Source organism: Carassius carassius, chromosome 9, assembly GCF_963082965.1.
Source record: "Carassius carassius chromosome 9, fCarCar2.1, whole genome shotgun sequence".
Classification (NCBI taxonomy): Eukaryota; Metazoa; Chordata; class Actinopteri; order Cypriniformes; family Cyprinidae; genus Carassius; species Carassius carassius.
Genome location: NC_081763.1, coordinates 8458575 through 8519522, shown reverse-complemented (window position 1 = coordinate 8519522; position 60948 = coordinate 8458575). Strand labels below are relative to the sequence as shown.

The following is a 60948-nucleotide window of genomic DNA, read 5'->3' as shown; positions in this document are numbered from 1 at the left end:
TGCGCACTTACTGCGATATTATGGCGGACACTGCTGGATTACTGTACCACCACAGCTGCACGGAAGTGTTAATGTCATGTAAATTCATCTGTACAACAAAAATTCCACTATATTTGAAGGACACAACTAGGAGAAAACGGTAAGATTTGCATGTTTCCTTTTTACAATACTTTGTCAGTGACGCGCCGAATCAGACAATACACTGCAATAAATATGCGTTTATCTGTTTCCACTAAAATAGCTAAAATATGTTTATCTTATCAGTAAAACTGCATACATTTAATTTGAAATAATTGAAATTCTATTTGTCCACTGTAAAAGAATGAGATCATCTAAAATATCTAAGAACTATTTGAAACCATTTTGTTTTTATGGATATTTTCATGTAAATATTCTAAAACATAGCAGGGATACTATTTCCATACTGTCTCTGTATTCAACATGGTGTCATGTGCATGGGAATTTGCATGTAAATGATATGCAGATGAGGTTATGCATAGTAAAACAAGGCGTTGTAAGCTCCATATATGGTGATTTCGGGGAGGAGATGAAGTGGAAATGCACGTATCTTCCCCTGACTGGGATTTATAAAGAGATTTTTGCGTAGGTTCTGGCGTGCGCATGGTTTTATAAATCTGAAAATTTTGGGCATACACAACATTTTAGAAATCTACAGACAGTTTTATAAATGAGACCCCAGGTGATTCAAATCATACACAATCAGTAATCAAGTGTCACACCCAGGAAAGTGAGGTCTTATTCAGCCAAGTGGAAAAAATAAATAAAAAATACGTAGTCACTTTTGGTTGGAAGGGCACAGGACACAGAAACAGGAATGGTATTAGAACAGCAAACTGGGATGTGCGGTCAAGCATGATGAAGGTGGTAGCCAACAACATTCCCGTTCACCTGACTCTGAGTCCGGCTGGGCATTGTACTGTGAGGTGTCACGCGCTGGGCCTCTACAGAGTTCCCTCTCACAGACAGGTGCTCCCATCCACCCTGTTTTAATGTATTAATTGAAGAAATAACACTTAAGAGTAAAAACATGAATTTAAAATACAGTACTGCAATGATTCTCTATTTTAAAATTTGAGGCTAGATCAATTTCTTTAATTGTTTGGATGACAATCAAATCAATTAGCTTTCTAAACTTGTTTTTTTTTTGGTGGATGGCACAGTTCAATGTAGAAACACTCACCCCGATGCCAAAGTCCCATCTCAGGCCTTTGGGCTGCATGGGCTTCACTCCCAGTCTGTGGCACACGGTTCCTGAGCTCTCTGATGGATAAACTGGCATTTTATCAGCTATTATCCAAACCTGGACAGATAAACATTACAAACACTTTCAGAACCATCAAAACCTAATAAAACATTATGTAAAACATTTTGGATGGGGTGTATCTGGGCATTCTGGAGTCTAGTAAACCTCATGAAGAGAGTCCCAGTGAAAGTGGGTAAAGGAAAGGTTAATGTTAAAACAAAAATGCAGGATAGATTAATAGTGAAAAGAGGAAACAGTAGCTCCCAGCATACAGAGCTGTGCAGCATGTACAAGGACAACAACAATGGGCTTAAAATAGAGCCTTGTGGTACACCATACTTTTGTTAGGTCAGATAAATTTTCATTTACACAAATTAAATAGTAATGATCTGGTAGTCTAGAAGAAGAAAAAAAACAGCCCCTGGCTGCATAAGATCATTATAAGTAAGTTTAACATGTTATCTCAGTACTGCAATAGGGCCTCACTAAATACATGTTAATTGTAAACAAAAAATAATTTTATTTCATGTATTTAAAAATGTGTATAATTACACATTTGTTGGGATTTAGTACATTTAAATAATATTAGCCTTTAATGTAACGGTAAGTAATAAACTTATACAGATAAAATTATATCATTTTCATTTTATAACATTACATTTTCTTTAAAGCATGACAAAAGATTATTAAAACAGTGAGTTGAAATTTACTAAATTTCAAAACTAATTTAACACCACAAAGTAAAATTTCATTAATGTTATATTTGCAAGCAATATCCTTTTTAAATACACTTTTAAAATTTGAAGTACACTGCCTGTGCACATTAAGCAGATTTTTTCACAAGGGTTGAGCTACTGTCATAACTGTACAGTAAGGGATAATTAGCCAAATGCTTCGGAATGTGTCAACTAACCGAAATTGGGAACTCGTTTTATATTGTGGTATAAAACTTAGCAAACCTTTTTAGCCAACCAAGTCTTTTAAAATATCTAAAGATGTCAATCCAATCTTTTTTCTCTCTCTTGCAATTAGTGTCTTTTGAAGGAAAGTTAAAGGTTTCAAACCTGGTCCAGTGGTCCAACAGACACCTTACACACATTACGGGAGATGAGTTGCCACGCAGAACCCTGAGGATAGCTGGGTGTCAAACCCTGTCTGTACCACAGATGGCCTGCAACATACACACACACACACACACACACACACACACACACACACACACACATCAGACTTGATTTGAGAGAGATCTGCTTTCAATGCGACACAATGTTCTCAATGTCATATTGATAAATGCATACGCGTTTACTGCATACTGTACTACCTACAACTATATACAGCTTACATACAGCTTGATTCAAATAAATGAAAAAGAAGTGAGTGGGAACAGCTGTCTCACTGTTTTCATCCACAGCATAAACTGAGGTCCTGCCCACAGACACCTGTTTGAGCGTCTGCTTCGGGGGAGATGGTATGTGATACCAACACTCACCTGAAAAATCCAAAATCATAATGAGTCATTCAGTCTACATGTATGTCATAACAGCACAGCAGTTTTAAAGGCATTTTTAAGAAATCAACAAGAATGCAAAAACTTATTTAATAATTTAACTAATACCCGTGCACAATTTTTTCTTTATTTAACAATATAATTAAGTAATATGCTGCTCTACTGAATATCAGTCAGGTTATGTCTCTCTTTAATATCACTTTATCTTGTTAGAGAGTGTTCTTGCATTAGCTTTAATGTAGAAAATATTTCAAGCTGGCTAGAAATATATTAGAATTTTATTCTATTTCTAATGTTTGATTCTAAGTTCTGTTACATGGTTAATAAACAGATGCAAGATGCTTCTAAGTTAATGTTTCTGTACCCACCATTAAGTTTTTAACACTTAAAACAGTTTTTGCTGATAGATTTTTTATAGTCATAGTCACAGAACTTTACTTTAAAAAGCAGTTTTTCAAAGTGTGAAAAGGCCTCGAATTGTAAAACCTAACAATACATAATGCAGCACACTTGGTCGAATGGTCACACTTTCCATTTTCGTGAGTGGTCTCACCACCTGGATTGTCGGCAGACACAGAGCCCCGGTAGAAGACGGCACCGTCCCTGGCGATGGCCCACACCTGGTGGCCTCCTCCTATGCAAATGGACTTGAAGGGCTGGTCTGTGGCCACGTGTAGCCAGGAGGCACCCTGTGGTTTCACAGAGCTAGAGGTTAGAGGACGTCCCATACACCCTGCACACAAACTCAATATGAGAACAAAGACGAGAGAAGAGCTGGGCAGAGGAAGGTATCCCCTCTAAAAAAAAAAAAAACAAAGAAATCATAATGAGAGTTTTGTGTCTAAAAGCTTTTAAGTCTTCGATATGCAACATTTCAGATATATGCAATGAAAACATACAGCCTTTCTCTTCATATACTCAATCATGATAACACCCCTTCCCATAAATCAAACCTTTTAAAGGTTTCCGCTCAGAAATACATTAATACTGTGAAATATTTTTACAATTTTAAAAAGTGATCAGTTTTCTATTCTAATATATCTTAAAATGTAATTTATTGCTGTGATGTTAAAGCTGTATTTTCAGCTTCATTCCTCCAGTCTTCAGTGTCACATGATCCTTCAGAAATCATTCTGATGTACTGGTTTGCTGCTCAGGAAACATTTCCGATAATCATCAATGTTGAAAACAGTTGTGTATTTCCCAAGGATGTACTGACTTTCAATTTCCCACAAAAGTCATGGGTTAGTTATATTTTTTTCCAGTTATGTGTGGCTTATTTACAAGGCACACTGATACAGTACAACCAGTTTGGGACTTGCCTCCCTTTGCTGGTTTCTCAGTGTCTGTGGGGGTTACTTTGGGCCTGAGGTGGGAAAATATGACTTCTTGAGTTCACCTTTTCAACTGAAATGAAATAGCCCTGTTTTGTGAGAGTGGGTGTAGGATTGGGACACGGTTTAATGCTCACAGCCGGGTTGTTGGCGGTGACCCCCAGACGGCACAGCACATCTCCCTCCTCACTGATGGCCCACACAGGAATCTGCTCAGGACTGTACTGGGCCAGACACGGCAAGATGGTGACGTCAGTCAGAGCGATCGGAGGAACCTTCTGCCACGGGCCTGTAAGACTGATCTTACACTTCCTGTGAGAAAAAAACACTCTTATATAGCTTTTCTAAAACATTTCCTATACAGAGGGGCATCTGTAGCGGGTTATTCTTTTGCTCCAAGGTTTAAAAACAAAAGTCAATGCATGCATCAAAGAATCCGTGCGTTCATAAGCAGGAAAAAAATGTGAACTAACCTAACCCACCGTCTGCGCCGCACAAAGTCCTTCATTGTCTTATAACCATGATACGTCCTGTATGAACATATAACATATTAGTTTGAGATAGACATGTCCAGATACGGTTCTGTTAATACATTTAAAGTCAACATACACAGGGAAATCTGCAGCATACTGCCAGCCCTCTTTATCTGTCCCTCCCGGGACATCATAGTCTACAACCCAATCAGAAACCTGTGAGTGAGATGCAGATATCAGTCCCAGACAATATCGAATCTCTGTAATAATCCAAATGGGAAGACACTAAAGTACACAGCAGTATAAATACTACAGTATACTCAGTAAACACTAGCTCATAGTGTGCTGATGTACCCATGTCCACTGCGGCGAGGGAGGGCTGGTGTTGTCTTTGGTACACTCTCTAAGACCTGAAACATCGCTCCACATGTAACGATCTGTGGGAAGACCCCTGAGGACCACAGCAGAAACGCAGCGTTTACAGCAGGAACGGTGAACCAGCAGCAGAGCTCAATGAAATGACACTCACTTGTCTTTGTATCCTGTCATTGGGTTCCAGCGCTGGTTCTCATAGACGTACACACTCCTCACATCACTTACTGTTTGGCTGATGTTTTCATTTCCTGAAAATAATGAGATCCAACACCAGGCTGAAGCAGCTATAGTTTCTCTAAAATAAAGATTTGACATTCTGATCTTGAATGAAAACACATTAGAAATGAAAATACAAATGAGAAAATAAGAAAACACTAACTGTGCACACACACGAATTTGTGTGTGAACTCTGCGTAAAAAACGCATCATTATTTATTAGTTGCTTTCAAATTTATTTTAAATGTACAAAAAATGTATGAAACCAAACGTTAATATGAAATTTTATACATCAATATTTAATCTTAACTTTATTTTATTATACATATAGAGAGAGATTGAGAGAGAAAGCGCACGACAGAAAATGCCTTATTTTAGTATTATTTATATACATTATAGTATTTTTGTTTTATTATATGTGCATAAACATGAGCAAGAAAACATATATACTTATGTTATATATATATAACTTAATTATAGTATTATTAATATTATATATATATATATATATATATATATATATATATATACACACATGTGCACGAAACAGTGTTACTTTTGTTTTATTTATAATTATAATATTTATAAACATTAAATTATCTTTAATTTATATATTTTCAGTTTTTAGTTTTTAGACTTTGTTTAAAATATTTCTATAGCTTTAACTTATTTTTACTTTAGTTATAGTTTCAGTTAGGGCTGCACGATTATGACAAAAATCATAATTGTCATTTGTTCCCCTGTAAATTGTAATTGGGATTATTAATTATGATTATCACAATTTACATTGAATGATGTTTATACTAACTGAAAAACCTTTAGTGCTTTTTTATAGTATTAAACCTCAAATGTCAACTATACATCGGATTGGTTTCTTCTTTAAATTATATAAAAGTAAATATATGAATGGTATTATAATGTTATACTAAAACTAAAATGAAAATAATGGGAAAAACCCTTACGATAACATGTAGAAAAAATTATATAAGTGGACTTTCAATATGGGATGAAATTGGATTGAAAATTATTAATAGATGCACACAAAAATATCGATGTACTACATCAATTTTATACATGTATCTTACGAACCACACACAAATGCCTTTCAATTTGATTCGGGATTAAATGATTGTGCAGCGGAAAAAAAACACACTTATTGTCACGAAGTTCTTGTTTGGCCAAATTAATATAAGATATTCTGTGTCTTAAGACAAGTTAAGTTAGAACAAGTTCAATAAAACATCTTTATTGTATTTCTACAGGCAGAGGAGAATAGCCAAACCAAAAAGAAACAAAGAAAACCCAATCTTTGGCTCAGCTGCGCGTGTATCGCGAGCTGTGTGTGTGTGTGGATTGGGAAAGGCGCAAAGAGCAAAACGAAAGTCTCAAAATTCAAATTAATCAAATAGAATCGACTCGGATGAATGCACACACATCGCATGATCCACAAATGCACATTTTAATCCCTACATGCACAAATTATGGTAATTTTAATACAAACTATAACGTTTGTATTCACAAATATGTCTCTATTTGAACAAAATGCTGCACATTAATGTAAATTTTAACTCTGCAGACACTGATTGAAAAGCATTTGTTTCAGTGTAGTGACGCACATTTGCAAATTTTTCAAATCGTGTACACTTTCATGAATTGCACTGGGCCTTGTTCGTCAGTAGTTGTGTGTGTGTGTGGGACGTGAAATGCTGAAAACTGCGAAAATGAAGTCTCAAAATCCAAATGAACCGAACAAGATCGACTCGAACTAGATGTCAATTAATGCACGCGTGTCACCCGATCCACATATGCATGGATTCCTTTTTGCCCAAGCAATTTATGGTATATTAATGCAGAACAGAACATTTTTATTCGCAAACATGTCTGTATATGTACAAATCGCTGAACAATCATTTAATCCCTTATTTCAACTTGCTATTTATTTAGTTATTTTTTGCCTGCTTTACTCAAATTATGGGAGTAATCTCAAATAACGTTTTTTATTAGTTTCAGTATTTTAGTAATGCAAAGCATTAAATGAAGAAGAAAAGAAGATGATTTGGGTGCGTTTTATGCAAATTGTGAGTAATCAAGTAATAGCAGTAATCTGTGCAATTATTAGTGAAGGAGACTCTGTGTCAGTGACTATGTGTTGAATCCAGAACTGTGCAGTAGATACTGAATATCCCATCCTGCTGCAAAGTTCAACTTAGACCGGCATGAATTACATCCTGGTCCAGTCTGGTGGTTTATGCTGGTTTGGTGCTGGTCTAACTGGTGGACCATGATGCAAAACTTGGTCTTTTTGGTTAAGCGGGTTGACCAAGAAAGATACGCTGGTGAAGCCTCATGGGAAGATCAGCACACCAGCATCCAAATCAGCATATATTTAACTTGCAGGGTCCAAACTAAGTAAGAGAGAGGGACACGGGTAGCTGCGTGTATGTTTACCCTGCCCCTCGTGTAGACCCAAGCGGTGTGATCGTAACCAATGCCCCACACCACACCCAGACTGTTAGACTCCACACAGAGCAGATGAGCAGGAACCTGATGCCAGAACCTGAACCCACAGCAGATATGCTCACAGAGATGTGACACATGCCGAGCACAACAACAGAACACAGGCACAAACACAGGGAAACCCAATCAAATGCATCAGACAGTTCTGTGGCATGCAAGCTTGACTTTGTGCACACTTCAATTAGGAAGCACCAGCTCAACAGTGTGTGACAGATTAGCTCTGTCCGTAAAAGTAAAGGCCCTTGCTTTTGAATCACTACAGCACAGCTACAGGACATCACTAATTTCTCACACTGCGCTGGTGTGATCTTTGTCCACTCGTCTTCCACTCTCTTCCATAGCTCGGTAACTGCTGTGGGTTTCTTAGCCATAACTTTGTCACCAAGGATTTTCCAGAGATTTTCAGTTGATTTAAATCAGGACTCTTGAGCCGCTATTTCATTATTTCAATGTATTCAGCTTCAAGGAACTGCTTTACCCGTTTTGCAGTGTGACTTGAACATTGTCTTGCATGAAAACCGCAGACTGATTGGGAAATTCTTGCAGGGAAGGAACTGCATGTTACTGAAGGAGGTTCTGATAAACATTTGCATTCATCTGCCATGTGTCTGTATAAGAGGCCCAACTCCTGTTCCTCCAAACCATGACACTTCCTCCTCCACCTTTCACTTCTTTACGCACTTACGGGCTACAGTCTTTTCTCAGTTTAATGCCGAACAAAATGTTTCCCATCAGACCCAAATAAATGAAACCTGCTCTCATCACTTAAGTAAACTCTGGACCAGTTCTTCTCTCTTCACACAACATGCTCCTCAGCAAAGGTGACTCTAGCCATTTCTTTCTGCTAATGATGAACTTGCAAGCAATTCCAGCTGCAGTGTTGTCCCATTGAGAGTCTTGTGCATTTGTCTTACGTGGACGACCCTTTTTGGGGGACTTGAATTAATTATTGTCATTGTAAAGCTGCAATGTTTGAGAAATCACAGATTTGGAATGACCAACTTCTCTTGAAGTGGCTGAAAGGGCCGTCCCTTTAGCCTTCACTGGACAACCTCCTGTTGCAGGCTTTCAGTCACCTTAAAGCTGCCTGCCATCTTGGGATCTCAGTGAAAATGGGAGGAATGCTGCCAGTTAAAGGGTTCGTCATATAATTAAGGAAATTAGCACCAGTTGCCAGATTAACACCAATAACTTGGAGGTATTCTCTTTAAGAGTTCTTTTTCAAATATCTCATTAAAGTTTTTTATACTGTGCTTCAGAATACAATTAATTCATGAAACATGTTTTAAGAGACTACCCTTCTACTTCTGTTAGGATAACTTCAAATAGGACTAAGCAGTGACCTTGAAATTGAGGAAATTTTAGGTTGTTCTCCAATTTTCATCTCCACTGTACATAGGTTGGTTCAGTGCTGTTAATACTTTTGACTTTTTATATTAAATGTTACCATTTTTAGGCTATTATTAATTTCAGTGTTTCAAAAAGCAGACAGCAAATAAAGCGCTTTATAACCAGTGTTCGGGAGGAACTAAGCAACATCACCCACTTGACCTTTTTCAGAGGTGTGACAGTAGTTATTAAAATAAATATTGTACCTTTCTGTTATCCTTAAAAAAAGGATGTTAATTCATGTGTAATATACTTATTTTTTTTAACCCTTACTAAAAATAAGAGATTATACTTTCAGTGGACTTTTTATATAGTTATCAGAGGAATACTTAAATACATTAAACTTATAATTGGTTTATACTGACCACAACATAGAAAGGTTTAAGTATATGTGGCCTGTAATTCTATTTAATTCTGAAAAGTGTAATCAAGTATTCTAAGTGTATAGAATAGCCTATAAAATACCTTTTCAACACATTTTGGCTTCTTTGAGGCAGTATATCATATTTTACATACTCTTTTATAGACGTACATATTCAAGTTTATATTAAAAAGTCATCTTTGCAGTGTAAGTGCTTAGGGAATAGTAAATACATAAAACATGACACATAAATCATTGGTATAAATCCACTGGTAGTGTACGTAGGAGTTAACTTCAAATTCTACTTAAAAAAAAGTGCGGTTAAAGGGATATCAGGGGTATAAAAATGAAAACCTAAAGAGAAACCAAGTAGTAAAGTTTTCATTTTAAATAGTAAACTTACAAGTATACTGCCAGTATAAAACATTAAATATTTTATATGTTACATATTAGTAGTTTAACTGAGAGTAAACCTTCAAGTCTACCTTAATAAACTTTCATAAAAGTGCGCTAGAAGTATCAAGTTTGTAAACTATAAGTTCACTAATACAGTTGCAATACAAAACAGAGATAAAAAAAAATTTAAGTACATTTAAAATTATACCTTTATAAATTGAAAGTGGGCCAATTTAGTCCTAAGAGGTATACTTGTAGTACACTTATGTATACTACTAGTCTAATGCATTGATATTATTTTGCTACATAAAGTATACTTGGAAAATATAGCCAAACTTAAGTTTACACAGAGAAAAAACTGAATACAGTTTAATTAAAATGAACTTGAAATATACTTTTAGCATAGTTGTTTAGTTTGATAAAATGCTACATGTACTGTACATTGCAGTTTTTATTGTCAAACTGTATAGCACACACTGTTTAGTAAAAAAAAAACGGTCAAATTCATCCCATGCAGATGATTCATTCATGTAAATGAAACGATTTAAAAAGAATCAATGCACAAGTCTTTCAACACAAACACCAGTGCAACATTTTATGTATTTTATTAACAGAATATCTGTACTATATTTAATGTAGGTAAATGCTTGTTTATCACTGTTTTCGGGCTCTGTTTTAGATGTATTTATCCGTAAATGTATTTAACGTTGTCGCTCTAATCAATATTAATTCATTCATAAGCCCCCAAATCAAGAAAAATATGACTCTGATTATATAGTTATGAATTATATAATCTCATATAAAAATGTGCTGACCTCTTTAATCATTTCAACTTTAATAATTTTACTTCAGAATGTGTATTATTCTGGTCAATGTTTGCGTGTGTTATGGTTTTCATGCTTTTCTAATATTGCTGTGTTAGCTTAGCATCCTGCTAGTGTCAAGCTCTATGAAAATCGGGAGCAGACAGTGAAGCAGCTAAGCAGCTTTAGAACAGAGTTACAGTGAGAGAAAACGACAGGCAGATGGGGACGTTCTTACAAGTGGTCGCAGGGTAAGTACTGCGCCGGGGCTTCCAGAATGGGTGACGGCTCATGCACCAGGACGTCACCTTTACACGTCACAGCCCACAGGGCCTGTTTGGATGGATGCTCTCCAAGTTCCCTGGACGCACAACATGACTCGTTCAACAGAGACAGCTGTAACGAAAGATCGAAATCACTCGTCACTCTCATTCTGCAACGCAATTAAACACCCTTATCATGAAAATAATATCACAATTCGTTTTCTATATGCAAATAGTTTTTCCCCCTTGATTTTAAGCACATATTTGTTCTTCATGAGAGGAATTTATACATTTGAATGAAGATTATCTTAATTCAGGGTCATGCCTTGTAAGCTGTATGTACTGTATGGATATATTTTCCAATTCACCTGCCACTAGCTCTAGCCACTAGCCATGTCACATAGAGGTCCTTTTTAAACAGAAGTGTTGTTTGTAAGTGTATTTTACCCATGTGTTGAAGTCTTGTTGATAAGGAGTTGCCAGTAAAATGGGGCGTCTCTGTTTGGTTCTTTTTGGGGTGTAAACAGCCATGGTGTACAGAGAGTCCCTTAACACGGGCACCAGGGCCGTCACCTCCTTTATCACAGCATACACATACTGACAGACACACATCGGGACAAACATGGGTTTATTTACACCAATACAGTCTGATTAGTTCATTCTGCTCACCTGTGTTCTGTTAATCCACTCATTAGTTCCCTCGTTTAGTTCTTGTATAAGTTCTCCCTGTTCTGTTCGGTCCTTCTCCGGTATTGATGTTGTGATGTTGTTTTGCTGTGTATTCCCTTTGCCTTCATGGATTATCATCTTCTTGGAGTCTATTAAACTCTTGTGTAGATGACCCTCGTCTTTGTGTGCCTTACCTCTATACGCTGTGTGACAGAATAACCAGCCCAAAACAAATAATTAAGTGGGCGGTGAAGTTCACTGCCGTGGCTCAGGAGAATCACAGTCACCTGCCCATTTGATGACGAGACACTAAAGTCTTTTTTCTGGATCGCAATTACAAATGCCCCACTGACCTCCCAGTCACCACCATACTGAACTGGAGGGAGGCTATCATCCGATGTCTGGAGAGCATCCATCCCCGATCCAGAACACAGCGTGACCCAGAACCCAATCAAACACCACCCCGCTGCGTGGAGCAACAGCCAGAGCCCACAGCAGACTGAGAGCCAAAGCCTGCCTGATAGAGCGACAGAGCCTAGGATCACCCTGGAGCCAGAGCCTCATCAAACGACTGACAAGGAGCATGAGCCGGCAACAATGAACCGTTTATGAACTGTTCATCTGCCCTGAACTGCCTGTCTGCCCTGAATTGAATCTGTCTGTCCTGTCCCAACCATGGAGGTCATTCCACTGTCCCTAGCGCTCTCAGTGCTGGGAGTGGCAATCTGGTGTGTGGGCATCGCACAACAACTCTCGGACTGCTCATAATTCCCACCCACCCTCCCTTTAGCTTAACCAGTCTTCACCATTGCCTCCACTGTCTCCTGTCAGCCCCTCTGAGCTCGCCCTCACCCACTATCAGTGATGTGGGTTTGCCCCGGGTCTACTTATTCCCATCAGCGTTGTGGCTGGAAGATCCTTTGATCCGCCTCCAGCCCCTCGACCCAGTGGCTCCACCATGGCTCCTAGCACCCTCCTCTTCGCCGTGGTCTGTCAGTCCACAGTACACTGTCAGTCCACCAGGCTTCCCCGTCCTGCTGGGTCCTCCTTGGTCAGTCGTCGACTTGTCATCGCCTCAGGACTCCACTCCGCTGCGTCTCGTCCATCTGTCCCACTAGCTCCATTGGGCTCCTCCCTTCCTCCAGCTCCACCTTGGTCCTCTGTCGCTCTGGCCCAACATGGCCTTCCAGATCATCATCTCTGCCTTCGTCGCCTGAGCCATCTGCTCCCCCTTGGCCCCCTGGATCGTCTCTGTCGTCCTGGCTCGTTGGCTCTCCATCTCCGCCAGGGCTCCTCTCCCACCTGCTCTGCCACTATCGGTTGGCCCCCTTGAGTCATCAGCCTTTCCTCCACCATGCCTCCTGCCTCCATCTGTTCCACTGTGGACCATCATGTTGGCTGTGGTCTGGGTCCTGTCTGGCTCCTTCTGCTCTATGTCCCTCCTGTCTCCATCCAGGCTCCTCCCTCTGTCTGATCCTCCCTGGCTCCTCTCTCCAGCCCCGCAGTCCTTATTATATGCCTGCCTCTCTTCCTGCCCTTCACCACTGCTTTGCCTTCTTTTCAAACCCCCTCCCTCCATCCTTTGTTAGTCCTTTTTAAGGTGCTAGGCTTCTGGGAGGGGGGAGTACTGTTGCAGTTATGTACTTCTTTTGTTGTGTTTTCACTTAGTTTTTGTCTTCATGCCCATTTTGACTTTGACCTAGTTTCTGTCTCTCCTTTGATTAGTTAATTCAGTTCACCTGTGTTTGATTAGTTATCATCCTTACCTGTCTGTCCCTCGTTATCTCACCCAGTTCAGTTAGCTGGCGGTTATTAGTTGTGTATGCTGCGTGTGTTACCCTGTGTTTTGTATGAATCTTCCTCATCTTGGATTACTATTACATGTTTTTGGGATTACCCTGTCTTCATGCACCTCCCCTCAAAAGAGCCTCATTACAGTAATATTGTACTAAGTGAATAAATAAAATATGTATTATGAATGCTTAATTACTTGCTGATTATACAACAAATGCTGTATTAAATTTTTTTTCTGGATCAGTATCTTCTGCCTTAAAGAAGTACACTTATTTTGATGCGTTGACCAACATACTAAAGCACATGTAAATTACTTGATATAATTTTACTGTTGCTTTACTGTAGTGTTTTTATATTGTAAATGTATTAAATTGCAACTTAAAATATAATACTTTTATTTATTTGCCATTTAACATTTATTTTGGATTGCAATATATTATTTAAAAGTGTAGCATTTCCAAATAAAGTTATCTTTGTGCTATTTTGCTAAAGTAGACTTTTATTTTTCACAGAGGCACTCTGCTGTTGGTGTGTTAATGCAAAGCATTAAATGAAGAAGAAAAGAAGATGATTTGGGTGCGTTTTATGCAAATTGTGAGTAATCAAGTAATAGCAGTAATCTGTGCAATTATTAGTGAAGGAGACTCTGTGTCAGTGACTATGTGTTGAATCCAGAACTGTGCAGTAGATACTGAATATCCCATCCTGCTGCAAAGTTCAACTTAGACCGGCATGAATTACATCCTGGTCCAGTCTGGTGGTTTATGCTGGTTTGGTGCTGGTCTAACTGGTGGACCATGATGCAAAACTTGGTCTTTTTGGTTAAGCGGGTTGACCAAGAAAGATACGCTGGTGAAGCCTCATGGGAAGATCAGCACACCAGCATCCAAATCAGCATATATTTAACTTGCAGGGTCCAAACTAAGTAAGAGAGAGGGACACGGGTAGCTGCGTGTATGTTTACCCTGCCCCTCGTGTAGACCCAAGTGGTGTGATCGTAACCAATGCCCCACACCACACCCAGACTGTTAGACTCCACACAGAGCAGATGAGCAGGAACCTGACGCCAGAACCTGAACCCACAGCAGATATGCACACAGAGATGTGACACATGCCGAGCACAACAACAGAACACAGGCACAAACACAGGGAAACCCAATCAAATGCATCAGACAGTTCTGTGGCATGCAAGCTTGACTTTGTGCACACTTCAATTAGGAAGCACCAGCTCAACAGTGTGTGACAGATTAGCTCTGTCCGTAAAAGTAAAGGCCCTTGCTTTTGAATCACTACAGCACAGCTACAGGACATCACTAATTTCTCACACTGCGCTGGTGTGATTTTTGTCCACTCGTCTTCCACTCTCTTCCATAGCTCGGTAACTGCTGTGGGTTTCTTAGCCATAACTTTGTCACCAAGGATTTTCCAGAGATTTTCAGTTGATTTAAATCAGGACTCTTGAGCCGCTATTTCATTATTTCAATGTATTCAGCTTCAAGGAACTGCTTTACCCGTTTTGCAGTGTGACTTGAACATTGTCTTGCATGAAAACCGCAGACTGATTGGGAAATTCTTGCAGGGAAGGAACTGCATGTTACTGAAGGAGGTTCTGATAAACATTTGCATTCATCTGCCATGTGTCTGTATAAGAGGCCCAACTCCTGTTCCTCCAAACCATGACACTTCCTCCTCCACCTTTCACTTCTTTATGCACTTACGGGCTACAGTCTTTTCTCAGTTTAATGCCGAACAAAATGTTTCCCATCAGACCCAAATAAATGAAACCTGCTCTCATCACTTAAGTAAACTCTGGACCAGTTCTTCTCTTTTCACACAACATGCTCCTCAGCAAAGGTGACTCTAGCCATTTCTTTCTGCTAATGATGAACTTGCAAGCAATTCCGGCTGCAGTGTTGAACCGATTTCCCATTGAGAGTCTTGTGCATTTGTCTTACGTGGACGACCCTTTTTGGGGGACTTGAATTAATTATTGTCATTGTAAAGCTGCAATGTTTGAGAAATCACAGATTTGGAATGACCAACTTCTCTTGAAGTGGCTGAAAGGGCCGTCCCTTTAGCCTTCACTGGACAACCTCCTGTTGCAGGCTTTCAGTCACCTTAAAGCTGCCTGCCATCTTGGGATCTCAGTGAAAATGGGAGGAATGCTGCCAGTTAAAGGGTTCGTCATATAATTAAGGAAATTAGCACCAGTTGCCAGATTAACACCAATAACTTGGAGGTATTCTCTTTAAGAGTTCTTTTTCAAATATCTCATTAAAGTTTTTTATACTGTGCTTCAGAATACAATTAATTCATGAAACATGTTTTAAGAGACTACCCTTCTACTTCTGTTAGGATAACTTCAAATAGGACTAAGCAGTGACCTTGAAATTGAGGAAATTTTAGGTTGTTCTCCAATTTTCATCTCCACTGTACATAGGTTGGTTCAGTGCTGTTAATACTTTTGACTTTTTATATTAAATGTTACCATTTTTAGGCTATTATTAATTTCAGTGTTTCAAAAAGCAGACAGCAAATAAAGCGCTTTATAACCAGTGTTCGGGAGGAACTAAGCAACATCACCCACTTGACCTTTTTCAGAGGTGTGACAGTAGTTATTAAAATAAATATTGTACCTTTCTGTTATCCTTACAAAAAGGATGTTAATTCATGTGTAATATACTTATTTTTTTTAACCCTTACTAAAAATAAGAGATTATACTTTCAGTGGACTTTTTATATAGTTATCAGAGGAATACTTAAATAAATTAAACTTATAATTGGTTTATACTGACCACAACATAGAAAGGTTTAAGTATATGTGGCCTGTAATTCTATTTAATTCTGAAAAGTGTAATCAAGTATTCTAAGTGTATAGAATAGCCTATAAAATACCTTTTCAACACATTTTGGCTTCTTTGAGGCAGTATATCATATTTTACATACTCTTTTATAGACGTACATATTCAAGTTTATATTAAAAAGTCATCTTTGCAGTGTAAGTGCTTAGGGAATAGTAAATACATAAAACATGATACATAAATCATTGGTATAAATCCACTGGTAGTGTACGTAGGAGTTAACTTCAAATTCTACTTAAAAAAAAGTGCGGTTAAAGGGATATCAGAGGTATAAAAATGAAAACCTAAAGAGAAACCAAGTAGTAAAGTTTTCATTTTAAATATTAAACTTACAAGTATACTGCCAGTATAAAACATTAAATATTTTATATGTTACATATTAGTAGTTTAACTGAGAGTAAACCTTCAAGTCTACCTTAATAAACTTTCATAAAAGTGCGCTAGAAGTATCAAGTTTGTAAACTATAAGTTCACTAATACAGTTGCAATACAAAACAGAGATAAAAAAAAATTTAAGTACATTTAAAATTATACCTTTATAAATTGAAAGTGGGCCAATTTAGTCCTAAGAGGTATACTTGTAGTACACTTATGTATACTACTAGTCTAATGCATTGATATTATTTTGCTACATAAAGTATACTTGGAAAATATAGCCAAACTTAAGTTTACACAGAGAAAAAACTGAATACAGTTTAATTAAAATGAACTTGAAATATACTTTTAGCATAGTTGTTTAGTTTGATAAAATGCTACATGTACTGTACATTGCAGTTTTTATTGTCAAACTGTATAGCACACACTGTTTAGTAAAAAAAAAACGGTCAAATTCATCCCATGCAGATGATTCATTCATGTAAATGAAACGATTTAAAAAGAATCAATGCACAAGTCTTTCAACACAAACACCAGTGCAACATTTTATGTATTTTATTAACAGAATATCTGTACTATATTTAATGTAGGTAAATGCTTGTTTATCACTGTTTTCGGGCTCTGTTTTAGATGTATTTATCCGTAAATGTATTTAACGTTGTCGCTCTAATTAATATTAATTCATTCATAAGCCCCCAAATCAAGAAAAATATGACTCTGATTATATAGTTATGAATTATATAATATCATATAAAAATGTGCTGACCTCTTTAATCATTTCAACTTTAATAATTTTACTTCAGAATGTGTATTATTCTGGTCAATGTTTGCGTGTGTTATGGTTTTCATGCTTTTCTAATATTGCTGTGTTAGCTTAGCATCCTGCTAGTGTCAAGCTCTATGAAAATCGGGAGCAGACAGTGAAGCAGCTAAGCAGCTTTAGAACAGAGTTACAGTGAGAGAAAACGACAGGCAGATGGGGACGTTCTTACAAGTGGTCGCAGGGTAAGTACTGCGCCGGGGCTTCCAGAATGGGTGACGGCTCATGCACCAGGACGTCACCTTTACACGTCACAGCCCACAGGGCCTGTTTGGATGGATGCTCTCCAAGTTCCCTGGACGCACAACATGACTCGTTCAACAGAGACAGCTGTAACGAAAGATCGAAATCACTCGTCACTCTCATTCTGCAACGCAATTAAACACCCTTATCATGAAAATAATATCACAATTCGTTTTCTATATGCAAATAGTTTTTCCCCCTTGATTTTAAGCACATATTTGTTCTTCATGAGAGGAATTTATACATTTGAATGAAGATTATCTTAATTCAGGGTCATGCCTTGTAAGCTGTATGTACTGTATGGATATATTTTCCAATTCACCTGCCACTAGCTCTAGCCACTAGCCATGTCACATAGAGGTCCTTTTTAAACAGAAGTGTTGTTTGTAAGTGTATTTTACCCATGTGTTGAAGTCTTGTTGATAAGGAGTTGCCAGTAAAATGGGGCGTCTCTGTTTGGTTCTTTTTGGGGTGTAAACAGCCATGGTGTACAGAGAGTCCCTTAACACGGGCACCAGGGCCGTCACCTCCTTTATCACAGCATACACATACTGACAGACACACATCGGGACAAACATGGGTTTATTTACACCAATACAGTCTGATTAGTTCATTCTGCTCACCTGTGTTCTGTTAATCCACTCATTAGTTCCCTCGTTTAGTTCTTGTATAAGTTCTCCCTGTTCTGTTCGGTCCTTCTCCGGTATTGATGTTGTGATGTTGTTTTGCTGTGTATTCCCTTTGCCTTCATGGATTATCATCTTCTTGGAGTCTATTAAACTCTTGTGTAGATGACCCTCGTCTTTGTGTGCCTTACCTCTATACACTGTGTGACAGAATAACCAGCCCAAAACAAATAATTAAGTGGGCGGTGAAGTTCACTGCCGTGGCTCAGGAGAATCACAGTCACCTGCCCATTTGATGACGAGACACTAAAGTCTTTTTTCTGGATCGCAATTACAAATGCCCCACTGACCTCCCAGTCACCACCATACTGAACTGGAGGGAGGCTATCATCCAATGTCTGGAGAGCATCCATCCCCGATCCAGAACACAGCGTGACCCAGAACCCAATCAAACACCACCCCGCTGCGTGGAGCAACAGCCAGAGCCCACAGCAGACTGAGAGCCAAAGCCTGCCTGATAGAGCGACAGAGCCTAGGATCACCCTGGAGCCAGAGCCTCATCAAACGACTGACAAGGAGCATGAGCCGGCAACAATGAACCGTTTATGAACTGTTCATCTGCCCTGAACTGCCTGTCTGCCCTGAATTGAATCTGTCTGTCCTGTCTCAACCATGGAGGTCATTCCACTGTCCCTAGCGCTCTCAGTGCTGGGAGTGGCAATCTGGTGTGTGGGCATCGCACAACAACTCTCGGACTGCTCATAATTCCCACCCACCCTCCCTTTAGCTTAACCAGTCTTCACCATTGCCTCCACTGTCTCCTGTCAGCCCCTCTGAGCTCGCCCTCACCCACTATCAGTGATGTGGGTTTGCCCCGGGTCTACTTATTCCCATCAGCGTTGTGGCTGGAAGATCCTTTGATCCGCCTCCAGCCCCTCGACCCAGTGGCTCCACCATGGCTCCTAGCACCCTCCTCTTCGCCGTGGTCTGTCAGTCCACAGTACACTGTCAGTCCACCAGGCTTCCCCGTCCTGCTGGGTCCTCCTTGGTCAGTCGTCGACTTGTCATCGCCTCAGGACTCCACTCCGCTGCGTCTCGTCCATCTGTCCCACTAGCTCCATTGGGCTCCTCCCTTCCTCCAGCTCCACCTTGGTCCTCTGTCGCTCTGGCCCAACATGGCCTTCCAGATCATCATCTCTGCCTTCGTCGCCTGAGCCATCTGCTCCCCCTTGGCCCCCTGGATCGTCTCTGTCGTCCAGGCTCGTTGGCTCTCCATCTCCGCCAGGGCTCCTCTCCCACCTGCTCTGCCACTATCGGTTGGCCCCCTTGAGTCATCAGCCTTTCCTCCACCATGCCTCCTGCCTCCATCTGTTCCACTGTGGACCATCATGTTGGCTGTGGTCTGGGTCCTGTCTGGCTCCTTCTGCTCTATGTCCCTCCTGTCTCCATCCAGGCTCCTCCCTCTGTCTGATCCTCCCTGGCTCCTCTCTCCAGCCCCGCAGTCCTTATTATATGCCTGCCTCTCTTCCTGCCCTTCACCACTGCTTTGCCTTCTTTTCAAACCCCCTCCCTCCATCCTTTGTTAGTCCTTTTTAAGGTGCTAGGCTTCTGGGAGGGGGGAGTACTGTTGCAGTTATGTACTTCTTTTGTTGTGTTTTCACTTAGTTTTTGTCTTCATGCCCATTTTGACTTTGACCTAGTTTCTGTCTCTCCTTTGATTAGTTAATTCAGTTCACCTGTGTTTGATTAGTTATCATCCTTACCTGTCTGTCCCTCGTTATCTCACCCAGTTCAGTTAGCTGGCGGTTATTAGTTGTGTATGCTGCGTGTGTTACCCTGTGTTTTGTATGAATCTTCCTCATCTTGGATTACTATTACATGTTTTTGGGATTACCCTGTCTTCATGCACCTCCCCTCAAAAGAGCCTCATTACAGTAATATTGTACTAAGTGAATAAATAAAATATGTATTATGAATGCTTAATTACTTGCTGATTATACAACAAATGCTGTATTAAATTTTTTTTCTGGATCAGTATGTTCTGCCTTAAAGAAGTACACTTATTTTGATGCGTTGACCAACATACTAAAGCACATGTAAATTACTTGATATAATTTTACTGTTGCTTTACTGTAGTGTTTTTATATTGTAAATGTATTAAATTGCAACTTAAAATATAATACTTTTATTTATTTGCCATTTAACATTTATTTTGGATTGCAATATATTATTTAAAAGTGTAGCATTTCCAAATAAAGTTATCTTTGTGCTATTTTGCTAAAGTAGACTTTTATTTTTCACAGAGGCACTCTGCTGTTGGTGTGTTACCTTCTTCTCCTGGTTGTGGGTGTAGTAGAGGTAAAGGATGTCTCCCATGTGAGCTCCGGCACTGGTGACCTGCTCCAGTGTCACATTGACATCCTCCCACTGATGCGGCATCCAGTCCCTCCACCAGCACATACGACCTCTCGTCACACGCACAGACTGAGACACACACACATTTGTCAGTGATTGAGATGTCCCATTGACTGTTAATCTCATGTGATGCACAAAGGCCTGCTGACAGTGCAGCTACCTTCTCTATTGAGGCATGTCTCTCTTGTTGGGCTCTTTCTGTCCGAGTGTCTGTGTCTAGAGCACTGAGGGCAGGTGTGATGGATGGAGAGAGCCGACCGGAATCTGACAGAATCAGAGAGAACAGAGAAGATTTTCTTTAAACAGCATTCAAAAAATGTAGAATTTGTTTTATATTAAAATAATGGTAATAATAATACTGACTGTAAAAAATAATAATTATGAAGTATGCACATTTTTACTAATTTGGCCATTATTAACCATTGTTTACAATGTCCTTCATCCCCAAAATATTATAAATATAATTAAGTCATTAAAATCATAAGTCGAAGATGTTGCCATCTGCTGTAGCTTATAAAACTATTTCATGTTAGTATTTAAATGTGGCATATGATCATTTATTAGACATATTGAAACTAATTCTGTATGGCATTATCAACATTAAACCTAGTATGACGTTTTGACGCTACATTCTTGAATTTATTCCACTGTGAAACTGAATTTAGTCCATGAGTTTTTACTTGAAGCTTTTATATATTATGCATCATATAAGTATTTTAATGCACTAATAATGCACCTTATAATTTATGCTATGCTCTTATGAATAATTGTAACCACAGTTATAGCACTTGTCTATTAATTGTTACACTGCAAATATCATAATACATTTTAACTGGTTACTATTATTTGTGGAATTATATCTTGTATTAGAATGTACATTATAAATACCATTTCTAATGCATTACACATAAAGTTCCTTCAGTGATAGAAAGAAACTGATTCAGGATTGGAATGACATGAGAGTGAGTAAATGATGAACTGTGTGCACCTGAGATGTTAAACAAGTCGACATGTGAGCTGGAATCAATGTCAAATCCTCCACTGGTGACCCAGGCCCAGGGTGGCAGCTCCTCCTGCACTACTGTGTTCTGCAGCAGCTCAGTGGGGTATGTGGCCACTGAGCTCCGGACGCTGCTGGGAACCGAGCCTTTCATCTCCTTCAGGTCAACATTGCTCCATGGTGTCTCGCTACCATCAGACGGGCTGCTCGGGCTCAGGATAGAGGAATCGAACTCTTGGCTGGTCACCTAGTTTTCCTCAGGTACACTGGGGTGAGCCGCAGAGGGCGGGACGTGTGTTGGAGTGGAGCGATCAGACACCAGCGCAGAGATAAAGCTGTCACTCGTGATCTTGGGCATCTTTGGAATGTCCGTGTCATCACATTCCAGAATGGAACCCTGGGAAGGAGCGGTGACCTCACCAGTGAAGACACTGACATCACTGTGAACACACACACACACACAGAGCCCTTCATGAAAACTGCAACATCAAATAAATGACATCTTAGGCACTAGTGTTGCCCAACAGCCCCATCAATACGACTCAAGTTTAGAGGCCTTAGAAACTCAAGAGTGTAAAACTGAAGAGTGAAAAAAGGGTGTAAAACTGAAACTGACTTAAATGTATATAAACTTTCACATCTCTTATATCTCTACTGTAATATCTTTTTCTGAAATCTACTTTAAAAACATTTTAATAAGTGTAACAAATTAAAATCTTTCCGAACACTCTCTGAAACCTATTTAAGTATGCCTTGTCAGGAATCATTGCTCTGTACGGGTTTTTCAGCTACCTGGAATGATTTGTGCTTTCACTGCCATCAAGCTGAGCTGACACAGCCACCCATGACCTGCCAGTGACCTCTGTGGCTGTCACGCCATGACGAAAATACACAGTCCGGTCATCAATGCCAACCCCCCATGCCTGTGTCACAAACAAACAGACATAAAATAAAAATACATTTGATATCGCACCAGCCACAGTCTCTTAGTTCTTAGACCTTCTTCAAGCTGAGACATCAAAACATATGGGCCGAAATAGATCATGTAACATCGGGATAAACTTACCCTAGTTCAGGTATTTTCTTATGCATCTTCTGAATATTAAACAGCCTTATTTCACAGCCTTTATTTAACTTAATCTATTTAATTCATCGAATTACCACACTGTGGTATGGTCCTGAAGTTGTAAGAGATAATGTCGAGACAGCCAGAATGCTTTGAGAGAAATGAAACTGGCAGCAGTTATGTCGGAAATCGGGTTTTGAAAAACCAGCACCAGAAGCTTAATTGGTGCCCTTGGTGAGATGAGAGATAGTCATAAAAAAAAAAAAAAATTTAATCCTTTTTTTGTTCTTCATTTCTACATAATTGGTGTTAATCTAGTTAGACTTTGGTTTAGCAAACTTGGGGATATTTACAGTTGTGGTCAGAATTTTTGGCCCCCTTGGTAAATATGAGCAAATAAGCCTATGAAAATTGTACATTGTTTATCCTTTTAATCCTTCAAAAGATTCACAAAAATCTGTATGTATATATTTCAACAACACAAGCAAAATTGCCACTTAACTGCATTGAATTGATCAAAAGGGACAGTAAAAACATTTTTCATGTTACTGTTCTGAGAGGGTTTGATTAGGTGTTATGCTTCATCATCAGTCATTACACAAAAATATATGATCACAGGCTTGATTGACCTGTTATATTGCAATCAAGCAGTACAGACAGCCATACAATAATTAATCCCCCATATCAACTGCATCATAATGGAGCTGGCATCAGAAAATCAACAAGTTATGAGATGATATTCTTTTTATGTGCTGATATAGTTCTCATAGAGAGGATATTGTTTCTGATTTAGCCAAACTGAGGAACAGGATCAAATATGAGTGTTGCAGCTGAGCTGAACACAGATCATCGGTTAGTGATGATATGTGAAGTATGGAATGGTGGAGAGTGGCCAAACTCAAATTAGAGACTCCCATATGGCTGTGTGCGGGTGAAAGAACTGGAGGTGTATATATATGGCTGGGCTGAGATGGAGGAGGCAGTGGGCAACAGGAAGAGCCAGATGGTCTAAGGGTCCAGTTACAGAGAGAGAAGAGATGCAGAGACAAGGTTTGCATCGCTTGCAAACTCCACACTGAAGTAATCAACACCCACGGACACCCGACTCCCCCAGACCATACATGCCTGTCCTGATGGGAGGGAGGGGCCTTGTGTGAGCTTGTGAAGGTGATTGGACGATGGGTGTTTGTGCGTATGAACAAGGACAGTGAATACAGTCAGCCAGCCATGCAGGGTTTGGTCTAAGGATCTAATGATGGTTAATCCTCAAAGATACATGTGAGAACAGATGAGACGGCCCACCACCCTATAGCAGATGGGTGTACCCCAAGGACAAGTACTGGGACAACTACAGGTGTAAAACTATCCAGACAGAAACATCACTTGTTAGTGAAGTTTGCTAAGGCAAAGATCACTATTATTGCTCATACTTTCAGTAAATGAACGAATAATTTGAACGAACCACAAAATTTAGGTATTAATCTTAACTTGACATGAATGATACCTCAAATCTGGGTGCTTGCTGGTGGTGGTACCTAAGGGAAAATAAAATACTTACTTTGAAGGACCTGAGCCATATCTAGATATCAGAACATCAAATTTAGTGTTATTTGATAATACATGTACTGTATACATGTTAACATGTTATAAATGTACTAAATGGCAACTTCATCATTACAAATGTGCAATTACATATATATTTAAATACATGACAAGTTTCAATACAAGTGACAAGTGTATTTTATTTTAACAATAAACACGTTTCAATACATTCAGCCGTACACTTCAACCATATTTCAAAGACAACAGAAGTAATTATGAAATTATATTTAAAGTTGTACTTAAGTCCTATTTGAGTGCGTCAAAATGTACCATGCAGTTCAGCTAATTGCATTCAATATAAATGTCAACTACAGCATATTTTCAATTAATGCAGTTAACAAATGCAGTTGTGTCCAAAAAAATTTACTTTTCTTTTATATAAGAAATTTTAAAACTATGCTAAAGTGTATTTCTTTTTCACAAATGCTACTATGTTATTCAGATAATTAAAAAATATAGAATAAGATGTCTCACTGAGCCTTAAAACTGTCTACCTGTTTTTTTAAGGCCCCCACTGTCAAATACAAAATTTTAAGCCCCTCTCCTACATAATGAGAGTATTGTAATTAGGTTATGTAATGTAATTGCTTCAAGATTTAAAATCATCTTGTGGCCCCCTTGAATTTTCGCTGGGTGTAGTGTAGGCTGTTGTAGAGCAGCAGTATATGATACCTCACTGATCTCACCTGGTCATTGTGCCCCACGCTGAGCATCAACATCTCTCCACTAATACTGATCCAGCCTGACCCAGTGGGATTATGGGAATTCACACCCCTCCTGAACCAGACCTATCACAAACACATGGTTTACTGCTTCATCCAATCTATACACTTTGTACTGCCTTCATTAAAATTAAAAATGCATGTGAAACTGAACTCTTTACGCAACAACAAACATTTCAGTAGTGTTCTAAACCCTCACATGACATGGCACCACGTTAACATCTGGATCATTTTGGCTTCCATTAATATTTCTTTCAATTAATTCAGCATAACTAGTTTAGGGGTTTCCATCCTGCTGCCGGAGGGCCAACATCCTGCAGAGTCTAGCTCCAACACACTTGTCTGGAAGTTTCTAGAAGTTTCTTCCTTGATTAGGGCTGGAGCTGAACTCTGCAGGACACTGACCCTGCAGGAGCATCTGTGGGTACTTGAAGAAAAAATGGAAGTTGCACTCTGCATTGCAATTACTCAAATGGTAGGAAAATAATTGAATTTATGCATGATTAGATATGTTTGTTTCTTATAGCAGTTCTTAATATGAATTGCACTGCATGAATGTGCAAAACTCACAGCAGAATATCAAGCAAATGCACTGTACAGAGCATTTATAGAATAAATATGGTCTTACTTTGTTGTCTTTAGTCACGGCCCAAACGACATTGATCCCCACAGCGACATGAACAGCTCCTTTCTGATTCGGAGGCTGCACTGACTCCCATGATGAGCCTCAAATAAATAAACAAAAGAGTTTAGTTTATGGAGGGGAAAAGTCTTAGTTAATAGTGAATGTGTACTCCCTAATCTAAAGTGTCACCATTTACTTTAATGTCATTTCTATTGAAACTTGTATTTAAAGCTTCCAGTTAGGACACTTGTGTGGACTTCAAAATCACAAAAACACCTGCTGCTCCAAAGACATTTCAGCAGCAAGCTCCTGCAGCATTTGTACTGACATCCTGTAATTTACTGCAATGACATTCAGAAATTTTTAGCTGTGGTTCAAGTGAACACATGTTCTTTAGGGCCTCTGTATTTTCATACCTCTGTCATGCTACTGACATGACTCTGATCACAGTTTGACCATAAATAGCAGCGATGTGTAAGCCATTCAAAACATGTACTGTATGTCCTGCATGCTATATGTGTGAATTCAAAGGACAGGAATAAATCTGTCAGTGTCAGACCTTTAGGGCAGTCTTTATTGATGCCCGTTCTGGCCAGCAGTTGTCCATCGCAGAGAACGACCCAAAGCAGGTCTTTGGGCCCGGCGCTGACCTGAACCACCTCTCGGGGCACCTGGATGGGTTCCCAGAGCGTCCCCTCCGGGTTCTGCTGTCTGATGCCGGTGCGGAACCACAGCTGTGTAGAGATACAGACACACCTCAGATCTGCGTGACATGATAAAAATGAACCGCTCGGCTTGGGAATTGTTCACATTCTTGTGAGCAAGGGGTTAATCTACGAGGAGGTGTTGGCTGAGCTCAAAATATCAAGCAGAGATCACAGAACAGCAGTGTGCTCTAGTGGACACAAATCTGAAATGTAACCGCAAGTCAGACCTTTTACTGTTAACTAAAACTAAAACGATTAAAAATATGTATTTCGTTACTTTAATAAAGCTGAGATCAAATAGCATAAACATTAGATGACAAAACTTGAACTTAAAAAATGTACAAGAAAATTAGAAGGCAGCAGCAATGAACTGAAATGAACTACTTTCAGTACTAAAATAAAAATACTGAAATAAATGAATAAATACATAGAAATACATTATATTCATGTTACAAACAGTTTTTTAATGTCTGTGAAGTATTTTATGTTCACCGAAGTTGGATTTATTTGTTCAAAAATACATTGTCGCATAAAATCCACATTGTAAATAAAGAAATGTTTTCTATTTTAATATATTTAAAAATGTAAATGTAAAATCTGGTAAAGCTGAATTGTCAGCATCATTACTCAGTGTCACACGATCCTTCAGAAATCATTCTAATATGCTGATTTACTGCTCAAGAAACATTTCTTATTATCATCAATGTTGAAAACTGTTTTTATATTTTTGTGGAAACATGATTTTTCAAGAGGCTTTGATTGAAAGTTCAAAAGAACAGAGTTTTTAATATCATAAATGTCTTTAAAGTCACTTTTGATCAATGTCCTTGCTCAATAAGAAGTATTAATTTCTTTCAAAAATCAGCATGTGTGTAGCATATTTAAGTGAACTATGTTAGACATTTAAATACATTTATGCATTTAGCAGACACTTTTATCCAAAGCAACTTACAGTGCATTCATGCTAACATTTTTAACCTAACGTGTTCCCTGGGAATCGAACCCACAACCTTTTACACTGCTGACACAATGCTCTACTGCTTGAGCCACAGGAACACTATTCTGTGCTGATTGACAACATGGGCCATGCGATGCATATCTGATGACTTACTTCCCCTTGCTGGGACACGGCCCACAGGGAAATGTGCTTCTCAGGGCTGTCACTCATGTCCCAACCTCCACAGCTGATGTCAATGTAGGGCTCAGGAGGAGGTCTGGCTTTGTCCAAAGGCACCTGCATCAAAAACACACATAATCTGAAGGACTCTGCATCTGTGGACAACTCTGAACATGGCTCCCCCATTTTCTCATTATGATACCTTGGCCCATGATCCCAGTTCTTTATATCTCCTGTAGCGAAGCCATCGCCTGCGACGGACACATGAATTCCACTTCTTCTCTTTGGTGAAGGTGGTAGGGAAGTCCACTGCATACTCCCACCCCTGAAAGCACAGGAAACAGCATCACACACACAGTCATTCAGACTTGATTTCAAATTTTTAGTTTTATGGCTTTTTATGAATCATCATTTGAGAGTGGACTGAGACGATCTACCCTTATGAAAAAGTACACATTAGCATACTTAAAATGAACGTACCTAAGTGTGCACTGAATGTTTTGGACACTTCATTGCATGGCGTTTACAATAGAAATGCATTATTGTTTAAACTGATATTAAAACTTTAGAGTGAAACACTTAAGTAGGACTTCAGTACATTTTTATATGCAATTTCATAAGCAGTTTTAACAAGTGTTAAAATAAAAAAATACTTTCTATTGAAACTTGCAATGTCATGTATTTAAACATATTTGTAATTATTTAGTCAATTTAAACATGTATTATCAAGTAAGGCACTACAGGTAAAGTATAATCAAGTGCTTTAGTATGCAAGTCAGCACATCAAACTAAGTGTACTTCTTTAAAGCATGACAAAAATGTGTACTTTAAAGTAAAACTTAAAATTACAGCTCACTTTTTAAAAGCATACTTGCATGTGTCAATAAAGTGTCGCTAGTAGTGTTTTTTATTTCATTAATACATTACAATATTGATTATTTTAAATACTGAAGTACACTGCTAGTGCACATTCAATACAATTAAGCACACTTCTTTTTCCCAAAGGTATAATAAGGAATGTGTAGGTTTTATGGATTAGGTTTATAATAGGTTAGGTTTGGATGGGTTGAGTTTAGCTGGGTTTAGTATGGCTTGTTTCTTGAGCACACTTCGACTGTGTCGCTCATTCACTCACCCGTCTCACTGGATTCTCTCTCACAGCTTTCATCATTCACGTACCAGTCGCTCTCCCACTCCCAGTTATCAGATGGCAACTCAAAGCTTTGAAGAGGTTGTGGGTTCAAGCCCCACTCGTCCATCCACTGCCAGCGGTCTGTCAGGAGGAGTGCGTCTGTGTAACCATCAACCGGGTTCCATCTCTGCAAAACAGACATTTCAGTCCTTAAGGTTATTATTATTGCCATCCTATATTTATATTTTTACTTACACTGTCTGCTAGCCTTAAGTTTAGAACAATATAATATATAGACTACCGTCAAAAGCTCGGGGTAAGTATGATTTAAAAATAAATAAATACTATTATTCAGAAAGTAAGCATTAAATTGCTCACAAGAGACTGCGAAGAGATCTATAATGTTACAAAAGAGTTCTATTTCAAACAAATTGTGTTCTTTCGAACTTTCGGATCTGTTTACATTCCATTCTGTTACTCAGTGCACAGGTACAGTATGCTATCATGCAAATAAATCACAGTTTAATAGAGAGTTTGATCTGGAAAGAATGTTTCCAACACGCCTGGTTTTCACAGGTCTCTTCCTGGTGGCGTATAGGCACTTGGCCGGGATACACGTGGAGGTATAGGTGATGGTCGCAGCCGATGGCCCAGCAGCACTGTTGAGAGCCCGTCACGCGCTTCAGGTCCAGCGGCAGATCGGCGGCGCGCCTCCAGCGCCCTCTCGCGGCCAAAAGACTAAACACCCGCCCGTACACATCCACCGCCCACAGCGGAGACCCGGCCATCACGGGCCCTCGAGGACGCTACAGCATCAACGGGGTTTCATTTAACACACACTTAACGTCACCTGATAAAACAGCTTTACACAGATCAATACAAACAGCTCTTCTTTGCGTATTATACCACAAGTATTCATTTCCATACAAAGTTCATTATTAACATTTCATTCGATTCATATATATACATATATACACGGTGCGATTTGTGAAAAAACAGAGAGGGGGATGTTTTGAAACAATTTAATTCATAAAAATAAATAAAGAGAACATTAATTAGCATATTTATGACGTAAGTGCGTCATATTGTATTGCCTCCCTATGCTCATATACTGCAATTTAATTTAGCCATTTAATTTAATTCCCAATAAAAGTGTTTTTATTACTATATTTTAATGTTTCTGTTGTCAGACAACGGAATGAATATTATAATGACTGAAACGCAGTCAATTAAGACTACATAACCAGCTCTCAAACATTAATCTGCACTAATGAAATCAAATACACATACGAAAAAAGTCAGTGGTAGTGATGTGTCTGATGTCGGCTTGTAAAATAGAGCAACAGAATATCTTTTTTAGATAAATCTATATTTTAGATAAAAATAATTAAGCAGAGGCAGGGATACATTGACCAGAAAGGGGGAAATCCCACGCACCCAAAAAAAAAAAAAAAAAAAAAAATATATATATATATATATATATATATATATATATATATATATATATATATATATATATATATATATATCGTGATAACAAATCGTAACCGACATGACACTGCAGGCAGACTCATAAACTTACCTACTGTGTAGTCTAATGATTGTGAATTCCGTGCATTACAAACACTGGACATCCGTTTGTTTTTATTTCCCAGGATTATTCTAAGGGCTCGGAGGAGACCCAGAGCAGGAAGTTAACGGTATTTCCCTTCTGATTGGTCAGCGCTCATGGAATGGTCGAGAGCTAAGCTTCTGATTGGACAGAGCGTGTGCGCACGATTACTGGATCAATTATTAAGTCTTTACTTTCTGAATAATTAAAACTCAAGGGTGATACATGAGTACTAACGTTTAAACTTGACCTATCATTTCAGACTGATGTAATGAATAGAGAGACGATGAACAAGTCAGATGAATTCACAATGCTTGCATTTTATTTATCTTATTTTATTTATATTTATCGAGAACAAGGAAAAGTAAAAAGAAAGAAAAATTCTTCCTGTCAATGTATCTCTGAATCCTTTCTTTCTTTCTTTCTTTCTGGAGTATATATATATATATATATATATATATATATATATATATATATATATATATAAACATCCGTTATGTGAAATAGCTTGTTCAATACATGTAATTTTAATGATTCCTCTTATTTTGTTAAAATTATAATTATTTTGCATATCCTGCAAGGAGGATGTAAACCTAGGTGCTCATCTATATGTTTGTGTGTGTGTGTATAGTTTGTATTTGTACATATTGTGGTTACACATTTACATATTTAAAATTTGTATATATTTATATTTGTACATATGTGTATGTACCTAGATTATTTATTATGTAGTAAAAATGAAGTGAGTATTTCGTGGCCGTGGCCTGAGATACTGGCAATGTCTTATTTCCACAACACCGCAGAGGATAAGACGTTTGGAGATAAACAGATGGATGGACAGCATCTTGTGGTGATAGCAAGAGCATGATCCACATCACAAGCCTCACTTTGGCAGCACCAAACATTAAAAGTGCCATCTACTGGACTCTCCAGGTATCTAGGTTGTGTCTCTCTTTCACAGATCAGAGCACCACTGCATCCTCCTCATCAACAGTTTTTAGGCATACATATTATGGAAAAAATGGTAATACTGTACAGTACTAAGATAAACTGTAATTCACAACCAAACAAAGCAATGAAAAAGCAGGTGTGATGTGCAAAAGAAATAATCAAACATCTCCCATTTTTTCTATAGATAATACTGTCTATTGCTTTGCTCTTGCCTGTAGAGCGGTCCAGAGCAGCAGCTTGAATTGGAGAAAGTCAGTTTCTACAACTGGTTTACTATCCAGACAGACATGACATGTACATGCTCAAGAAGAATCTCTGGATCTAAGCAGGCTTCTCACAAGGTGAGATCTTTATGAGAGCAATACTGTAGTTCTCAATCATACCCAACAGAACAAAAAAACAAAGCAAATAAAGGAACACCTGAGCCAAGTGGCTCAATAATGCACATATACATTTACATTTACATTTAATCATTTAGCAGACGCCTTTATCCAAAGTGACTTACAAATGAGAACAATAGAAGCAGTCAGGTCAACAAGAGAACAACAACAGAATACAAGTGCCATGACAAGTCTCAGTTAGTCTAGTACAGAACGCATAGCCAGCTTTTTTATTTTTTATTTTATTTTTTTTATGAAAAGACGAGAAAAGAAGGAAAAGTGCTAGTATTAGTTGGTTAAGTGCCGGCGAAAAAGAGGAGTCTTTAGATGTTTCTTGAAAATGAGTAAAGACCTGCCAATAAGCCCAAGGGGGGACAAGGGGTATGTTTCTACAGGGGTTTTTTTTGTGGGACACTGCCTTGCGCGGCGGTGCCCCCACCCCATGGGCAGACTAACTGATAGTGCTTTACCCATTTTCTAGCACATACCACCTTACATGGTATATTAATAATGCCCTATTCCCCTAAACATGTGTAATTGCTGATATATGCTCATGACAGAATTGACAGATGCACTTCCACTTATGATTTACTTTAGCTATTACATTTTATTTATTTTTCATTACAATTTATTCAATTTAAATAAATTATAATATAAAATTATAGGATTAAAATGAATTGTAGTTGCTCAACACCACAGGAACAGTTTAAAAAAAAGTCTAAACTCACAACTCCAGAGGTTCACGGGGAGGAAGGATGGTGAACTCGCATGTTAGTAAAGGCAGGCGCATAAAAAACAGTTTGAAACAGGACACACCTTCTCTTTTTTAACTGATGATGGCGGTGCCTCAGAGTCCCTTTCTCCATTTTTCGAATCGTAAAGCGTGCATCTAAAAGTTCCTTCCCAGTGTGTCTGGTATGCACGTGCGTGCGCTGTCATGACAACCACGGAAAAGTTGACAACAACCTAGTCATCAGTTCAACTGAGGGGTGGGTGTGGCAACAGTAGCGTGCTGAACTGTCAAGTAATGTTCGTTTGGCTGCCTGGGGCTCGAGGATATAGAGCGACCAACTTTTTTTGAGCAAGCATTGATTATGCGTGACATAGTCTCAATTTGTGGGACGCGTGAATTGAGCTTCAAACGCTGTGCGCGCACGCGCTACGCGGGGCGGGTGGTCACCCTATGTACGAGCTGTACGATTTGAGATTGGGAGGTCATTCCACCAGCTGGGCACAGTTCAGGAGAAGGACCGTGAGAGTGATTTTGAACTTCTTTGGGAAGGCATCACAAGGCATCGTTCACTTGCAGAGCGCAAACTTCTGGAGGGCACATAAGATTTAACCAGTGAGTTTAGGTATGTTGGTGCCGTGCCAGTGGTTGTCTTGTAGGCAAGCATCAGTACCTTGAATTTGATGCGAGTGGCTACTGGTAGCCAGTGTAACCTGATGAGAAGAGGAGTAACGTGAGCTTTTTTTGGCTCACTGAAGACAACTCTCGCTGCTGCATTCTGGATCAATTGCAGAGGCTTGATAGTACATGCAGGAAGGCCTCCAGGAGAGCATTACAATAGTCCAGTCTGGAGAGAACAAGAGCTTGGACAAGAAGTTGGGTGGCTTACTCTGACAGGAAGGGTCCAATCTTCCTAATGTTGTATAAGGTAAATCTGCAGGACTGGGTTGTTGTAGCAATGTGGTCTGTGAAGCTTAACTGATGATCCATCACAACTTCTAGGTTCTGGCTGTCCTCGAAGGAGTAATGGTTGACGAACCCAGCTGTATAGAAAAGTTGTGATGAAGCAATGGGTTAGCTGGAATCACCAGGAGTTCTGTCTTTGTAAGGTTAAGCTGAAGATGATGGTTATTCATCCAGCTAGAAATGTCACTCACACAGGCTGAAATGCGAGCAGCTACAGCCGGGTCATCTGGTTGGAATGAGAAGTAGAGTTGGGTGTCATCAGCGTAGTAGTGATAAGAAAAGCCATGCTTCTGAATGACAGGTCCTAAAGACGTCATCTAGATAGAGAAGAGAACTGGTCCAAGTACTGAGCCTTGAGGAACCCCAGTAGCAAGGTGGTGTGACTTAGAAACATCACCCCTCCAAGGCACACTGAAGGATCTGTCAGAGAGGTAGGACTTAACCCACAGGAGTGCGGTTCCAGAGATGCCCTTCTTTCTGAGGTTGGACAGAAGAATCTGGTGATTTACAGTGTCAAAAGCAGCAGAAAGGTCCAGTAAGATGAGTGCTGAGGATTTTGAAGCTGCTCTTGCCAGTCGCAGGGCTTCAGTAACAGAGAGCAGAGCAGTCTCAGTTGAGTGGCCACTTTTGAAGCCAGATTGGTTGCTGTCCAGGAGGTTGTTCTGTATAAGGAACATAGAAAGCTGGTTGAACACAGCTCGCTCAAGTGTCTTTGCAATGAATGGAAGAAGGGATACCGGTCTGTAGTTTTCAAGAAGCGCTGGATTTAGAGATGGTTTCTTAAGCAGTGGGCTTACCCGAGCCTGCTTAAATGCTGAGGGAAATGTTCCAGAGTGAAGAGAGGAGTTGAAAAGAGAAGAAGTGTCCGAGCATCACAACAGCTGTTAATTTTGTTGTGGTAGTAGGATGTTTTAGCCGTGAAGACATTTGCAGAGAAGGAAGAGAGGAGAGACTGATACACACTGAGGTCGGTAGAGTTTCTTGATTTATGCCATTTCCTCTCTGCAGCCCTGAGTTCAGAGCAATGTTCACGGAGAACCTCAGACAGCCAGGGGGCAGATAGGGCGGTGCGTGCTGGTCTAGACAACAGTGGGCAAAAGTTGTCCAAGCAAGATGTTAAAGTGGAGCAAAGAGTGTCTGTAGCACTGTTCGTGTCCAGAGCTGAAAACTGAGAGAGTGCAGGAAGCGAAGATGAAACCACAGAAGATAGGCGAAATGGAGAGAGTGAGCGTAGGTTCCGTCGAAAGGTGACCTGCGGTGGAGTGTGAGCCGCTTCAGGAGTAATTGCTAGGTTAGCAGTAATGAGAAAGTGGTCTGAGGTGTGCAGTGGAGTAACTGAAGAGTTGTCCACAGAGCAACAGCGCGTGTAGATGAGGTCCAGTTGGTTGCCTGTTTTTTGAGTCGCTGTAGTAGACACTCGCTTAAGATCAAATGAGGTGAGCAAAGTTTTGAAGTCGGCAGCCTGGGGTTTATCTAGGTGGATGTTGAAGTCACCAGGCAGTACCAGAGGAGTACCATCTTCAGGAAAGTTTGAAAGCAGCACATCCAACCAGAGCCGGATTAACGCAAAGGCAAACTAGGCACGTGCCTAGGGCCCGATTGGCGGGATGGGGCCCAGACGGAGGCACACAAAAAAAAAAAAATAATAAAAATAAAATAAAATGTACAAATGTCCTACCTACAATTTATTTCAATATTTATTAATTATCTAAAAATAGTGACGATGTTTATCTTAACCATAGACTGTTACATTACGTCACATTAACGCCAGCCCATGACTGTATTTATATGGAGGTGCCAGCCAGTTAAGTACGAGGAGACGTCAACGGCGGTCAGAGGTCAGAGCGGGACAACAAAGCTAGCAGGCAGATGTGTTTTGAGTAGGCTAACATTCAAGATGCTTTCGGGTGTGGCAAACGTAAAAAGAAAAAAATGAAGAGGAACAAAAGAAGAGACAGCGCGGGGCTTTACAGAAGTTTCTGTCGGGCAGCCGTTCGACAGCTGTGAACCTGCTCGAGTCAGCAGAGCCAGAGGCCGAGCCAGTCCCGGAGACACGGCCCGAAGACGCGGTGGAAGATGCGGCGGGAAATGTGGCAGTAAATAGACAGTGAATTAGAGTTCCTTTATAATTTTGGCATTTTATACATATATCAGGAATATTGCTAGACATATGATTGAGTTTTTCAGGTGTTATATAAACCCTTGTCAACCATTTATACTGTAATAATTTAAGCCGCGTGTTTATGATTTGTTTTTGCGCCTTTAAACATGCTTCAGTTCATTCAAATTCCTCTATTTCTTCTTGAATGTCTTACCTCCATGCGTTTAATTTGTCTACAGCAGACTCTTTAGAGTTAGACATTATTAAATTATAATATTTTGACAATTTGCCCTTTTCACCTCTTTTTTCAATTATTTCCTCAATTAATGACAGTTTGGGAATGTACATAATATCTGTAGACCTGGAAGACATAACACTTTTAAGCTGGGAATATATTTAAAAAAAATGTTTTGAGGGAATCTGGTGTTTATCACACAATTCTTGAAATGTAAGAAGTATTCCATCCATATACAAGTCTTTAATAGTCTGAATACCTTTAGTTTTCCATAGTTTAAATCCTCCATCCTTATATTTATTATTATTTGTTGTTAGACAGTTTCTAAATGGTCTTGATGAATATGAAGGGGTCATGTTTGCCTTCTTGTTCTTAATTACAACATTTATAAATGTTGTAAGCTATTGCATTTTGCAGAAAATCTTAATTACAACATTTATAAATGTTGTAAGCTATTGCATTTTGCAGAAAATCTTAATTAAATGTGTTGATTAAATGTAAACAGAGTTTACTGACACCTATTGGTTATTTACTGGTACTACTGCCTTAACAATGACACTCCCAATGGATGAGGATAATTTAATAGCATTTAATAGAGCCGTGTAATGACGTATAAATAATGAATATCAAAAAATAGTCTGATAGACTGTTTAATATACAACACAACCAATTTGTAACCAAAGACTAGGCTATTTAAAATGTGAATTAACTTTTATTAGTAACTTTGGTAAGTTTCAGAGTTCAATTCATAAATAACATCGATGGAGGGGGGCCCAAAAAATGCAGCCTCCCTAGTGTAGTCCATTTATTTAATCCGGCTCTGCATCCAACTCCTCCAAGAATTTTCCCAATTGACCTGGGGGATGAAAAATTACCACAAAGTGGATTTTAATTGTGTGATTCAAATGAACCATTACCTGTAGTTAATGGCCGAAGATCAAATTTCCATTCTTTTGATATAAGGAGACCAGTACCTCCACCCCTCCCAGTGGTACGAGGAGGTTATAGCTAGCATGATGCCTTCTATTTCTAGATGACAAAGACAAAGTCATTACAGATCCCCTGTAAAGACCTTGTCTCAGACGACCACTGGGACAAGACCACAGGAAACAGATGATTCTTCTGCACAATCTGAATTTGCTGCAGCCTGGAATTGAACTACTGGTTTCGTCTGGTCAGAGGAGAACTGGCCCCCCAACTAAGCCTGGTTTCTCCCAAGGTTTTTTTCTCCATTCTGTCACCGATGGAGTTTCGGTTCCTTGCCGCTGTCGCCTCTGGCTTGCTTAGTTGGGGACACTTCATCTATAGCGATATCGTTGACTTGATTGCAAATAAATGCACAGACACTGTTTAACTGAACAGAGATGACATCACTGAATTCAATGATGAACTGCCTTTAACTTTCATTTTGCATTATTGACACTGTTTTCCTAATGAATGTTGTTCTCTTCAATTCAAGTTTATATGTATAGCGCTTTTTACAATACAAATCGTTACAAAGCAACTTTACAGAAAATTATGTTTCTACAATATTTAGTAATGTCTTATAAGTGGTGACTGACAGTTTGTGCACATATGACATGATTTGTAGAAAAATTAATACAAGACGTAGTCAGCCAGACGATGAACATTATTAATATTATTAATAATTAATAATTATTATATGATGCAGTCACACTTGTAGCAATATTTGTTAGTTCTGTTTGTTGATTCAGGGTTAGCATCTTCTGAGGTCCTCTGAGGGTCAGCATCATCTCTTCTCAGGCGTTCTGGATCCAGACTGGAGCTTGTGTAAATCCCGTGGCAAAACATAGAAACAAATAGAGACATCATTAGCATAGCTGTTGATCCAACAAAGTAAAATTAATTAGTTTAACCCAAGCTAAAGAATAAAAATGCGCATTTGATCAGATTCAACTACACGTTTTTAATGCGTTTTTAATCTAGATTTAAACAGAGACAGTGTGTCTGAACCCCGAACATTATCAGGAAGGCTATACCAGAGTTTGGGAGCCAAATGTGAAAAAGCTCTACCTCCTTTAGTGGACTTTGCTATCCTAGGAACTACCAAAAGTCCAGCGTTTTGTGACCTTAGGGAGCGTGATGGATTTTAACGTGGTAGAAGGCTAGTTAGGTACGCAGGAGCTAAACCATTTAGGGCCTTATAGGTAAGTAATGATAATTTGTAACTGATACAGAACTTAATAGGTAGCCAGTGCAGAGACTGTAAAATTGGGGTAATATGATCATATTTTCTTGACCTCGTAAGGACTCTAGCTGCTGCATTTTGGACTACCTGTAGCTTGTTTATTGAAGAAGCAGGACAACCACCAAGAAGTGCATTACAATAGTCCAGTCTAGAGGTCATAAATGCATGAACTAGCTTTTCTGCATCAGAAACAGATACACATGTTTCGTAGCTTGGCAATGTTTCTAAGATGGAAGAATGCAGTTTTTGTAACATGGGAAATATGATTTTCAAAAGACAAGTTGCTGGGTGTCTAATATAACAACCAGATTTTTGACTGTAGAGGAAGTAACAGTACATCCATCTAGTCTTAGCCGAATTTAACCCTTGTGGATTGTTCAAATTCACTACCCTTTCGAGTTGTTCGGGATGAAAACATCCACTCAATTAAACTGCTGTAAAAATGTATCAGAATCATATTTTTTTCAATTTTTTTGCATAAATCTGTTAATCAACCTCAGTCCTGATCAAAACTACCAAATGTTTTTTAAAAAAATCCAAGATTTTAACTCTTTAATTGCCAAGTTCATAAATGATGTCACTGATTTGGGGGAAAAAAACACACAAAATGACTTATTTTCAATATAAAAGTAATTGTGGCTGGATTTATTTTTACTTTTTATAACAGTCTTGGGCATGTCAAAGATTAGTAGCAACATTGGCTTTGATGCATTTTTAGTTTTTGCGCAACATTAGATTTAATTTTTTTCTCCCTAATTAGTTGTTGGTGGCTGTTTTTGCCCCATTGACTTCCATTATAACGACATTTTTTGATTGCAAAGCCATGACACCATGTAATCATGCATTCTTGATTGTTTGTGGTTTTCCCTTTTGGGGAGGGGTAAAATTTGTTAATTTTACAGTTGACCACTAGGTGGGACCATTAACCCTTTAGATAGGCCTGTGCAAAAAAAGGCTTAGTTTCTGGCTTGTATATGGAGTTATATGGAGTATAACAGCAAATTATAGTGTTTGTGTGTGTGTGAGATTCTTGATTGTTGGTGGTTTTCCCTGTTGGGAAGAGGTAACATTTGTTATTTTTACAGTTGATCACTAGGTGGGACCATTAACCATTTAGATAGGCCTGTGCAAAAAAAGCTTAGTTTCTGACTTGTATATGAAGCTATATGGAGTATAACAGGATATTATATTGAGTGTGTATGTGTGTGTGTGTGAGAAAGAGAGAGAGAGTGTGTGTTAGAGAGACCTTTGCGCACTTACCTTAATGTATTTAAAAAAAAACAAAATGTACACCTCAGCTCTTAGAACTACATGGAGTAAACAAAAGTGTATTTATGCACCTGCTGCATTTTAATGGTGGTGAAAGTATTCGGTTGTTAAGTGATGACGTAAGAAGCGCTGTTTCCGGGTCCAGGCCTCAACTCGCTTCACTTGAGAATATGACCTCAGCAGCCGTTTATGAGCACTGTTTATTCATATTGATAATTTAAGTTGAACGCTTTCAAACTTACGATACACACTACAGTCTCCGTGCTCACAGCGTCCCAAACACAAATAATTTTTATATATATTTTTTATATTTATATTTTCATTGTCTGGCTATCTGGTACTTCGGTATGGAGTTAAAGGTTAATATTATAACTTTTTCGCTAGTATTCTATCACATTGTGAGTTTATATTAGCACCTTTTGTTGTTTTCTCGTGGTAACTGATAGAGCGTTTGGACACGGAAGCGCTGCTACGTGACGTCAGACTTAACAAGCGAATAGACAAAAGCAAAGTACGTGGATTTAAACACTTGCATGCCATCGTGCTGGATATTTAATGGTGAGAAGAGCAGCAAGCAACACGAGAAAGGCCTTGACTTGTACCAAAGTTTTAGAAATGATTATGTAGCATGACCCCTCCAGCGAGCTGCAGCTTATTTGAAGTTGGTATTGCATTTTGGTTCATAATACATTATGTTCATAAATTTGATGCGTGCACCTAGTGATGAACTGTAAAAATATTTTTTTTTACCTCTTCCCAAAAGTGAAAACCACAAACAATCAAGAATGCATGATTATATGGTGTCATGGCTTTGCAATCAAAAAATGTCGTTATAATGGAAGTCAATGGGGCAAAAACAGCCACCAACAACAAATTAGGGAGAAAAAATTTAAATGCTGCACAAAAACTAACAATGCATCAAAGCCAATCTTGTTACTCATCTTTGACATGCCCAAGACTGTGATAAAAGGTAAAAAAAATCCAGTCCACAATCACTCTTTATATTGAAAATATGTAATTTTGTGTGTTTTTTTCCCCAAATCAGTGACATCATTTATGAACTTGGTAATTAAAAAGTTAAAATCTTGGAATTTCTTTTTAAATTTGGTAGTTTTGATCAGGACTGAGGTTGATTAATAGATTTATGCAAAAAATTTTTTAAAAGATATGTATCTGATACATTTTTACAGCAGTTTAATTTAGTGGATGTTTTCATCCACGAGCATCTCGAAAGGGTAGTGAATTTGCCCACAGTGTACCGTTGAGTTTTTGAGAAATTTCAAAGCATTTTCCCAAAATATGGTTCAAAATAAGATTTGTCACCAAAAATCATTCCATTAGCTCAAACACAGAGAAAGTTGTGGCCAAAATAAGACTCAACTTTACCCCCTAGTGGACGAAAACGTCCCCAACAACACACAAGGGTTAATTGGAGAAAATTATTTGTCATCCAATCTTTTACATTTTTAACACACTCTGTTAGCTTAGATAATTTAGAAATTTCATCTGGTCTCGTTGAGATATATAGCTGAGTATCATCAGCATAAAAGTGGAAGCTAATTCCGTATTTTCTAATAATATTACCAAGGGGCAACATGTATATTGAAAAAAGAAGGGGACCTAGGACGGATCCTTGTGGCACTCCATATTTTACTGATGATAAATGAGATGACTCCCCATTTAAGTAATCAAAATGGTAGCGATCAGACAGGTAGGATCTAAACCATCTTAGAGCCTGTTGCTTTGACACAATGTATTTTGTTCTATATAAATAAAGGTGACTTGACTTGACTTGACAAAGTTTACCAGTTCTACGACACTATGACAAAGGTTACCGGTACTTATCTGAACTAACATCATGATCACTGCCACTAGATATAAAGAAAACGTTGATTTTTCACTCGGTGCTATTCAATGACAGTAAAAAATATATGTGTCGTTATTGTGCACTGTTGCTTGTAGACTAGCTCCAGTGCTAATTGCTGCGTTGCTAAATGATAGCAACTCACCAAGACACTTCACCAACTCTCCACTCATTCTCCTCAGATCATGCATTTAATTGGCTTTGACGGACATCAGTTCTTGGCAATTCCTCATTTGCCCTCTCACGTCTGAGTGGTTCGAAATTACACAGCTGTGGGTCATCATACATGTTGGCTCTTGCCACCTCTTCCTCATCCCAGTCAGTTGCTATAGTTCTGATGCTGCGTTCCAGGCAGGTTTTTGAGCTCGTAATAACTATTTCATACCACAACTAACAACTTTGTAACGTTCCAGGCAAGTTACGCCAAACTTTCTGAGCACAAGGAATTGTTATTTATTATTTATTTTATTGCAACGTTACATTGACCTAAAATCATTTTTTTCAACGTGTACCACTTGCATAAACACTGGCAGTATTATTCGTAGGCGCTGCCATCATTGTTTCGTATGCTGTGTGACGTCAGAACTCGGAACTCGGAGTACATCGATCTAGTACGAGTTCCCGGGTGGGAAGTCACGGGTTTGACTGCCGTTCCAGTGCACTTTCATGGGTTTAAAGTTGGAAAAACACGGGTTACGGGTTGCCTGGAACGCGGCATCATACTAGGCTGAGGCTACCTTTCCTCCACTTCTCCCCAACGTGACGTCATCACCGAGTTGCGTAAAAAAAACGTTAATACCAAAAACGTAAAAAACTGGTCTTTAAGACAATTTTTGAGACATTTTAAAAATGATATACATATCTTGAGTGATTTATGTACCCATTAATCGAAAGTGGTGATTAACCTGCAACATGGCCTTTAAATTGTGTTCCAAAGATGAACGAAGGTCTTACAGGTTTGGAACGACATGAGGGTGAGTAATAAATTACAAAATGCACATTTTTGGGTGAACTATCCCTTTAACTGTCAAATGCAGCAGACTGATCCTACAGAATGAGAACTGAAAATTTGTACTCAGCTGATGCAAAGCCTACAGCATGCATATGGCTTGAAATCGAAACTACTGTGGTACAGTTTGCCACTCAAGTGCAAATTAACAGAGAGCAAAAAGTATTTTTATAGATTCTAATTACAGCTAATGGCAAACAACACTCACAATCAGCATCCAATATTTAAATCATATATAACATTATTATATAAATAATATATATAAACAAACATCATAATCATTAGATGTTTTGGGGGAAGATGATATTTTAAAACCTGAACTAACTTGCCATGTCATAAAAAGGAAAAATTATCGGATTTTTCTGACTTACTGACCTTTAAAGTCATGAGGGTCTATAGTGGTCCTACAGTGTGATAGGATTTCCTATTTTTTGTTCTGTTTTCCTCATGAAGTTTTCATTGCTCTACTTCCTTAAATGTCCAATCTAAAACTGAAATTTTGCATTCTTTCTGCATTCACAATTAATTCAGTCTTTAATTCAGTCCATTCAATGTTTTGAAACTGGTCACTTGTGATTTTCACTGTAAGGTATCTGTACATTTACTCAAGTATATGATCTTCAGGTACTGTTTCTTCACACCACTGGTAATGACTTCATTTAGTTGAGACAGAAACAGTGTGCGTGTTTTTATGCGTGTGTGTAGCTTTAAGATGTCGCCCACCCCGCCGCGTGCCACTTCATCACGTGACTCGAGTCTTGTGACAGTGCGGCGAGCAGGAAAAACCGTCGCTCGAGTTTGATAAGGAGTTTCAGTCGAAAAGTCGTCCAGATTTCTCTCATAAGCGAGAGAAATAAAGAAAAGTTCGCTATGGCTCATCTTTAGGACCGTTGGCCGTCTTAATAACCATTCCTGTCCCTCGCACAGAGCGGGCTGACGTCGCGTGGGGAGAGTGGAGGAACTTTCGGTTTGATCTTTGTTTTGGTTTGTGTTTGTTAGTTCAGTGATCGTCCACGTTAAAGGAGCTCGGGGAGATTTCTTGTTAATTTGCTGAAGTGCACAGCACGCCTCAGACCGGATATGGATACTAAACCTCTTCTCCAGGACAGACCTCCAGCCTACAACACAGTCCCAGCCGCCTACGACTACGGCTCGGTCCCCGCGGCGGGCTTCCAGGCTCCGGCCCCGCCGCCCTACCAAGGCAAGAGAAACACCGCCTGTTCATAGCGAAAACACACTCACTGCTCGAGTCTATAACGTGTGTGTGTGTTATTAGTATCAGTGATATGATTTCATAACGATACTGGTTCAGATTCAGCTTCCTGTAATTATTCTTTTCTAACTTTTGAGGAAGAAACATTTGGCGAAAGCAGTCACTTCATGAAGTTGACCTTTAAAACCTGAACTAACTTTGCCATGCCATGCCATAAAAAAACTAAAAGACAAAAACGTAATGTTTACTAATTTGACCAATGTCGGTATATATATATATATATATATTCACTTATTTCAATGGGTGTGTTTGCATAGCAATCCAATAATCGTTAACTGTATATTATTTAAAAAACAACAACAGCCAACCACTGTCTGTGGCTATTCATTAAATAAAAAATACTTAAAAACAAAAATATGGTAACACATTTACTGAAAAAGTTTTTATATAATACAACATATATTCGAGTGTCAAAAACAAACAAACAGCACTAATAATTAAATATCAATTATCAGACATTACTAACTTAATAATTTAACAGATTAACAAATCACAGCGCGTAAATTAGGTTTATTCAGTTATCGTTCTGGTTTGTGATTCACTATTAAGAGCTGGTTCAGTAAGCGGACTGTAATAATGGCTAGTCTGATCAAATAACTAATCAGTCTACGCTTTATACAACTGACATATGACCAGTCTTAATAAAAGGAAATAAAAGCAGGTGACTAACTTGTAAAACTAGTCTAAGCAGCTTATGCAACAGGCCTCTGGTCACATTCTCGTCATGTAAAATACCTCGCAGGAATCTTTTTGTTTTTGATTCTGAATGGGATGTTGTTGTATACCATGTTAATATGAGTAAGGTAATCATTAAGTACCATGGAGTGTACCAAAGCTGCCACTATTGTTTATATGTAGTTTTATAATAGACCATAGAAGCCATAAATACACTGTAAGCAGTCACGTACTGTACACACACAGTTTGGTTGGGACGGTTAGTTATTAACTAACCGCTGACAGTTCCTGAGGGGCTTATGTCCTTCAGAATACTTTAGCCTGTGGTTTACAATTAAATGGAAATGGGTTATAGTATCAATGTTCATTAAATGCGATTAGCCTCATGTTTCCTTTATAAAATGCAGCTCATAAAACATCACTTCTGCTCATCACCGGGGTCGCAGCGTCTGAGGTGCTGAAGTGTGTGATGTGGAGGGTTTAATGGATGTGAACTCTGTCCCGCAGGTTTCCCAGCAGCCACCTCAGGTTTCCCAGCGGCCCCGGCCCCGGCCACCAGCCAGCCAGCCTACACCAACACCTACACCATCGTGCAGCCCTCCGTGGTGGTGGTGGGGGGGTGTCCGGCCTGCAGGTGAGGCGAACAGTCACCCCTCTCTCTATACACTTGATGTGAAGTTACTCCCTGAAGGAAAGAACAGAAATAACCCAGATGCAGTGGTTTCTGTATCCGCCCTGTCATCATCCTGTTCCCTTGTGACTGCTAATTTACTGCTGTGTCATGCAACTTACTGTATGTCATGTGATGACTAGATGCCCCCCCCCCCCACCCTTGTTCATGTGATTTGTAGAATTTGATTCTTTGAGGTGTTCGTGTTTTATATTAAAACCGTACTGTAAGAGCATGTGAGTTTTAAACCGCGAATGTGGTGTGGACTCATTTTACATTTTAATCCAGAATCATTTCCTGTTTGCTCATGTGACTCGAGAGATCATGAGAGCCTCTGATTTCACTCTGAACTTCGGCACACACCCCAGATCAGTCCAGTTCAGTGAGCATGAGCACAAAACAAACACTGATTGTTGTTCCCTTCCAACTTTGAAATCAAACGCATTTGGAAGAATTTAGATTTTTAAACGTTTTTAAAATAAGTCTCTTATGTTCCCCAAGGATGCATTTAAAGACAAATACAGTAATATTATATATAAACATCAGAATGATTTCTGAAGGATCACGTGACACTGAAGACTGGTGTAATGATGCTGAAAATACAGCTTTGCATCACAGGAATAGATTAGAGCTTGCAATATATTTCTAGAGAAAGCAGTTGTTTGAAGTGTAATGATGTTTGAGTGATCTGAGCGAGCTGCTGTTCTCTGTCCAGGGTCGGCGTGCTGGAGGAAGATTTCACCTGTCTGGGAATCATGTGTGCCATATTCTTCTTTCCTCTGGGAATTCTCTTCTGCCTGGCCCTGCGTCAGAGGAGATGTCCAAACTGTGGAGCCACATTCGGCTAGAGGGACCAAACCCTGTCGTCTTTGTTGTCGTTTTTTTAACTCAGTTTTAAGCATCAGCATCATTTATTTGTAATCACTGCACACGAATAATGCCAAACGTCGCTTGAATGACAGATCACAGTAGTAACCAGCCACAAACTCTTTGATTAATACAAGATGTGCATGTGACGGGCTGTCCATGTTTTTTGTTTTTACAGGCCTCGCAAGCACTATTTGCTGATTGTTTTTGTTCTTTATATAAAATCTTAATGCAGTCATCTAATCACTAGTGCCTTTATGACGGCAGAGAAAGCATAAACTAAACGAGCCGGGACTCACTGAGGGTAAAACCCCACACCACTCTGAACAAAAGCAGAGTAACTGTGTGTGTGTGTGTGTGTGTGTGTGTGTGTGTGTTGATTTGAATTCCATCACAGAACGTTTGCTCTCGTGTCTAGAAGTAAGCATTTCTGTCGTTCATTTTGTTTCTGTTGACTATAATATGCTCCCTGATCAGTCACATCTTGAGTCAAGATCAAAAAGCATTTTCTGTATTCATTTTGATTTAAAAACACAGTTATTTGTATATCTTTGATTCCTGAATCAGTTTTAGACAACATTCTTTCTGGATAGAGTCTGTTATTTTGGGGGCCATGTTTTCATCGTTTTCTGAAAGTGTCTCCTAGGGTAAATATGCAGTTACGTTTCACTCGCTGGACCTCAGCCATATCCAGGTTGAACTGAAACCTGCAATAAACAAGGGAAGCTGGCATCTAGACAATGTGAAATGTCACCCGAGGACAATGCTTTGTTTCTTCCAGCGACCGACAATCTCGGACGCGTCTGGTGTGATTTAATTCATGATGTACTCATAATATACACGCTATGAGTTTTTCTACATTAAGAGAGATTGTAAATAAATTCTACTAGTGTTGCTTTTTGTGTTTGTTGATTATATCAGACGTCCTAGAAATGTACAAAATGCATAGAACAACATCAGTGAAACTTATCTTGAACTTCCTCATCTCTGACCTTATCCATGAATCATTTGTATTTTTTTCACTTGATCTTAAGCAACAGTTAATATTCATAACGTTTGGGAAGACTTCTATTTCAAATAAACTCTGTTCTGCAATTTCTATGTCTGCAATTTTTAAAACTGATATATAACATTAATTAGAGACCAAAATTTTCCAACCTATATAATTTGACACATGTAGAAACAAAATCTTTTATTGTCATACAGCAGTGATCTACAAGATCTCAGGCCAACGTCAACAGAAAAGTGCATTGATACAATCAAAGCCAAATGAATAGTTTCCCCCAAGCAGAAGATAAATACATCACTATCCACTGACAGACAATGGATCATTGTTCAGTGTTAAAACCAGGCTGATAAAAGCAAAGCTCCCTTGTTCTAAAAGCACTGATGATCTTAAAGACACAATTAGCTGAAAGTGTCGATGCCTGCACACATGAAGTCTCCGGGTCAAACTGGGTTCAGCTGAGTGAGTTAGCCTGCTAACTCTGGAAAACATTGCTCTGCTTTCCAATCTATGAACGTCACACTCAGCTCGTTCCACTAGTTACCAGGTCAAGTGTGTTAAGGACTAGTGACCAGTTCAGACAGCATTTACAGAAAGTGTCATTTTTTTCACCAGCATTTCGGTTCACATCACTATCATCGGGACTTCTCTGCTAACGCAGGTTCCCATCTAGTGTACATGTTACTTAAAAATATCTTCACAATGATTAAAAAAAACAACAACTTCACAATCTTCTCATGTATTTACAGAACGACACTTTAAAAGTTAAACACCTGACTTCTAACTAAATGCATATATATAATGACTCCCTCTATAAATGCACACTTTTTATATGTGTGTATATACACCTAGAGATAGGTGGAGGTTTAAAGGGGACTGACGTCAATAGTGCTTGAACAGTATGTGGTGTCCGTGTGCATAAGTCCTGTGAGTAATCCCAGCATCCTCGGCGGCGGGTCTCTGTGGTGTTGATCAGATGATGGGCGCTGATCTGTCATTGGTGACTGTGGGCCGAAGTTTGACTGTAGCGAATGGATTCCCTCCCCTACAGACAACACACTGTTACTCCAGCTGCTCGTATACAGAGACTGCTCACACTCAGTATTTCAGACCAGATAGATAGATATATACATGTTCTGAGTGCTTTTATTTGTTAAAATAAGGGCTGTCAATAGATTTTAACATGATGTGGCGATTAATCGCCATCGCATATTTATTGCACATCAAATTTGGCTGAGAAATGACCCACAAGAGAGCATTTATTGGGTTGCATAAGAAATGCATGAAATATATTTTATTATATACATTATAGATATAGTTCATTTTCATATTTTATTTTAATATGTAAATGTGATTTTTTGTAAATGAAATGATACTCTAAATAAGAAACTAAGATGAGGGGGGAATTTTAGGCGCATAAAACTGCATTCTACTAAAAGTGGCCTTGTGCAGACCGATTGGTGTGTGACATCAAAGTATCGCGTCAAAGACTGATCGCTCTGCACAAGGCCACTTTACGCCAAACACACCTTATGAAACGACCCATTGATACTCACCCAAAGATGGGATGCTTTGGCAGTCCGTTCGACTGAGGCACCTACAGGAAACAGAGCAGAACACGTCACAAATCTACAGAGCAGATACCACAGCACTATTCAGTGGTTTGGTCAGTGCCCAAAATAAATCATTAAAGAGCTGAGAAACAGACATGCTACCAGTACTGCACAGTTTACTGCATATTGTATATTATACTATAAAACAAGTAGTGTGAAAGAGTACAACAATTTCAAATAGTAAATTACCACTTGAGGTCAATATGGTGCATGTTTAATTCAGCAAGTCCAATACATGTTCAAATCAAGAAGTAATCATGATTCATTGCTTCTTGTTCCATGTCTGTTTTCCATGCACATTCCTACATCCAGCAGTCACACAGGTTTGATGTCTAACAGGAAGACACGGATGGTCTGGAATCTAGTCCTGCTGGAAACACGAGTCGAGTTAACCTTACGTTAAAGACACGTGACTGTTGGGACTGGTATAAAAGCAGACGTGATCTGATTATGGCCATCGGGTATGAGGGCACAACACTGGAAGTGTCTGCCACAAACAGGGAGTCTTTCATATATTCTGTCAAGGATTTTGCATGCAAAGAATCTCAGCCACTGTCATATGCATATGCAAAACACATGCATAAGAGGTCATATTAATAAGCAAAATAATACTCAAAATAACACGATGCAAATGTAAAAGCAGATGTTAAAAACACACTGCTGTTTCTGGGTAGTTGTTTACAGTCTCGTGTCAAAACAGTCCACCCACAAGTCTTTATGATATGCTGATTTCAGTCCAGGGTTGCATGATTAATCAGAATAAAACCCAAATCATGATATGAGTGCTGAGCCGGTTTCTCCACTAGATGGTGACTGTGTACCACAGTAAATGTACACAGGAAATTCAGTAAGTGGGCATCTGGCATCATAATCCAGCTGTGCATATTCACTCCAGACACCAGCAAGATCTTGTCCGTGACATCAACATGGCCATATGTCTTATCTATCTTGTCTGAAAGCCAATTTTCTCAACCTTGATGTTAATGACACCCATCATGTTTAACACAGAGCAATTCGGATGTTTTCTGAGGTCAGTGTCCACACGGGCTCTTTGATGCTTACAGTGTCACCATTTGCATTCTTTTGAGATTCACTTCTATTGTCAGTCTTGTATCAGATTCTGACGTTTTCTTTCTCCCTCTCAAGCAAACCGAAACCAGGTAGGGAGCATTTTTCACCCATTGTCTTCACCCATGAACACTCTTTTCCACTGTTTGTGGAAAAACACAGCCTCTGTTTCTCTTGAAAAAGACAAATTCCTTTCCTGCTTGATGTATTCTAATACAGGGAGCTTTTACAAGAGTGTCCACATTTACCCCGGCTTTCCAGGGCGGAGAGACGAGCTTCGCTTGAGTAATTGCATGGCACGAGTCCCTCATTCGCCACAGCGATGAGCCAACCCTCGGCAGGGAGCACAGGTGCCGAACAACAGGGCTTCACACCTACAGATCTGGCTCCTGTACTTCTATTGTGCGCACAATATCAAAAGGTGAGCAGGAATGAGTGGATTCGCAAACGCTTTAGAGAAGGTTCCAGGTTGAAGTAGTGTGGAATTCCATCGGAAAGGTCGAGCCGTGGCCCGGATGTGCATGTGTGACGGGAGGCAGGGGCTCAGCGGAGGATTTGGTGAGTGATTAATATTTCACCGTGTCTAGAGAGAGGAGTGTCCAGTTTCACAGCCTGGCCATTGACACCCACAGCCCACAAATATCACAAATCAGGGCTCCCTCCAAACAAATAGTGCTACATGTGCAGGTGGCTCTTTCAGAGTCATTAGACTTCATCAACTTAAAAGGAGCACCTGGCATGAGATCATGTGTCTCATCAGATTAGCCCTAACACTAAAATTAGCATGAGTATAGTACAATAGACATGGATCATGACGTTATGCAGTTCTGGTGTTGTGTTGCCTGACTTATATAACATGCTGCTCTGTGAAATCGCTGCCGGCCCAACAGTGCAGGATCTTTTGGGAATAAGCAAAATCCTTTCATTTACATGCATTGGTATGCATGAGTCACTGCCCACAGTTCTGCCACATGTGTTTGCATGCATGCAAATAAAACGGGCTGTGACGTTTTTGGATATATAGTCATGTTAGAAATACCATTCAATCTAATGCCTCCTTATTAACATCTCAGACATGAGCTATGTTTCCATCACTCTGTTTTTATACACATTTTGAAGTATCACATCAGAAATGAGTGATGAAAACATTTTTTTTTGCTTGGTGTTTTTTGACTTGTGCGAAAAAGGGTTAATGCGAATAAATGGAGATGGAAACGCATTTGCAGAGTAAATTCCTCCATGCGCATCAAAAAAGTAATGCGACTGCGCTATGGGATGGAAAAACCTAACCAGTGGACCAATCTCGTACATCTGAAATGTTATGGTTATTTAAAAAAAAAAATGTCAGAGCAAAGTCTGTCCATCAGCGTATTTCTGTATAATTGCCTCCCAGAACCATTACACGACGGTGTTTCCAAACAGCAGGATCCACCTCCGGAAACAATGACCGCATTTATTATGTTTCATTATATTCAGGGGTTTCTCTTACGTTTCATTGTTATATATAGCCTTGTGCCAGTTCTACCAGAAAGTGACGATTTTGTTCTCTTTGAATCGTTGAAAGGAAACGGTGCTTTTTCGCAAAAGTTTTATGCAATATTAAAATTTTGTGCACAAGTTAAATTCGCAACTTTGGATGGAAACACGACTAGTGACGTCTGATTGTCGCATTTCATCCGCAGTGGCTGTCACTCACTGAACTTTCAATGGGTCGTTAAGTCTCTGCTCATTCACCATAGTAAAATAGTATGAATAGTATGAAAACAAAGGACTGCCAACATTTCTGAAACAAAAAACAGCAAAGCTGATTTTCTATGGCTAATCAACGCAATTAATTAACAATTATAAAGTATTTTTTAGAATAATATAGAATAAGGATTTTGTGGAAAAACATTGGTTCTTTTAACATTGTTCTTTACTAAATGCAGTATTTTGATGTAAATATATCATATCCTGTCAGGTTGTTGCTAGGGATGTAACGATTAACATAAGTTCATAAGTGCAGTGCTGTTTTGTTTACAGCAGTAACCAAGGAAACACTGCATCACTGCTGTTCATAAGTGCAGTGCTGTTTTGTTTACAGCGGTAACCATGGAAACGCTTTAAGCGCCACCTGCTGGCAGAGAGTGAATCTACGTCTCGTTCAGCTTGTCTGCTGTTTCTGTTTCATGCAGATACTATTTATGTATCAAACCATTCTGCTTTTGCTTAAAATTTCAAAATTATACAATCTAATTTAGATTAAAAACTGCTCATGTTGCATGTATAAAGCATCTTTGTCTGGATCATGATTAAAATGCAGTGGTTGTCCCTCATTTTAAATGGAAAGAGCACAGACAAAGCCTTATTTTGTTTATATGAAGAGATTTATTTTATTTGTGTTATTTATTTGATTTGAGGCTTGTTTTAAAATCTCAATTTAGTTTTGTTATTTACATTTACATTAAATTTTGTTATTTAGCAGGTGCTTTTATCCAAAGCGACTTACAAATGAGGACAATAGAAGCAATCAAAACGAAAAAAAAGAGCAAAATTATGCAAGTGCTACATTAGTATATTATTATAGTGTTATATTTAGATTTCACAAAGAAACGTGCAGCATTTTGTCCAAGCAATAACAAAAGGACACATTTTATTTATAATTTGTCTTAAATCTCATTTGGTAAAATTTTTTTTAAGTGAATCAAATCATGAAATTAAAATCGTGAATCGAATCGTGACTTGAGTGTATCGTTACACATCCTTAGTAGCTGCATATGGTCTAGCTACAAGAATTCTAGCGCACCTAAAACTCAAATCAGATCTGAAAATTTTACATAAGCATATAAATTAATCTCACGCGGGTTGCCAGATTGATGCAACCAGGGTGTCGAAATACTATTGGGTAAATTGGCAGTGAGTGGAATCACACAGACCAAAACAAAAACAGACATTCCGACACGGAACACACATTTCAAAGCAGAATAACAGGATGTAGCTTTGTTCTTCGGAGAAACAAGTATATGAACTTTACATGTTTCCTTAATTACTGAATTTTCATGCTTTAGTAGTCAAAAATATTACATGCAGCACCTTTAATATTGAGCTCAACTGATGTGTGGTCACACATCACAGTTATGCAGGTGTGTATATATCATGATGTTTTGAGTTTTTAAGCATCAACACTTCAAGTGTTTCATAATGTGAAGCTGGTTTTGCGAATATGCCAGATGTGTCATTGATTTGTTGCAAATAATCTTATTTTTGGGTTTGCAGCTATTAAGCTAGAAATCAGATCAATGTCTATTTCATTTAATAATTTATTTACTACTTTAATTATTGATGTATGCATATATTACATAACCATGTAGATGTTACTACATTCTTGTGTAATACTGTATATACACTTGGGTGCTGAATTTCAAGTGAAATATGTAAATTACATTACTTGTACTGTTTTATCTCCCATTCCTATTACAATTCATAGTAATAATTAGCTTGTTCACGCTAAAATAAACAGTGAGGTGTGCTGGGCTTGAAAGGGTAGCTTTTTGTTTATTCTTTGCTGTCACAGAGCTGACACTCTTCTGAGAGAGCAGTTTGGATTTAGCATTGTTCCACCGTCAATCCTCTTTAAAGGGATCCTGATCCTCTGATCCACTCAGACATGAGGACTGCAACTGTATACACGTCATGACACAGCCTAGACTCTCTGACACTGACGCACATGAGCTTCTACTGTTCCTAAACTAAGCTGAATTCAATAAACACAGCCTAACAGCATTTAGGGCTGAAATAGACTTTAACTTTTCCTGACAGTGATGCTTGTCAACAGAAAACTTACCACTGCGATGTCCAGGTGTTGCTAAGCATGTTCTACAGTGTTCTGAAAGGCTATTCACACCTCTATGATACAGTTCAATATATGTAAATGGGCTTTTGGAGCCCATTTTATTGCCTATGAGGTGACAATCATAAATCAAACACAGATTAACCATAATCTCAACAGACTCTAAGAGCTCAGTGTGATGGGAGGACAGTGAAAGCAGCACTCAGGATGTTTATAATGGTAGAAGAGGAGGATTATGAAGAAGACTGACCGGGGGTTCGTATGTGGGGGTGTATGTCTGCATCAGACTCTTGGTGGAGTTTCTTCTGACGGGCGAATCGTAGTCCGCTGGAGGTAAAACCATCCTGTCGTCCTCTGGGTCCTTCTGCATGAGGTTGGCCACGCTCTTACTGCGCATCGGAGGATTTCCAGCAATACTACAAAATACAGTCATGTCACCATTAAAACACTGATTAAATTTAAATTAAATTAAAAATTGAATTTATGCATTTAGCAGACGCTTTTATCCAAAGTGACTTACAAGTGCACACACACAAGCATTGTCCCAAATGACAAACTATACACTATGCACTCATACATGATGTACTCAACCATGTAGTGTATGAATTATATAAGGTTATTTTGTCATTCAAAATTGGAGTCTGATAGCCCCTCCCCCTTCTCTATGTAATTAAAGCTGCGACAGTTGAGTGCATTAAGTGTCCAACATTCATTGGTTGTTTAAGTGCGTCATCCGGGTGTTTAAAGTGCACTATTTATACTACAAAACCTCATAGAACAGTGCATGAGTACGCGATTTGGAACGCACCTACAGTTAAATGTTATAAGCTTTGGTCGGTATCAAAGGAAATCTCCTTAACCGCATAAACCAGTGATTCCCAGGATATGGTTTAAATCATACTATTTAATGCAAAACTATCCCAAAGAATTATGATCACGTTCTAAAGGACCCCCTTCGTCTTTAATATAAAAGCAGCTATTGATCAAAAAGTATTTTTGATAGAAGTCTCTTATGCTCACTAAGACTGCATTTATGATTAAAAATAAAGTAAAAACGGCATTAAAAACGGCATGTTTCTGTTTGAATATATATAAAAAATGTAATTTATTCCTGTGATGCAAAGCTGTATTTTCTGCATCATTACACCAGTCTTCAGTGTCACATGATCCTTCTGAAATCATTTTACTATGTTTTGATGACTTTTCCGTTGCATTTATTTCCATGACTTGTCCCGGCCTGGAAACTACACACAGTAACAAGTTAATCAATGAGGTAACAAACCGTGTTAGCATGCATAGTAAGCAAACTATATTCTGTGCTCCATCACCATGTTGTTTTTGCACATTTTGAAGTATTGCATCAGAAATGAGTGATGATCTTGTTGCACAACATCTGAAATATTGGTATGGTCTTTCTGAAAGTCTTTGGTCAAAGTATTGCTGTATAATTGCCTCCTAGAATTGTCAAACAGCAGCATTCACCTCCGAAAGCAATGACTGCATTTATTGTGTTTCGTCTGCTCGCTCTGAGGCACAAGTAATTTATTATATATGAAAATTAACTTATTCAGTGGCTTCTCCTACCTTTCTCGGTGATAGTGCCAGTTTATCAGGAAGTGACAATTTTTCACTCTTTGACAAGCTGGATGGGAACGGTGCTTCTTCGCAAATGTTTTATGCGATATTCCAATTTTTCCAAGTTAAATTCACAACTTTGGATGGAAACCCAGCTGATGTTAGTTTGCAAAACAAAAGGCTTTTTGATCAGGCATTACAGGATCCCCTCAGGGTCCAAGAGGATAGGATTTCATTTGACATCAGAAAGCATTGTCTTGCAAAGTCTTGTGTTCTTCAAGCAAACATTAGCAGAGGTAGGTGCATGATCTGACCTCACACATTTTGAATAACATCAGTGGGAAAGAGCACAAGGGATTAAAAGCCTTCTAATGTTTCACTCTCTGCTGCCCTCATGACAATCAGAGAGTGCAAATCTGCAGCTCTCAAAAAAACATTTAATCAATCAACCATTAAAGCTGAAGTGTGTCATTTTATCAGTGATGATTTCCCTAAATAGGGTACCACTGTGATGCCGTGTAAACATTGCTGTTTGTTTGAGAACAGCACAGCAACACTGCATTGACTCGACCAATGGTGTGAGTTTGGGGCAGGACTAACTGTTTGTCCAACCAATAGCGGTCTTAGGGTGTGTTCAGGAAACCTGTTTGAAAACAATCCCTTCTGGCGATATTAAATGGCGCACTGCTTATTTCCTGGTCTCTGTTGATCCATGCAACATAGAAAATATAATACCTGAGGATGTGGTTTTTGAGATAAAAGAGGTTATAGTCTTAATATAGGGCTTGACTGCTGTGAAGCTTGTGTTTCCTTCTCTTCAGAAGCACAGCGATCAGTATCAGAGCTAATCAGGACAACAAAGAGCTGTGTTAGTGTGTGTGTGTGTGGTATCTGATTACCTGTTATTTACTGCTGGCTCGGTGTATGCGCGACAGTAAGATGATGGAAACCAGCCCCGCCTGTAAATACACACAGAGAGAGAGCACAAGTTAGTCAGATAAAATAAAAGAGAGTGGATGCTTTTATCTGGACCTGTCTGTTATAATGTCTGCTCAGTGTTTACTGAACACAGTCTGGGACTGTGGGGCATAAAACACTGAGAGAAGCATTTTGAAAGCAATCTGAACATGGAGAGTTGCATTGCGTTCTCAGAAAAAGGAAATCCAAGCAGAGAGCCGTCATCTGAATGTGGAGCGGTGAGGGGTGACGGAAAACTGCAAATGCACATAGGACGGCTCGTCATTATTTTAAGCACAATGGCAGTGTTTGTCTTGGCGTGGACTTTATGTTCTTGTGATCCAAGGGAATGTTAATATTGATGGGAGTTTCTACAACCGCCTCCACCCCTTGAAAGGCATGAGGAAAGACAAACAACATCCTGCATGGAGTTTTTTGTTTTATTATATGTGTTACTGATAACAACTGTCAATAAGGCTGAAGTTTTCTTAAAATAGAAGCACTCAGTCTGTCTGAGCAGGTCGTCGTAATGTTTTAAAGTGCCTCGTGTAGCAACTGGTGCTTGTGTGTAATCTGGCACATATTAATGGGTTGCTAGGTGACAAGTCTGACTTCATTTATCGTTCCCTATAGGGTTCAGACAAGTTTGATGTTGTTTTTAAAGCAGAACACCACCAACACACATAAACAACTATGTGAGTCAAACTGTGGGATGTATTTTAGGCAACGTCCACGCAAAGCCAGAGCTTTCCCTATCCAATCTTTTATTTCCTCGTCTCAAGAAATATCTGAGTCCACACGAAACCACAAAACGATGCAGTATACATGCCAGACCAGCAGGTGGTGCTGTAATTCTGCCACAGAGATACACTAAAGAAGACATGGACTATGCGCATAAACCTTGCGCGCGGTGTACTAAGAAACATGGAACAATACATTTATTAATCTGTGTTAATGTTAGTTAATAAAAAAACAATCGTTCAGTGTGTGTTCATGTTTTTGTTGCTGTTACGTGACGTAGCGGTGTCTGATTAGGGGTGAGACGTGGGCTGATGATGTCATTGTTTCAGAAAATATACGGATTTGCTGTCCACATTAAAACGCAAAGGCAGCGTTTATCCACTCTGGGTCCCGGTTTCACTTTCCCAAAATGCCAGATCCGTGTGGACGAAACGCCTATACGATACAAATTGTATGCGTATACAGTGAAACATGTCTCTGTGTGGACGTGGCTTTAATCAAACCTATGAGTGCGAGGTTAGAATTACCAATATTTTGCCAATTTAACCTTATTCTGTAAACACCATTTCTGTGAAATTAGGATTTAGAATAATTATGCCAGAAATAATTATTTAGTCATTATTAACACTGATTAGCCCCATAAAGCCTATTGTGTTTTTATTTGGGGTGGGGGCATTTGTTTTGTGTGGATATATTCATACGTTCATTATATTGTTCATTTTACCATGGGGAATATGCTGAGGGTAACGGTTGCTTCACGATCAGTTTGAAAGATCTGCGCGACTGCCGCTAGAAGAGAAATGCGACAATTGTTTCTAAATGTCGGAGACTGTGGAAAGGTGGCTTAAGGGTGAGAAAATAACACAATGTTCTTTTTCGTGTTGATTATTCTTTTAAAGATAAACTTTATATAATATCTAATTACACATTGAAATAATATATAATAAACTTTATAATTATATGAATCAATCAACTATAATAATACACAGTTTCCCAGTTATCAGAAAATAATGGATTGACAGCCAATATAAAAGTGAACCTCAATCAAAAAAACTATCGAAAAAAGAAATACTGGCGGTGTATTGGTCACATATTCAAAGTAGCAGCCAATGCATTGGAGAGATACAAATGAGGGATTTATCGGAAGGCAAAGGAAAATCATTTAGTGAAGTCTGAATCGTAATTTTACTACTTGTCTTCATCCAGAAAGTTTATTAATTAGCTCCATTCCAACTTCTGACTTCTGTGGCAAAGCTACTGACGGCTCTGAATGCTGTTTTGCCATCTGGTAGCATTCTCTCAAACCAACAACATCAGTTTTTGGCAGGAATGCTGGCATGTTCAGTTCGCTTTCTCGGCCATAAATGAGTTATTCTGATTACGTCTCCTCCTCCTGCTGAAAGTCCTCAGGTCCTTAGAGAGGCTGTGTCCTGTATCTCAGATAAGCTGCCGCCCCGTCTGCTCTCTCCAAACTGGGCTTCACGTGGCTTTGACTGACACCACAACGAAGCGGGTTTTTTTCTTCACAGCTGGTTTGCAGACTGGCACCAGCAGCTGTGCACACATAACATCTCTTCATCTCCTGAGCCACTTCGGTACATCTGAGATGTTCATGAGCCAAACAACTTCACCTGCACATCATTCTTAAAACCTATAGATCCTATTGTGATTTCAAGTATGATTTTGGCATCCAGCAATTGTCAAGTTTTAGTTGTAAAGCCAAATTATTATTAATAGTATGGCTGGTTTAATCGATTCTCATTTTTATAAAATGCTATTGATTCATAAATCCCAAGAATCGATTAGTCTAGCCTGTCTTATAATGAGCGGAAGAATGTCGCGCATCCCATCCAATAAATTGCAATGAGCTTTGCGATTTGTTACTTTTTATTTGAAACTAATTTGGTTTTGGGGAGTGACAGATAATCTCCTCCGCTTTAACAGCAGTTACAGCATGAAATAAACATGAATGAACATCTGAAGGTGTTAAAAGAAAGTACATCTTAATGAAATCCATCTCCTGTCTCATGTAATCACTCAATCAGTGTTTCAAATGAGCAAACACGACAGAAGTTTGTAAACAATGTCACCTAGCATCATGGTGACCATGAACCCATTAGTCAGCTAGAAAAATTTACTCTAGAGAGGAGCATTTTGCTAAATATGCACCATATAACATTTTCATTATATATATTTTTTCTTTTACTGTTCTTTGATATTTAATTGAATGAATCTGTGAAAAAAAATTGTTCAAAAAACTAATTGGAGTAGAAATACAATTGTGTAATTCAAAGTTAAAGTTAGTAATGTAACTTTACTATTATATATTTTAAGTGTTTGTATACAAATCAGCAGATTTCAGCCTTCCACTCACTGTTTGTTTTTCTGCAGCTCTCCGTACAGCCAGCCGTCCCTTTCGTCAGGAATCAGGAGAGTGATAATGTCTCCTTCTTCAAAGCTCAGCAGCGTGCTGTTGTTTCCAGACTTGTGTGGGAAAATGGTGCGCACTTTGGGTCTTTTGTCTATGTGATTGAGGCCAGTGGCCATCGACACAGACCGAGACAATCCGTTGTCCTCGCTGTTGTAGACTGGAGGGGTAAAAGACAGACCCAAGGTCCTCAAAGCTTAATTTTTAATGATGTAAACGAGTACACAAGTGCACATTTGACATATCATACAATAGTACTCTCAATTTCTAATTCACTGCTTTTTGTTTATTTACATTTTTTTTTTAACAATAATTGTAATGTCATATTTTAAAGTGAAAAGATTTTCAAAACGAATCATATATATATATATGCATCAAAAACAGTGCTGTTATTGTTAACTAAAACTAAATAAATAAAATCAATCAAGTTAATCAAAACGAGCCGGAAAATAAGAATTTTCGTAACAATTTTTTTTTTAAAGAAAATTAGAAATGTCTTGGCAACTAATAACATTTAAAATAAAACGCTTAATAATAAAACAATTGAAATAAAGCTAATTACAAATATAAAAAATAATAACACAATGACAAAATACACAGAATTAAATTAAAACTAAAATGACTCAAATTTTAACTAAAAAAAATAAAATAAAAAAATAAATAAATTATATATTTATTTATTTATAATTATATATATATATAATTATATATAATTATATATTTTAATTAGCTTTTATATATATATATATATATATATATATATATATATATATATATATATATATAAAAGCTAATTAAAAATATTAATAAATACTATACTAAATTTAAAAATAACATTAAAATAACACTGACCCAAAAGGTCTTTTATTCTATATTATTTTGTATTTTATATTATTAATCTTTTATTCTACACACACACACATATATATATATATATATATATATATATATATATATATATATATATATATATATATATATATATATATATATATATATATATATATATATATATATATATATATATATATATATATATATATATATATATATATATTATCTGCTACAGTTATAATTGCTGATATCTGTATGTTAACTGGTATTAAAATGACATTAATTAAATTACATTAAAAAAGGCTGTAATTCCTGAGTCAACTACATCCGCAGCATACAACAATTACAATTACAATATGGACAATAAATCTATGTCATAATAGAGGTAATACCTGACTCTTTCTCCTCTCTCCTGGAGGACTCCTGATTGAACATGTTGGCCAGGGGACTCGTCTGAGGTGGTGCATGAGGGGCATGAATCATTGCATCGGAGTTGGCCTGTACGAGTACAGAAAAACGCAGGTAAGCGTTCATACAAGACAGGCCCTCATGTGTAGAGTGGACTGTGTCCTCCTCACCCTGTTGTAGCGCTGGAGGGATGGAGACACCTGTGGAGTGTTGGACACTGGAGTGCGTAGACCTTCAATCATGGACACCACACTCTCAGGGACATCGGTAGCGTCACTACATTTGTCCTGCCAGCTGGTCAGGTTCTCCGTCAGAAGTTCTCGAGCCTTCAAGAACACAAGAAAGTATTAGATCCAAGAGTTTCATTGTTGAGAAAAGCAGAGTGCATCAGAGTGATTTTTCCAGCTGGTGAGCGAGAATCTTTACTACGTGCCATTTAAAATCCATTCAACTTGCACTGAACTGAAGCGCACACTTTTAAATTGGTCCACTGCATGGATGGTCTAATTACTCCATCTTTGTTTATTAAAGAAAACAAACACCAAAACGTATCAAGCATGGTTGCAACATTCCATGGGCCCAATTTTAATGATCTAAACGCAAAGTGTAAAGCGCACGGCGGAGGTGCACTCAGGGTGTGTCCAAATCCACTTTTGCTATTTTAACGACGGAAAAACGGTTGCCGCGTCCGGGCACATGGTCTAAACAGGTTTCACCCTATTCTCTTAATGAGTAATGGGTGTTTTTTTATATATATATATATATATATATATATATATATATATATATATATATATATATATACATTGTATGTATATACACACACATACATATACATACATACATACATATATACATATACGTACATATATACAGTACATACATATATACTTATATATATATATATATTAGGGGTGTAACTGTTCACAAAATTCATGGTTCGGTTCGATACGATACACTGGTGTCACGGTTCGGTTCGGTTCGGTACAGTACGTTTTAGATACAG

At 38.6% G+C, this 60948-nt stretch overlaps 3 protein-coding genes and 1 pseudogene across 3 annotated transcripts in view; 1 reads left to right on the top strand and 3 right to left on the bottom strand.

The window, feature by feature from the left end:
- Positions 1 to 675: 675 nt before the first annotated feature.
- On the bottom strand, positions 676 to 30340 carry LOC132148848 (tectonin beta-propeller repeat-containing protein 1-like; annotated as a pseudogene).
- On the bottom strand, positions 7157 to 11491 carry LOC132148847 (tectonin beta-propeller repeat-containing protein 1-like). Its single transcript, XM_059557590.1, has 3 exons — positions 11346 to 11491; positions 10874 to 11031; positions 7157 to 7726 (listed from the first exon to the last, which is right to left on the bottom strand). Exons 1-3 carry the CDS (start codon positions 11427 to 11429, stop codon positions 7525 to 7527), a joined length of 444 nt encoding a protein of 147 aa, XP_059413573.1. The 5' UTR covers positions 11430 to 11491; the 3' UTR covers positions 7157 to 7524.
- Positions 30341 to 42733: 12393 nt separating the features above from the next.
- Positions 42734 to 46015, top strand: LOC132148846 (membrane protein BRI3-like). The gene is made up of 3 exons (XM_059557589.1): positions 42734 to 43199; positions 44454 to 44580; positions 45332 to 46015. The coding sequence occupies exons 1-3, from the start codon at positions 43079 to 43081 to the stop codon at positions 45462 to 45464; spliced, it is 381 nt and encodes a 126-aa protein (XP_059413572.1). The 5' UTR covers positions 42734 to 43078; the 3' UTR covers positions 45465 to 46015.
- Positions 46016 to 46660: 645 nt separating this feature from the next.
- LOC132148849 (brain-specific angiogenesis inhibitor 1-associated protein 2-like protein 1) overlaps positions 46661 to 60948 on the bottom strand; it is a 63052-nt gene continuing 48764 nt past the window's right edge. Inside the window, exons 8-14 of the mRNA XM_059557591.1 lie at positions 60113 to 60268; positions 59927 to 60032; positions 58647 to 58860; positions 55474 to 55533; positions 53250 to 53415; positions 48046 to 48086; positions 46661 to 47534 (exon numbers count right to left, since the gene is read on the bottom strand). Of these exons, the coding sequence (XP_059413574.1) occupies positions 47462 to 47534; positions 48046 to 48086; positions 53250 to 53415; positions 55474 to 55533; positions 58647 to 58860; positions 59927 to 60032; positions 60113 to 60268 (816 nt within the window). The 3' untranslated portion in view covers positions 46661 to 47461. The remainder of the gene's footprint in view (positions 47535 to 48045; positions 48087 to 53249; positions 53416 to 55473; positions 55534 to 58646; positions 58861 to 59926; positions 60033 to 60112; positions 60269 to 60948) is intronic.

Bases quoted from the DNA above. Each gene is read 5' to 3' on its own strand.
- LOC132148846 (XM_059557589.1), top strand. From the start codon at position 43,079: ATGGATACTAAACCTCTTCTCCAGGACAGACCTCCAGCCTACAACACA. The intron at 43,200-44,453 runs GCAAGAGAAACA...TCTGTCCCGCAG, and splicing joins GGCCCCGCCGCCCTACCAAG to GTTTCCCAGCAGCCACCTCA. The intron at 44,581-45,331 runs GTGAGGCGAACA...TTCTCTGTCCAG, and splicing joins GGGGGGTGTCCGGCCTGCAG to GGTCGGCGTGCTGGAGGAAG.
- LOC132148847 (XM_059557590.1), bottom strand. From the start codon at position 11,429: ATGGCTGTTTACACCCCAAAAAGAACCAAACAGAGACGCCCCATTTTA. The intron at 11,032-11,345 runs GTAAAATACACT...CTTTCGTTACAG, and splicing joins AACAAGACTTCAACACATGG to CTGTCTCTGTTGAACGAGTC. The intron at 7,727-10,873 runs GTAAGAACGTCC...CTGTGGGTTCAG, and splicing joins TACTTACCCTGCGACCACTT to GTTCTGGCATCAGGTTCCTG.